This window comes from Podarcis pityusensis, assembly GCF_964106645.2.
Source record: "Podarcis pityusensis genome assembly, chromosome: 2".
In the NCBI taxonomy this organism is placed as follows: Eukaryota; Metazoa; Chordata; class Lepidosauria; order Squamata; family Lacertidae; genus Podarcis; species Podarcis pityusensis.
In genome coordinates this window covers 97,380,939-97,453,027 of record NC_138029.1, presented here as the reverse complement: position 1 = coordinate 97,453,027, position 72,089 = coordinate 97,380,939, and the positions used below count along the sequence as shown (strand labels likewise).

At 42.5% G+C, this 72,089-nt stretch overlaps 1 protein-coding gene and 1 long non-coding RNA gene across 5 annotated transcripts; one reads left to right on the top strand and one right to left on the bottom strand.

The window, feature by feature from the left end:
- Positions 1-28,093: 28,093 nt before the first annotated feature.
- On the bottom strand, positions 28,094-55,700 carry EIF4E3 (eukaryotic translation initiation factor 4E family member 3). The gene is made up of 7 exons (XM_080995912.1): positions 55,344-55,700; positions 41,263-41,335; positions 38,138-38,232; positions 35,183-35,243; positions 34,155-34,221; positions 29,920-30,075; positions 28,094-29,805 (listed from the first exon to the last, which is right to left on the bottom strand). The coding sequence occupies exons 1-7, from the start codon at positions 55,541-55,543 to the stop codon at positions 29,759-29,761; spliced, it is 699 nt and encodes a 232-aa protein (XP_080852038.1). The 5' UTR covers positions 55,544-55,700; the 3' UTR covers positions 28,094-29,758.
- Positions 55,701-56,397: 697 nt separating this feature from the next.
- Positions 56,398-69,708, top strand: LOC308471671. Of its 4 annotated transcripts, none has more exons than XR_013983053.1 (5): positions 62,665-62,697; positions 63,182-63,243; positions 65,731-65,838; positions 68,706-68,812; positions 69,219-69,708. It is a non-coding gene; the product is annotated as an uncharacterized lncRNA (long non-coding RNA). The 4 variants fall into 4 exon arrangements; XR_013983055.1 differs by lacking the exon at positions 69,219-69,708 and adding an exon at positions 68,962-69,185; XR_013983054.1 differs by lacking the exons at positions 62,665-62,697; positions 69,219-69,708 and adding an exon at positions 56,398-56,537 and having other exon boundaries at positions 68,706-69,185.
- Positions 69,709-72,089: the final 2,381 nt, after the last annotated feature.

The following is a 72,089-nucleotide window of genomic DNA, read 5'->3' as shown; positions in this document are numbered from 1 at the left end:
CCCAAGCCTACCCCGAACCATCGGAAAGGGGGGAGCTGCGCCGCTTTGCCAGCGGAATCCTCCCCTTCCCCCTTCGTTTTGGCAGCTTGGGAGTCGTGGGCGACGCTGCGCTAAATGTCCGCCATGGGCTTAAAGCTTTCTGGTGACTACTGACTCACCCATCTCATTTGGACTGTGAGCCTTCCACTCAGAGACCATGTCATTTCCATGCTCTGCGCAGCACCTAGAAGATTTGATGCTGGAGGAACATTAAGTGCTAATAAAAGCTGTGGCAGTAGTAACTATGCATCACTGCATACGTAGCACTCTCTCACACACACTCAAAGTTATGTATATGCTTATCACATTATTCAACCATTTAGGCTATGCCTAAGATCATAACAGGAAGAAGGCATACTTGAGAGTAATATGCAAGAACATGGAGGCCCTATGCAGAACTTCCTTTCCTTCCACAGGCAAAGGTCCTTGTGCTTAGCCACAAATCTAGGTAAGAGAATGCTGCTGGATTGTAATTTATACTTCTGCAGCCTCCTACTGGTAAACCCCAACACAATACATCCATTTGCCTGCAAATTGAGAATTGTGTTCAACCCACTGTGGTTCTGATGTAACAATATAATCTTGCTGAGAAGCTTTTCCCGACTGCTGAGATGTTCAGCACTTACGCTGAACAAAAAGCAAGTTCCCAGCAGCAATTTCAATCCTCACCTACCACCCCCTATATTCTTATTGAGTTCTACTATAATATAATGTTAAAATACATATCAGGCAGCATATTAGCACTGGCAATGTCTGCATTTGTGCTGAATGCGTTAACACTCTCTACTGATATTATAACATGAAGTGACTCTTAAGAGTTCCTGAAGTCTTTCGATCTTTCTTCAGAGATGTACGTTGATTTTGCTCAGCGGAACATCTGCTCATTCTCACAATTTTGCTGCTTTCTGTGACATCTAGTTTTGCATGGTGCAGTTTGTCACACACAAAGAACGTACAGTATATGTATGGCTATTAAACTTGCTTCCTTTTTAATCTGATAACACAGACAGCAATAGAAGCGTTAAGTCTGAAGAGAGATTCTGTGGCGAGTTTCTCGATTTGCACAATGTTTACTAAGTTCTGTAGCTAAAATCCATGCATACCCCACGGAGTACATTTGAGTTATTTTGGCCGTGGTTCTTATAACAATTATTCTGGAGCATCCCATTGGTTTCAATGATCTGAGGTTTGCAGGCTTTAACTTGGCAGTGCAGTTTGAACTAAGATGCCAAGCTGGTGCTTTCATGATAGCAACAATAACTTGAGTTTCAAGCTGGAGCCTGTCAATCTGATCCTAAGCATTTGCAGCAGCCTATCAGCCTGCAATGCTGGCATAAAATCACAGCTTGTGATGTTGTGTTGGTGCAGCAGTAGGAAAGTCATTCTGTATTAAGCACTCACTTTCTAGAGGAACGGTATGCCTTTAGACTGGTCTGTTTATAACATCCTGCCCTCATTGCAGTAGAAAGTAAGGGATACATACACATATTTTCTCCCTACCCTCATATTTCAGGTAACCCTCTTATGCACATATTTTTGCTGCCCTGACACACACCAGGAAGGAGGGCAAGCTTACATATTTAAAAACAGGGTGGGTAGGGGAAACCCAGGCAGATCAGCGGGGTAGAAATAATAAATTATTATTATATTATGAAAACATCTGGGCATAGTGGAGATGGTGTTGGAGCTGAACTGGGGAACCTGATCTCAAATCCTTTCTTGGCCAGGCAGCTCACTGGGTGACCTTGAACAAATTAACTTACTTTGCAAGGTTGTTGTGAATATGAAAAAAACATTGTATGTGTTGTGTGTTAGTAGATAAGGAAGATACTGTATACCCAGATATGAAAATCCCTCTTAGTTTATTCTTAGAGGGGATCCAATATAAACTCCATAAAGAGGTGTTGAACTAGCCTCAGAAGATTAGGGAGGAGGAAGAGAACTTCACATCTATTGGAGAAAAAAGACCAGCCACCAAAACTAAGATATTAGGGAAGACTCTCACTGCTATCTGGATTGATCTACCAGTATAGTATGGGTAAAATTGTGTTGAGCTATTGAACTAAATATTAGCAAAGGTTTTAGATTATTAGAATAGGAATATATACGTGTGGTGCAATTGTAACATTATGTATATAGCTTTTGAAAAGGCATTCTGTGTAACTGATGCACCAGCCAAAGCCACTCCACTCCAGGAGCAAGTCCAGTTCTAAGAGCACTTCCTGGCTATGGACCTTGTCTTCCAGAGCACTTCTCCAAAGGAGATACAGCCATTACAGTATGTACTTCCCAGGCTCTGCAGCTTCCAGCAATAAATAACTCATCCTACCTTGATTCATTCAGTTTATTCAGCCTTATCTAGTCCCTTAGAATGCAGGCTAGCAACTGAGGAACTAACAGTAACTGCTGCACTTAGTTCTGATGAAAAGGAGAAAGAGCAGAATATGGATGACAACACCATGCAGTTTCATGTAGATATTAAACAGCAACAGAGATGAGGTGGAATCCATGGGACTCCACGACACAACTGCAAAAGAATCAAAAAGAGACACCATGGTGTACCGGTAGCAGCAAAACCGGACGCTTTTATCTGCAGCAAGGGCAATAAAACCCATATCGATCTCCACAACCACAGGAGGCGCTCTAATTCTCCAGTGGTTTGACTTTAACCCCGAAGGCACACTTCCCCATTGTCTCCCAAGGCAGACAGATGCCAACAAATGTACTCTGCTAGTCCACTGCTAGTTGGTACTTTTCTCTTGAGGTAGTCTTTGCACAACTGTAGCTGTCACCAACTGCTACTAAAACATATGTAGTGGAAATTGATGTCTGGATGCCTAATCAAAGCCTGAAGCTCTACAACAGTACAAAAATGGAAACCATAAAAAATGGAAACTGTGCTAAGTGGCAAGCATTAATTTTGCTACATACCGTGAAATAAAACATAAGTGTTACTGTGGAGAATACTTATTTTTTTAAAAAAAAACTACACCAGAGGTCATTTCAATTCTAAGCCTGCCAAAGCAAATAATTGAGTATTTGGATTTTCTAAAAAAAAAAAAAAAAGGGGAAAAATAAATATGTTTCTGATTACTCGGCACTAAATGTTGTGTTCTGTCATTATAGCAGATTGCTTAATTGTGCTACTGATTACTTTTCCTGAATTCTTCATACCGATGTCGTTTCTGCAGCAAGCGGTGGAAACACTAATTACCAGGAGGAATGTTGTCTCAGATTTTGTTACAGGCTTGTACACATTTTTAAAGGATGAGATATATAGAGTTTGCCTAATTCTCCATCCTGGCTTGTTTGTGTAACCCATCTCACTTGCTATTCACTCCTCCTTGGGGACTGTCAAAAGCAGAGACCAGAAAGCTGCCAAAACAACTGGAAAGCTCTTGGAACACAAATAAACAATTTTGAAATACCCTCCAAATGATGTCGTCTAGTCCCTTGGACTTCTTTCTCACTCAGCAGCTGCATATTTATTTACTTCATTGCTCGGTGCTGCGTGAGGCAAGGCAGTACCTGCCTGCATCTCAATGTATGCAAAGTAGGGTTCGTCTAATATGAACATCTGCACTATGCAGTAATTGTACCACATACCCAGCACCCCTTTCTTAATGGCCCATCAACAAAACATAATTTGATGTTATTTAAGTTGTTTTCTAGTCACCTGCAGACTCCATCCCTCTGAACCTGCTTCTTAAGTTTCCAGCAATGGAATGGTTCGCACACACGAGGAAGAAAAGCCTTCAGGTTTGTTAAAATTAATTTGACAAGCTAAGTAAATAAATAAAATACCTTTCCATTAGGGCCCCCTGCTGATAACCGCCCAGCTTACTTGCTGCAACGCACATTAATGTGTTATCCCTTATTTATTTTTTTGTCATGCTAACTAATGAAGTTAATAGGGAGAAGCACATTGCTCATAGTTTAGAAGCCTGGTAATTGCAACGGCCATTTATATGGATAATAAGGAAAATGCAGGGTAATGATTATGTTGGGGGGGAAACAAAGAGCAGCTCTGACAAGATAGAAAGCGCTCCCTGCTTTGTGAAATTAATCTCCGTATTAGTAGGAAAGATCTGCAATGTGCTCTGGTGTTGTTGTTTTTTGACTTTTGAATTCATTCTGATGTATCTTGTGGGTCCTTCCAGACAACTGAAAAGGGTGCCCCACAGCCATTTAAGTCTGCTGCCACCCACCAGCTCTGTGGCTTTTTGTTGCCATCTAGAAGCACCTGTTGCTTGAGAGGCACTAGCCCACCTAAGAGAAGGAAAACTCTGGTGCTAAACCTCTGCTGCCTTGTGGGATATCTTTGGAAGAAGAAAAGGCTAAGGAGCAAACCCTACACAAATCTGGTGTGGAGTCCCTAAGGTGGTTGGAGGGCTCCTTCCTATGCCTCCTTCCAGCAACTCTTGCATCCCAGCTAGTGCCAAAAGCATTATTCTGCTTTCCTCTGGACCACATCAGTGAGGCCAGGAGTGGGGTCTTGTGTCTGGGCAGCTTAGGACCTCCATACATACTGCCCAGGCTTGCGCCCCGGGGAAGTCACTTTGATGCTGCTAACACAAGCAGTATGACTTCACACACACAGAGAGAGAGAGAGCTGCACTGCACTCCATTGTATACAAAACTGAGGGTAGGGGAAAAGAATCACTTTTCTAGAAAGGAAAGGTTAACTTACGGGCACTGGATGGAATCCACCAATAACTGAGGGCCCTGACAGCCTGTATCCCACTTTCAAAATTGGTTTCCTTTATAAATGTTTTTGCTTAGTTGAGCTTATGAATGATTTCTTCAAATTGTGCTTCATTGCCACATGTACTAGACAATAGCTGGGGGGGTCTCCTTAGGAGGTGATGCATCTTATGTTTGTGTTCTCAGTAGATGGGAAAGGAATACGTTTCATGGCTGTCACATTCGGACTGAATAACATTTGACTATATTAATCTGGAGCATACAGTGGGGAATAAAGGTAATATTTCCACCTTCTTTATAAGAATTTTATATACTCTTGTGGTGGCTTTGATAGCAATAATTTGGGGTGCTTTTTTCTTTCTGTTCCTTTCCCATGATAGTTGTGGGAGAGGGGTTGAGTGTAAGGGAAATCAGCTGCTAGAAATATATATATATATGCTTTAAAAATTAACATTATAAGTGATCTAGTGTCCTTTCTCCATATCGGGGGGGGAAATTGTTTAATGTGCACTGAGGTAAAAGGGACAGGAAGTGTTTTCCGAAGCATTAAAATAGAGGTGCCTTATATCTACTTATGCTCATGCACACATACAAAGCCATGTCTTTCTATACCAGCAGGAAAGTAGATTTGATTTTAAAAATTGCCTGCTACTGTTTTTGCGTCCTGCACTGAATGTATTCGGACATGCACACAAGGAGCTCAAGAAAGGGTCGATGGCACTTTTAGCATCCTATGAAAAGGAGTGGGGTGAATCCAGTCACAGATTCAACCAATGAGCAAACATCAAAATAAATATTCTGTATATACAATGTATGGCTAGTAGGAAAAGCTGAATGGCTAAATAGGATGCAGAAGAACAATGGGGGGTTGTGCATACAGTGGTACCTCGGGTTACAGACGCTTCAGGTTACAGACTCCGCTAACCCAGAAATAGTACCTCAGGTTAAGAACTTTGCTTCAGGATGAGATTAGAAATCGTGCAGCGGCAGCATGAGACCCCATTAGCTAAAGTGGTACCTCAGGTTAAGAACAGTTTCAGGTTAAGAACGGACCTCCAGAATGAATTAAGTTCTTAACCCGAGGTACCACTGTACTGGGATTTCCACTTTATGAACCACACAATTCAAAGTAGCTCTGGATAAGGAAGGCCACCACAGGATCATGAAAGGGCAGCAAAATGTTGTTTGCTTATTTTTTTATTTTTCCCTGCTAGGGAGAGGTGTTAGTGGGATTTTCTGACTCTGTTGTCAACATAATCTGACTGCCCTTGGGTACTATGCACCTTGATTCAGTTGAGGGCAGGGTTTGGTATGCCTCAAGCAGCAAAATGAACCCTTAGCACGGCATGCCATTTAAAATATTTCTGCACGCCACCCCAATTTCCAAGTGGTGAGAGATTCCAGGGCTTCCAGGCGCTTACCCAAGGTCCAGCTATTTATACATATGTAGAACCTGAGCCTACTATGGAGGAGCTCATAGCATTAACACACCAGAAGATATTGTTCCTCCCATAGCCACAGCCTTGGAATCAAGCAGAAATCAGGCATGGCTCTGTCTCTCTGGCTTCTGCTTGCTTCTAGCCCAGCTCATGCACACTCTGGCTTTTGTCTTCCTCACTACCAGGCGGGTGAGGGAGGGGGGCCACCCATTTGTGCAATGGCATAGAGCAACCTCCTCTGTTATACTAACAACCATACATAGGACCATTAACGCACCAAGAAGCTGGTCTGGCTGCTTCAACAATTGATTCCGCCACTGGATTTTAACCTTGCTGGTTCCAGGACCCCCCTCCCCTGCAACTCACAACACTATTATTGATAGTTGGGAATGGAAATTGTAGTGGCTCAGTGCCTCAGGGGTCTCTCTTTTTTTCTGCCCATCTGACAAAACAGTTCCTTACACCATCTGACTGGGGGCTAATGCTTCCTGTGTGCTGTGGTTGCCACTTGCACATAGTCAGGCCGGTCTGTCTGAACCACATTGGATGGGAGTATTATGTGGCTGCTTCCCTAGGTTGTTAGCTCCCGGCACTGCCGTAGGAAATAGCCACATTACCCATCTGCTCACATGGTTCCCTCCTTCACATGATATTATTGTGGTGGAAGACCTGGAAGAAGAAGAAGACGAAGAAGAAGAAGAGTTTGGATTTGATATCCCGCTTTATCACTACCCGAAGGAGTCTCAAAGTGGCTAACAATCTCCTTTCCCTTCCCCCCCCCCCCACAACAAACACTCTGTGAGGTGAGTGGGGCTGAGAGACTTCAGAGAAGCATGACTAGTCCAAGGTCACCCAGCAGCTGCACGTGGAGGAGCGGAGACGCGAACCCGGTTCCCCAGATTACGAGTCTACTGCTCTTAACCACTACTCCACACTGGCTCTCAACAAACATGCCACACTGGCAACATTAGACCCACCCAATGCTATCTTTCTAGAAAAAGAAGCGCTGGAACTCATCGTGAACATCTTCCTCATTGTCTTAGCATGACAATGGAGAGGTGACGGAACTGAGTTCTGGTGAGTTCCGGCTGAGCAACAGGAGCTCACCCCATTGAGCAGATTTAAACCGTCAACCTTCCAATCAGCAAGCCCAAGAGGCACAGCACCACCCACTCCTTTTTTTACATACATAATGACCACCTGTGGTTGCTCTCCCCATGCAAGCCTCTTACAGGATTTGCTGACCTGAGTGGGTCAGGATCTTCATAATACTGTTAGTGGCTACTGGGAGGGCACAATGCTTAAGTCAGATCAGACTCTGAGGGGCAGATTTTCTGTGTTCATAAACATATGCGCACGTGTACAAGTTGAGAGACAGTCACCATGAGGGAGAAAGCCACCTTAAAGTAGTCTTAGGAGGAGAGTGCTTACAAACTGGTGAATTTTTGGACTGTTCTTGCTGAAATCAAGACAGCTGGTAGCCTTAAATCCACAAAGGACTCAGTGGATCATGAACATTATTTATCTGAATAGGTTTCATGTCAAAATACTACCTAATCCCTATTGCAGAGCTTTCCAAATTTTTGTTGTTGGTGACACGCTTTTTAGGCATGCATCATTTCGCGACACAGTAATTCAGTTTTACTAGCAAACCAGAGGTTAAACTAACCCCTTTCCAGCCCCGGGAGGAGCGCGGGCAGCATTCACATGACACACCTACACACTGCAGCCAACACACTGAGTGTCGCGACACACAGTTTGGAAATCTCTGCCCAATTGGAAGGAATGGAGATCTTTACATCTGCAGTGATAAATGATTTGTTCTTCTTCACTCCACCCCTCCAACTAATAGGTGCATGTTGCTCAAATCTATACTAGTTAATGAAAAAATAATAGACCAAAGTAGCTTGAAAATCATTTAGTTACTGTCAATTGTGATGCTGGATCAATGAGGGACATGATTGTCAATTACCCTTTTGCTTTTTATTTTGTCCATTGCAATTATTTGAGATCAATACTTTCAATCTTAGTTGATAATAGATATCAACAGTACTGCCTTGCTGTAGACAGACTGCTATATTATGGTAGGGTAGCTATCATAACTATTTAACTAAGTGACTTCACTTCCACTCAACTAGGATAAATATGGCTTCCTGAACCAAGGGCATGTAAATCATTTTTGGAATGATTGCATGTCAACAAGCAGTTCACCGTGAATTGCAAAGGAAGTGATACATCTATGTTTCATTCAATGGTATGGCATTGGATGAAAAATACTAATTATTTAAATATTGTGTTATTTTTTTTAAAAAAAAATCAGGGACCGGAAAAGGATGATAGGTGATTGATACAAAAAAAAGAAGCACTTGGGGTTGTGCTCATGAGTACATGAACATGTATTTCAATATGATCTGTTTTACAGGATTCAACTTGTGCACTTGTGTGTCTGTGCACACATGCACCCTGCCTCTCTCTCTTTCTCTTAGGCACTCCATTCCCTCTCCTGATTCCCACAGCACCTTCTTTGCACTGCCTCCCATATTGTTCCATTCCAAATTGTTCCAAATTGCTCGCCCCCCCCCCACAATTGTAGGTGCTCCACTTTCTGTTCAGCTGCTCAGGTGCTGATCTGAAAAGCACACAAACCGAAAAGAGGAAGCAGGAGAGAGTACTGTTCTTCTACTTTGTTCTTTAGCTCCATTTACTTTTCAACGAGGGAGGGAGGTAATCATCCCCATCAACTCCCGATGAAGGGGCCAGTGAGTGGAGGGGTGGGCTCAGAGGCTTTGTGGGCACCAGGGAAACCACTCACCATAGCCCCCTCCACCTCTTTCCCCTTTTCTTCCTAATGTAACACTAATGTCTCAACAAATGAAACTGATCCGTAGAAAATGTAACTTGAAATAAGAGACATTGCACATACTTTTGTAAACCAAGAAATCTTTTTTAAAAAAGAGAAAGAGCCACTGAACCCAGAGGTGCGACATTGGTGACCCCTACCATACTGAGTAAAAGGGAAGCGGGTGGCGCTGTGGGTTAAACCACAGAGCCTAGGACTTGCCAATCAGAAGGTCAGCAGTTCGAATCCCTGCGACAGGGTGAGCTCCCATTGCTCGGGCCCTGCTCCTGCCAACCTAGCAGTTTGAAAGCACGTCAAAGTACAAGTAGATAAATAGGTACCACTACAGCGGGAAGGTAAATGGTGTTTCCGTGTGCTGCTCTGGTTTCGCCAGAAGCGGCTTAGTCATGCTGGCCACATGACCTGGAAGCTGTACGCCGGCTCCCTCGGCCAATAAAGCGAGATGAGCGCCGCAACCCCAGAGTCGGTCACGACTGGACCTAATGGTCAGGGGTCCCTTTACGTTTACCATACTCAGTGTTCATAGAATTGTGCAGTTGGAAGGAAGGGTCATCTAGTCCAACCCCGTCCAATGCAAGAATAACAACTGTTCTAGCAACTGAGCCAGTGAATTTGGGGAATCTGAAGTTCAGCAGGAATAGGTCACATAGCACAGCAGAAAATCTTAACCTCTGTAGCAGCTATGAAATATCCCATCCATGTTGAGATTCACTGATCCATAATTGTGCCACATTTGTGACTTTTCTGCCAGACTGTATACAGGCGTGACTTTCCAGAGGCCTTCAAAATAAATCCTAGCTACCTCACACTTTGCTCATTTTAATGTTCAGATGCTACAGCACTGATGTTAATGGGGATTAACCATTAGCCATCTGATTGCAACATGGGACATTGCCAAGGCTTGTATCTTTCTGTTAATAGGCAGCACACATGTTAGACTGAATCGCCATTGGGGGCAGGATTCACCCATGCTAGGATCTGAAAGTATAGTAATGCTTTATTTATTGGCATATGCATTGATGAATGAGTTGCAAGCTGTACAAAACTACAGCTCATCCAGGTGCATAGATGGCAGCAAAGCAATTGGGTCATGTGACCTTTTACCCCTTTGCACTCTAGCACCATCCGTCAGGATTCGTTTTAGTTCTAAATGTACATGCCACTAGATTTCTCGTAACAAGTATCATTCAATGCAGTGATAGCTGTTGGAATAATCCTTGCTCCATTGAAGTTCATGGGTTCCCCATGGGTTCCCCATTGACCTGACTTTAAGATGTCCCATATTTTACCATCTAGGCAAAGGGAATGATGCCACAAGCAAACCATGTTTGTCCATCAAGGCCTTGGCAAATCCAAAAGATTTTGTACCCATGAATGAAACCAATCACTGTTCCCACTAACAGTGAAGTGGCTCCATACTGGTTAGTATGGCAGTGTATCAGAGCCACTCAGGAAGAAGGAGGGTTCTTCATGCCTGGGAGACACCCTAAGTATGCAGAAAGATGCTGCTTTTAATGCCCCCGTACTTAGCTAAAATAAAGCTTAGATTCATGTACATTTGGGGGTAGATTCAGGGAGGTAGCTGTGTTGGTCTGACGCACTCAAAATAAATTTAAAAATTGTCCAGCAGCACCTTAGAGACCAACTAAGTTTGTTCTGGGTATTAGCTTTTGTGTGCATCTGAAGAAGTGTGCATGCACATGAAAGCTTATACCCAGAACAAACTTAGTTGGTCTCTAAGGTGCTACTGGACACATATTTTTTTAATTTTTTGGGGGGAGGGGTAAGGTATGCCTATATTTTGGGACTTCTCCATTTTAAGGTTTACTGCATAAACCAGTGGCAAAGGTTCTATCAACCTGACAGAAATGTATCTGACTCAAGAGGAAGAGGATGTGAGGAACAGCTGGGTTGGATTCATGGCTCATTAACATTAAACAGGTCCATTCCTTCTCTGTATTTGGAAAAACTCCAGTTCCTAAAGACTACTCAGGGGTGCCATGGAGGGCCTGCGATCAGTTGTTCAGAACAAACCAGACAACACAGAGGTTCCTTTGCTCTCTCCCCCTCAGCCTTCTTCAGTGTCTAGCTGAGCTTTAATCCACCGTGTCATTGCCAAGTGCCGTTTTCAAAAACAATGTGCTCAGAACCAATCTCCCCTGGCTGCTGGATGGTTGCTGCATTGTGCCAACTGAAGGGATTGTTTGGCAGGCTGCTGTTATATAACAGAATGTGACTAAGATGGCCAGATGTGGCCTGTCACCTCAGTGATCAGCCAGCATGGAAAAGGCAAGGACAAGCTGCTCTCCACAAACACGAGTTACAAGGGTGGAAGTATAAACAGAGCCTACTCGGATGTGGGAGAAAGTGCAAAATAACTGAAGCCTTTTGGGGGGATGTATAAAGAAGGGGACCAATTATAAACAGAAAAATATTTACTAGTGCTTATTTCATTCTCAGTTAATATTCTACCCCACAAACTCCAAATTCTCTCATACCTTTAGGAAACCCAGACCAAATAGCAGAATTAAATGTTAATACAAGCAAATAATAGTTGCATGTCCAAATGCAATTTTAGCTAGGCCCACTTTTGTGTAGCTTCTTTGGAATTCTTAGGCAGGGGCAAGTAAGGTAGGAAGAGAAGGCGAGTGAAAGGTCTGGTAATAACAATAAGTGTTGGCGGGCAGGGTGGGGGGGCGGTTCGACTGGAAGGCAATGGAAGAAAAACCCATAGTTCTGTTCTGAACAGAAATGTCTATTCAGATCAGTTAAATTCCTCTTCAGGTCATTTCCAGTTTTTCAGACTTCGTGTGATGCGACTTACATAACTGCAATCCTCTCCCTGCAACGATGAGGTCTAGAAACTTGCTTTAATGCAAAGAAAACTGAAATGCTGCAGACTTCTATGTCAGGACTCTCCAACACTGAGGGAAGGAGAACCATCAACCACCTAGCCCCCTTGTTGTTCCAGCTGATGTGACCTTGAACTCTGCCAGCCACTACCAGAGGCCTGAGCAACATCTTGCCCTGAAGGGAAGATAGAGGACAGAATGGCCTGGGGAGCTTCCAAACATCTTGCGCCCTGTGCTCCAGCTGAGGTGCTCTCTGCCTTTCCCAGCCACTGCAAAGACTGTATAAAGGCCTGACTTTCCAGAGGCCTTCAAAATAAATCCTAGCTACCTCACACTTTGCTCATTTTAATGTTCAGATGCCACAGCACTGATGTTAATAGGCATTAACCACTAGCCATCTGGTTGCAACATGGGACACTGCAAAAACTATCTTGCCCTAAGGGGAGGAAGGATACAGCTTTCAGCTGCCGACACCCCCCCCCCAAAAAAGTGGTATATAAATGTCTTAAGTTGGTATATAAATTTCCCATGGTGCAATGTTGGCCATACAAAACACCAGATTTCACACACACACACACACACACACACACACACACACACCATGCCCAAACACAACTTGGCTTGTATGTAATCACAGCTTTGAACATGCACTCACCACCACATCCAAAGTGGTGGGTTGTTTTGTTTTCTATGCATTGTGCCAAGTGCTGCATATACAAAAATACTCACGGCTTCAGAAGTGGTGGCAAATGTTTATCCAGAGCCACCTGCATGTGCTAGCCAAAGAGGAAACAGGGTTCCTTTTCACTGACTGTAAAAGCTGCCATCACACTTGGTGCATTTGAAACCTAAGGTTTCTTAACACCCTCTCTGGATTTCTGTAAGTGCTGGACTTATTAGACTCATTACAACTAGAAAAGAATACGAAGTCAGTCTGAAGGTGCTTTTCTTACATTGTACTGACTGCAGAAATCTAGTCCTGTTCATATTATTTAGGTCCAGGATGGTGTTAGTGGTCAACCAGGTTGGGCACTGGCCAGGGGCCCTTTACTGGGCTGGCCTGACTGCCACCACTTATCATTACATCTTCTGAATGGCTGTTTAAGGAGTGGGCAGGTGCTGCTGCTGCTTTTAAATGGGAGCAAAGCTTGGCTCCTACCTGTGGTGGCTTCCCGCTTTCTTAATTTACCCAAAATGCAATGTCCTGGCCTATAGATCTATAAAATTCATGAAACTCAGCCTATGTATCTAGAAAATGAGAGGTATCACAGAAAACCCTGTGATGGGCAAACTTACGCCCATGAGTCAAATGCAGTCTTCCAAGCTTCTCTATCAGGCCCTCAAGGCTGTCCCCAGTCCACACTCCTCACTGGCTTTGCACCCCGACTGGGTGTTTTTGCCTGACTAAAATGTGCCCTTGAACTTTGTTAATGCTCCTTGCTTGGAGGATAGCATAGTCTCCACCTGCCCTGAATATGCCGGTACCGTCAGGAAAACCCTTAAGCCCTCCCAGCTTCTCACTTTCTCATGCCAAGTCCCAAATCGCCATCTGTTGAGGTACACTAACTAGAAACGGCTTCACATAGGGCGAAGAAGAAAGAGTTGCCAACTGAGGCTGCCTTTTCCCCCTCCTGCTTTGCCACTGCTCCTGGTTTTCATCTAAGAAAGGTTGGAGGGTATGGGACACAGACAGAGATGTGACCAAATGGAATGCCTGTTGCTCACACAGCTTTTGTTCCTCTCCCTGCCCACCACTTGTATGTGGCCCCCAGAAGATTGCATCTCCCATCCACTTATCAGAGGGCTGGACATCATACTGCCCTGAAGGGAAGGGAAGAAGAACACAGAGTGGCCTAGAGAGCTTCCAAACATATTTGCTCCCTGTGCTCCAGCAATATTACAATTAAGGGAAGGGAGGAAGAAACAAATTTGGATGTGGGCCTGTATGCTGATGCTGAGATTCCTGCATTGTAGGGGGTTGGGTTAGAGGACCCTTGAGGTCCCCTTACACCTCTGCAATTCAATGATTCTTCACAGTACAACGCTCTGCTTATCTATGTAGAAGTAAGCTCTACCCAGTTCAGTGGAGCTTACTGTGTATAGGATTTATTCATTTTTGTAGGCAGTGAAATAATCTTCATTATACAAGTAAAAGCGCTTTGCGATACCATAAACTTTTAAAGCCCTGCACATTTCCCCTCTAATCAAAGTGATACATGTCACTTTACCTCCCACTGATATATTATTATTCAATATCTGCTTATATCTTGGAAACACTTTGTTTCAGAATATGTTAGAATGATGTACAAATCAGCTGGGACATTAATAAAAAGACTGAAACAAAGGGGGGAAAGGCTTCGGCAGATATCCATGCTTTTAAAATTCTATCTTAATGCACGCCACTTAACGTCCTCGGATTGTCTTCAGTACCAGAAGTGGGGAGAGAGAATTGAGGGAAGAAGAGAGCGAAAGTTAGACGTGTGCCAATTTTCAAGCTAGGAAGCATATCCCTTTATGCTAGTTTTCTGTTTCATATAGAGATGACTTCTCCATACATTAGGTTATGGTGCCATCTTATGGCAGCTTCTTACCACTATTTTATGTCTGTTTAATGATTTCGTAGGTATCTTCTTAATGACTTTAAAGGTTTAAAGCAAGTTAAAAAACAAAGCCTGATGGCCGTATAATATAGAACTTGAAAGAGAGTTATGGAACAAAATTGGACACACAGTTTTGTTTCCTTAGAGGTTTTCTACTTTCCTATGGATAATAAAAGCAAATATACTGTTTATTATAGTGTTGAAGCAATGATTCTTCAACATCAGCTTCGTTGGACTGGTCATGTTGTGCGGATGCCTGATGATCGTCTTCCAAAGCAACTACTCTTATTCCGAACTTAAAAATCGAAAGCGTAATACTGGTGGTCAACAAAAGAGGTTTAAAGACTGTCTCAAGGCAAATCTAAAAAAAGTAGTATAAACACTGACAACTGGGAAACACTGGCCTGTGAGCGCTCCAGTTGGAAAACAGCCTTTACCAAGGGTGTCATGGGCTTTGAAGACACTCAAACTCAGGACACAAGGGAGAAACGTGCTAAGAGGAAGGCACGCTTGGCAAATCCACACCGTGATCAACTCCCACCCGGAAACCAATGTCCCCACTGTGGAAGGATGTCTAGATCCAGAATTGGACTCCACGGTCACTTACGGACCCATTGTTAAAACCGTGTTTATGGAAGACAATCTTACTTGGCTACGAGTGATCGCCAAAAAAGAAGAAGATTATTAACTGTATATTTATTAACTATTCTGCACTAGTTCCCCACCCCATTAAAAAGAAGAGTTAATCTATAGAATTAGGTATTTCTAAATAGAAAGCCCTTTTATTATTTCAGTCAGAGGGTTCTTCCTCTAGACAGGTCTTAGCTGATATTCTGCATATGTCGGATCTGTACATGAAGTACAAATCTGAACTGTGGGTCCTGTATCGATAGTGACACAGAATAAAGAAAAGGTAGAAATCGGAGACTGAGTATGTTCTTTGCCGCCATTTCAGCATAGGGATTCCCTTTCAGAGCAAATGCATGACCTAATGTGGCTCAATACTTCTCTGAGGCACATCCTGCTGAAGCTAAACAGCTCTGAGGCTGGTCTGTGCCTCTGGATAGCAGGTCCCCTGAGAGCCACATATATGTGTCTGTAAGTTCCACACTGGAAGAAAGGTGGGTATAAATGTGAGAAAGTAAAATAAATCTAAAAAATTCCAGACATGAATCCTATGCCATTAAGTTGTAACGTAGAATTCCCCCTCCCAACCACATTCAAAACAAATGAGGAAATAAACAAAGTCGTTTATTGCGTAGCTGCTTCTTCAAAGACCAACTTGTTTGACAGAGAAACAGACTAACCAAGAGGAACCTTACAGAGGGAATGGCGCTTCTTCCTCCCCTTTCACCCTGCTGTAAATGGGCAGCAATTAATTACAGAGCAGAAATGAATGCCAAAAACTTCGGTTTCCCTGCAGCAAATTAAAATGAAATCCAGTCTTACCCAGTGAAATATGTGAACTATTAATATAATAACAAACAAATCATTTGTGTTTTCAGAAATTTCAGACACCAAATGCCGTTTGAGTTTCTGGTTCTCGCCTCAGTTCATTTTGCAGTTGACCTGAAGGCAGGGGAATTTCCTAAGCCCAAAGGCCTACTTCTGCCAGTGAAGCCTTCCTGTTTCTTCTAGCTGTTTTGAGTCCCTAAATACTCTGGATGATGCCCCTCTGACCATAAAAGCAGTCCTATCATAACTGTCTGAAAGTATCAAATAGTAAACAGAAGGGCAATCACACACTGGCTTGAAAGTCGGAAAGCTGAACTTTAATTTAAAATGTTGCTTCAGATGTAACTATATGCCTAGCATGGCAGTTTCCTCTTTCAATTAACAATACAGTCATTACCCAAGGAAATAAAGCTTTCCCTACCCAAATGTGTTTCTCAGTTCTAAACAGGGAAACATTTCCTCAGCTCTGTAGAAAGAGGTTTTGTGAAACAACACTCTTTCTAAATGTTCCATATATTCTGGATGCTGTATTAATCTCACTGAGAAACACCCAAACCCGGACATTGTAGTATTTTATTTTTCTGCTCTTGCTCTCTTGATACATGACAGATCACCAGCAAGTTCATCTCTAAACTGAGCTTGACAAGAACTGAGTGTCCAATCCACACACAGGTACACTATAGATTCCTTATAAATTTCTATTAATTCTGATTTGTTGAAACATGTCTTTATGTTAAGCTTGATCTTGCTCTGCTGGAGGCTATTCAAACCATGCTATTTCTAAAATATATAGGCTACAATAATTTCAAGAGTCCTCAAATGACTTACTTTAATTGACTGAAAATTGTAGCACTTGCAAGTAGCTTTTTGTCAAGAGTGGCTGCAGAGCAAGCACGCTACATCTCTAGCCAACTCCAACTACCGTATTTTTCGCTCTATAAGACGCACCAGACCACAAGATGCACCTAGTTTTTGAAGGAGGAAAACAAGAAAAAAAAATCTGAATCTCAGAAGCCAGAACAGCAAGAGGGATCGCTATGCAGTGAAAGCAGCAAACCCTCTTGCTGTTCTGGCTTCTGGGATAGCTGCGCAGCCTGCATTTGCTCCATAAGACGCACACACATTTCCCCTTACTTTTTAGGAAGGAAAAAGTGAGTCTTAAAGAGCAAAAAATACGGCATATTACAGTCATACCTTGGAAGTCGAACGGGATCCATTCCGGAAGTCTGTTCGACTTCCAAGAGGTTCGAAAACCAAAGTACGCTTTCTGATGGGCTGCAAGAAGCTCCTGCAGCCTATCTCAAGCCCCGGAAGCCCAGTCGGATGTTCGGCTTCCAAAAATATTTTGCAAACCGGAACAGTCACTTCCAGGTTTGTGACGTTCAGGAGCCAAAACGTTTGGGAACTAAGCTCTTTGACTTCCAAGGTACGACTGTACTATCAAGCAAGGAGGAGGAAATTATGGTTGGGTGACACGTCCCATTATCTCTAACCACTCGCCATGCCGGCTGGGGCTAATGGGAGTCCAACAGCCACAATTTTTCCACCCCTGCTGTAAAGTAATTAAAAAAAAAAAAGCTGCAAGCGCCCTTGCATCCTTCCAAAGCCAGAAAATGTTCTTGCTCCCATTTTAAAACAGAGATTGAAGGAATGCTGGGAGAGCATATGTAGAGAGCATATGTGCCTCCACTGAAATGTGTGTACAGTGGTACCACTCGTTACGTACTTAATTGGTTCCGGAGGTCCGTTCTTAACCTGAAACTGTTCTTAACCTGAAGCACCACTTTAGCTAATGGGGCCTCCCGCTGCTGCTGCTGCTGCTGCTGTTCTCATCCTGAAGCAAAGTTCTTAACCCGAGGTACTATTTCTGGGTTAGCAGAGTCTGTAACCTGAAGCGTATGTAACCTGAAGCGTATGTAACCCGAGGTACCACTGTACTCCCTGGATTAATGTTCATCAACTTCTTTTAGAGAGCTTCACACCACTGTCTTACCTTGGGTTGTATGGACAGAGCGCACTCTTCGTTGGTGCTCCTAGATCTTCTTGTGTAGAAGGAATGATTAATCCCCACTGTGATAAATGGCTACATATAATGATCTCAAAACACGCTTTAGGCAGATAACTCCCAGACAAGATAAAACCCTTAGATTTAAGCTGCTCCAGACACTTTGACTTAGAAGGAAAGAAAATGAATCCATTTCCAGGTTTTTCCTGATTGTGGATAAGATCCTGTTACTAAATTTTGTATTTTTTGCATTTTTGTGAACCACCCTATGATCTTTGGATGGAGGGCAGTATACAAATATAATTAATGATAATGATAGTAAGTTTTGATCAGCTTATAGTTATATTCATCACAAATTGCCTGTATTATTTTTTTAAAAAAATGGTTTACTACAAAGCAGACAAATTGAGGTCTGGGCCTCTAGCCACCTCTCCTAATGCCGCTAGCTGTTTCAGGCCTGTTACAATGCCGTTCCCTACAGACTGATCCTTATTCAGCTTTGCAAACAGACCAGCCATCCCTGAAGCCCATCTTTAGAGCTCTGCTTAAAATAAATTCTCTTATTTGTCTCTTCACCTCCACTCTTTTCACCAAGAAAGCAAATGTATTACTTGGGGATAAATGAGGAGAGCTCTGCCAGATCATATTCCTCAGGGTGGTCAACCATAGGCTTCTGGAAAGCTTACAAGCAAATATTCTTCTGTGTTTTGAGCCTCAAAGAGCTATAATCAGAGACTATCCTCCTAGTGGCAATTTAGTGCATGGCAATGTTACCTTGAAAAAGAGCCCGTTTTAAGCTGGTGTGATACCAGAGGTTTTGAATAGTCCCCCCCCCCCCCACAAAAGCAAACAAACAAACAATCCTTCACATTGTGCATTCAGTCAATTCTCCCACCCCCTCTTTCTCCAAAAGCCCACACTTACCAGACACAGCTGTCTCCTACGCAGAAGAATGGAAGCAAATAATTAATTCGAACTGCCTACCAGAGGATCCGTGTAGCAAAAGCTCAGGCCAAAGGGTCCCAGTAAATAACTACATTTCCCAGAATTCCCTGGGAAGAGAGATTGGTTGGTTAACTCCTCTGAGAATTGCAGCTCTGGGAGGGGAATAGGGGGTCTTCTAACAACTCCCAGCACCCTTAACAAACTACAGCTCCCATAATTCTTTGCTGGAAAGCGGGACTGTTCAAAGTGGCACCATAGTGCTTTAAATGTATACAGTAGTGGGAATGTGGCCTAACTCTGCTCAATGTTCCATTCTAGCCTCCTTTCAACAGAGAAGGAGGGAAGAAACCCATTGAAATTAGCAGAGGCAAGGGAAGCAAGAAATGGGACATGAGAAAATGTTGGTTCAGATGACCTTAGGCTTAGCTTCACTGAGGGCCCAGGCTGCAGTTATGACCTAGTCCTTTGATATGCATTAACTGGGACAGTATTGTGCATGGAATGGGCTTTAGCTGCTTTACACACACACACACACACACACAGTCCTTGGCTTTGTTAACACAGTCCAATGTCCATTACAGGAAGTTAAAAGAACAGAACTGCAATGAGCTATATAGATAAAAATAACCTAATGGGTTTCCTCGCACAAAATCATGATGTTATAAACCCATCACTCCTGTCCTCAATTACAATCAAATTCATGTTTTCCTCTCTAGGCTTTTGCTGAAGCAGGTTCTGTGCTACTTGAGGATGTGATGGATGGTTCATGTATTGGTCTTTGCCTTCAGCCTGCCTTGGCTCGCTGATTTATGGAGTTTTATTGACAGCAGCTGTAGCGGAAAGCATTTCTCCCAGCCCCTCTCCATCACAGATAACGTGTCATAGACACTGATACTAAAAGCAGACAGTTTGGAGGCTTGATAGAGGAAATTAGGCATCAGTAAACCATGAAATACCACTGACTGGCTTGTCTGTGGCAGAACAGCTTCGGAGGGGCTGTGGTGTCAATTCTACAGGAGGAATACAGATCACTGCTCACTTGAGAGACGTTAGTGCATTTTCGGTTCTTAACTACCCTTCCTAGAGGATAAACTTTTTCTTCTTTTTTTGCAAGACATGAATCCTCTGCTTCTCTGTCTATGTAGCAGATGCAAGCAACTGGCAGCCAAGCACAATACAGTTTCCATATAGCAAGTGGAATCATGAGGGCGTATGCCAAACCCAAACTTTTCAGCATTCTCTTATTTGTAGAGTTCCTGTTATGTTAAAGCACCAGAGTACATAAAATACCTTAATATCTACTTTGTACCATGCCACTAATAACAGGAATCTAATTTAACATTGTTTTATCATGGCCTTTTAAGTTGTCTGGCTTGCTATATTTTATGTGTCACCTTTTTTAACCCTCCGTTATTTATTTTTATTATTATTACAGTATTTATACCCCGCCCATCTGGCTGGGTTTCCCCAGCCTCTGTGGAAATCCACACGTAGACTCATCCAAGGATAATATAATACAACTCTAGTTTGCATTTTTTCCTTTCTTCAGTGCTCAGGTGCTTCTTAATATATTCCCTAAAGCATGACCTTCTGCAGTACTTTGGGCATATCATTCTGAAGCCCCTAAAAAAAAATCTAGGTGACACACTTATGTTTATTTTTTTTAATAGTATCAACAATACCTGCAAAAATGCATTCTCTGGAAAGGACCTTTTAATATATTTATTCAATCAGCAATTTTAGAAAATGTTACTACTGCTGTTCTAAGTTTCACTGCTGTTCCACTCATTTTTGTTTCGCTTTCTCTGTTTTGTAGCTGTTGCTGTCTAACCTAACCATAGATAGCATTTTGTCCACTGCCTAGAAAACCCTGGTGTAAAGATGAGACATAAATGTTTGCAAACTGTTTTTAGGGTTTTTGTTGTTGTTTTTACAATCAAGCGGTGTACAAATTTTATGAAACAAAATAAAAATAAAATGAATGTAATGGATCTGATTTTTATGATAACTACAATATGACTGCCTACTGCAAACTGGCCTGGCTTTCTCCTAACTCTTCTAGGAATGAGCTCTATGTACTAAAATAAGCTGACCTTCAAAAGGACAGCACTGGCTTTCCCACTCAATGGCAGTCTTACAACTCTACAACATTAACCCTGAAGTAGCCAAGCAGATGCTGCGGTTTCCTGTGTGCAGTTTACTATAACATGAAAGGGGAAGTGAGTGGTTTGGCCACATAGCTGCACAGGATACAAGACAGATCTAACCCAGTGTGTTCTTCTATTCTAACTGGGTCTCAGCCAGAGGACTTTCCCTTCATTGGTTCTCAGTGGACAGCCAGGTGCCTATGGGAAGCCTGCAAGCAGCACCTGAGCATAAGAAGCCCTCTCTCCACCTGCAGTTTTCAGCAACTGGTACTTAAAAGGCATACTGCCTGCCTCCAAAAGTGAAGGCAGTACATAGACATCTTGGCTGGTAGCTACAGATAGCTTCCTTTTCCGCGTATGTGTCTAATCCTCTTTTAAAGCCATCCAACTTGGCAGCCATAACTTCCACAGTTTAGTTATGTGCTGTGCAAAGAAGTGCTTTCTTCAGTTTGTCCCAAATTGTCTTAACGTTCAGCTTCATTTATCCACCTACTTTCTCCACTTACTATTTAATTCTGCTTGATGCCTAGAGATGTTACAGATGGAACCTCAAGAGAGCCTGCTCCAGTATGTCGTTTGTGGGACTTAGAGATATGGTAAAGGGCAGAGAATTTGAAACTGAAGAGAGAAAGGATGGTAATTTTTTGTCCTATAGAATGACCACCAGAATGATCATTTCATACTCTTGCAGGGGGGAAGGCTTTAGGGCTCACAAAAGTTTGAAAATACCTCAAAAGTAATCTAGTCTAACCCCTTATTTTAGTCTTTTGAAATCTGGCAGAGACGCTGTTCTTTAGTTTAGGAACCATTGTTCACACATTAAACCCAATTCCTGTCAGCTACCCACAATGGCATACCACATATTTTAAGTCTGTTTCAAGTTGCATGAGATTTTCGACAGAACTTCATTCTTCATTAACTTGTCAAATTAGGAAAATTAGGAGATCTGTCAGAGTTAAGTGTAGTTAAGATTGACGATGATTTTTTTAGATCAAAATTTGGGATATCCCTCCTCTACTTCTTTTATCTAATTTCCCTCATCTCTCCTCCTACTCCCCCAGCATCCTATGAGAAATTATCACAAGGGGAAGATGAACTGTTCTGCGCTCAAAACTGCTCATGATACTTTCTTTTTGTTAATTAAAGAAAAAAGATAAATTTTGACATTTAGGTATATGTGAAAATGTTTATACAAGTAATTCACTATGTCAGTTATTGTGTCTCTTTCTTGCATTCAGTTATTTGCATTATAACAAGTCTCTGTGTGTGTCTCTTTCCCTCCTCCCCACTCCTGGTTCGTAACTCTTCAAGTTGATCCCATGGCAGGAGGAACACACACAAACCATTCTCCTCTGTACATCTTCCAGTTGGCAGAAAAATGCATTGACACAGTCCTTGGGGAGCTGTCGCTCCTTTGTACCCACTATGTAGGAGGACAACATTTAATTAATTGGCACTGATAGAAGTGTGTGATCTCTTTGGAGTTTTCCTTTGAAGAATATGTAAGACATGGAATTCAGGAGATGAGTGAAGGCAGACTCGGCAGTTGTAACAGATACAGGTCCTTGATGTACTGTCTCTCAAGTAGCAGGTTGCTGTCTTCTGGTTCCCCCTCCCCGTTTTACTTCCATCCAGTTAAATCCTTTTATCCAAGGCAGGAGTGTTTTGAGATCCACAGTAACAGCCTCAGCTTTAGCGCAGTGGGACAATTCAATCCTCCTAAGCTGTCAGCGATTCTTGAGCCAGATGTTTTTCAATGCGTAATATGAAGATGTAAAAAAAGAGAGTCAATTGCTCTAACTGGAAGTGAACTTGAAGAACACGGTTTAGCTTTCAAATCATAGCATTTCTGAAGATGTTGAATAAGTGCTTATTATTATTCTTAAAATAAAAAAGAGGAAACATCTCACAAAAAATATGATGGATACATGCATGTAAGATCATATAGATTCAAAAGGCTAACTTTCTCTGCTGTGATGTAGACAGTTCTCAAAAAGAGTAAGTTTCTTCGAAGTAGAAATCGTTAGAGCCATTTCCATGCATTTGTTCTGCACATTCACATGAAGTGCTTGAGACTAGCAAAGATGGCCCATCTTGCTTTGCCTTGTGAAGCATCTGAGCCTTATTGAATTGCTACAATTACAGCATTTATTACATATTGAATTTATATCCTGACCTTCCTCCTGATGCAGCCCAGGGCGGCAAATTTTTAAAACAAAGAAAAAATGTTATAAAACAGTCAAAACATTAGCAAAAACTAGTTAAATATCTCTAATAGCAGTTACAATTTAAAACATTCCTCCATCCAGGGATCTTGCCGATGTCATCAGCCACCCCAATGCCTGAGTAAATAGGAATGTTTTCATATTCCTCCTGAAAGTTAGTAAGGACGGAGGCAGGCACACCTCAACAGGGAGGGCATTCCCAGGGCCTTTTCAGTAGTGGTCCCACAGCCAAGAGATATGCCAAACTCATCAGTGAGAACAAGAAGATTGGGTCCACACAAGATTTTCCACAAATTTCCACAAATTTCAAGAAAACAAAGAGCGAGAAAAGAGAGCTATTCTTAACAAACCTCAGGCATTTCATGACAGATCAGGAAAAGAAAACAAAATCTGCTAATAATGAATGGTATAAGGTGGATAGGGGAAAAACTAGACATGTGGGTCACAGGGAGGAGAGAGACTAAGGTAATGGGAAATATGAACTTTTCCTACCTCAGGTTTCTGACATCTTCAAATGTTTCTTCAGATGAAGTGAGTGCAGCAGAATTCTATGTAATTACTGCTGTAGGCGCGTCTTTAATTAGTTGGCCCAGCGGACAGCCTTTCATCCTTATTAAGAGGAATTTGCAATTAAAAGGCATTGTGTTAACTGCAAAGCTGTACTCCGGGGAGCCATCGAGCCCTCTGTTTCACTGAAGAGGCCCATCTCATTTGGAAGAAGCGTTAAACAGGACCAAAGCATATTTTTATGCCAAGGCGAGAGCAGAAGCAGAAGCACTGTGCGCATGAGAGCAAAATCAGAGAATCGTAGAATTGGAAGGGACCATGAGGGTTGTTTAGTCCAACCCCCTGCAATGCAGGGAACTTCCACTACCCTGAGATTAAAAGTCTCATGCACTACTAACTGAGCTGTACTGTGGCAGCACTGGAGCAAGAGGCAGAGTTATTGAGCAACTTAATGGCACACTCCTAAGGATATTTACAAATTAAGTCCCACTGGTTTTAAACATGGCATACTTTCGTATAGATATCTGGGCATAAATAAAAAGCATTCTCAAAATGTCCAGATATACCAGTTTTGCCCAAAAGCAAGAAAAATAAAGAAAAGGAAAAACGGAGTGAGCGAGCATTGAAGGGAGGACTTATCCAGCCACTCTGTATGTTACTGAACATGCGTGCACATGCAAGGGACATATGATTGTTTCTCTAGGCACACAGTTCAAAAGGCCTAGTTTAATTACCCCACCCAAATCTGGCATGGCTCCTCCTCGTGCACCAAGAGCATCTGATGCAGGTGAGGGGCTGCAAGATGGATTGTGTTTTGTTTTTTTTAATCTTGCCTTTCAACATTGAAAAAACCACCACCATCACCCTGCAAAAATGGTAGAGAGGGAAAAAGCAGAAATCACTGCACAAGCCTGCCAACAAAGTAAAATCAGCAAACACACAAATGCGCAAAATTATCATCTCATTAAAAGCTTGCAAAAACAATTTTTTTTAGAAACCAGGTAAAAAGGAAGTGTAGACACCAAATTCCAGTGGAGGGCATTCTGTGACCAGAGCCCCTCTGCAGTAGAGGCTTTATTACAGATTAAAAACCACACTATATCAGAGCCTGGAGGTACAGGGCGTCTAAGAACCTACTTTGAATCAGGTGGTCCTTCAGAACGTATGGCCCTAAGCCAGGCATAGGCAAACTGGGCCCTCCAGATGTTTTGGAACTACAATTCCCATCATCCCTGACCACTGGTCCTGTTAGCTAGGGATCATGGGAGTTGTAGTCCCAAAACATCTGGAGGGCCCAGTTTGCCTATGCCTGCCCTAAGCTATATAGGGTTTTATAGGTCATATGCAGTAATATTGAGCTGTGCTCAGAAACCTTGCTACCTAGTTAATTATTTTAAAAAGAAAAACTGTTTGAATAGTCTTCAAGGACAGCTCCAGATCCACGAGGGCATGGCTGTCACCAGGCACTTGCAGCAGATGCACCAGCTTAAACTGGTGAAAGGTGCTCCACGTCAACAAAGCCACTTACACCAACCAAATAAGGGCTAGATCAAGGGGCATCCCAAAGCTGCAAACTTGAATTGTCAACGGGGAATGCAACCCAAAAACCAAGAGGAACGTCACCACCCAGATCCAGTGACACCCCCCCTCCCTAACTGTACTTACATTTTGTCAGGATTAACTCTGGGTTTATAGGTTTGTCCACCTTCATCCAGTCCATTAACTACACCATGAGGTTGGCAGAATACACAGCCCCCGCGATGAGACAAATCTCTCTGGACGTCTTCCTGATGTTGCACAGCTCCGGGATGTCCACAAATTATCAGTCCCTGGGCACTCCAGCGATGCATATGCCTATGTGTACGCACACTCAGCAGAGATTAGCAGAAACGAAGTGGAGATTGGTGTGCTCATTCTAAGCTTTTATTAAGCAGTATATATGAGACAAAGTGATCATGGCGTCCTCTCACTTCAGCTCCGAGAGAGAACAGAAAGTAAAAAGTACAAAAACACAACAGAGCGGAAGAGATAAGGCTAGCTTCCGTTCTCAAGCTTTCCAAGCCTAGAAAGTAAACACAGACATGTGATGTAACAATCACACATCAGCAACGGAGGAGGGAAATGCTAACAGAGGTACCTGTTCCACACTTCCACTATAGCAATGGAAATATAATTTATGACTGTTACAACACCTCACTCCAAACGACCTCATTTAGTGCTGTTGTTGCAGTATGTTTCATGGCACGGGGGACAAAAACGGCACTGCAGTATTTCACAGCACAAGTGTCAGAAAACAAAGAGTGAGAATTCCCCAGCACCACTTTCAGGAGTTAATCCGGCAGGTAGGAAAAGAATTACAGTCGTATCTCGGAAGTTGAACAGAATCCATTCCGGAAGTCCATATGACTCCCAAAACGTTCGACTTCCAAAGCACGGCTGCAAGGAAGCCCTGTTGGATGCTCGGCTTCCAAAAGAACATTCAAAAACCAGAACAATCACTTCCGGGTTTTGATTGTTTGGGAGCCGGAACTTTCGACTCCCAAGGCGTTCGGGAGCCGAGGTATCCTAAGGATACCAGGATGAGTCCAGAAGGATACCGTAGCTGGTGGGTGTCAGATACCAATGAGAAATCCTGGGAAATTGCCAACACGACACTCCCTTGCCTTTTTGCCAGTATGCATTGTTCATCAGGGCAGCCAAGACTGTTTCGGTGCCAATCAGGCTAAAAGTCACTCTGAGTTGTACTCATATACCATCAGTGCCATCCAAGAGTGGCTGGCGTGGAGAAGCTAGTGTTATGAAAGAGAGAAAAACTTCTCTTATTTTTTTCATGCTTTGCATAATTTTATAGACTTCTATCATGCCAACCTTTTCTCTAAACTAAGACGTGCCAAACTTTACCCCATTCATCATTTTGGTTGCCTCTTTCTAAACCCTTTCCCAATTCTACAATATCCTCTTTGAGGCAAGATGACCAGAACTGTACACAGTGTTCCAAATACGGCCACAACATAGATTTGTATGACAACATAATGAGATTGGCAGTTTTATTTTCAATTCCATGCCTAATGATCCCTAGCATGGAATTTGCCTTTTTCACAGCTGTTGCACCCTGGTGGGTCAACATCATCATTGAGCTACCCACTATGACTCCAAGGTCTTGTTCCTGGTTGTTCATTGTCACCTCCTGAGTCATCTCCGTTGCTGGCAACAGACCAAAAGGAAAGACATCCCACCAACGCAGGTATGGTTGCTAAATGGTATGGTTTTATTGCACATGGTTCATGCCTATGTCTAAGAGGGACATTACTATGTTGCTATGGAAGCCAAATAAAATAAAGTTAGAGAATGACAGTGACATATTCTAGAACAGGGGTCAGCAAACTTTTTCAGGAGGGCCGGTCCACTGTCCCTCAGACCTTCTGGGGGACTGGACTATATTTGGGGGGGGGGAGTGAATGAATTCCTATGCCCCACAAATAACCCAGAGATGTATTTTAAATAAAAGGACACATTCTACTCATGTAAAAACACACTGATTCCCAGACCATCCGCAGGCCGGATTTAGAAGGCAATTGGGCCGGGGCAGGCCCCTGGGCCTTAGTTTGACTAGAGCATCTTGTGATGTTCAGTGCTGAGTTGCCTCTCCAATGTTTCCTCAACGAGACGAAAGCGATTTATGAGCCCTTTTTGAAATTTTAGTAATGGCTTCTTCAGTCCTGATTCTGTAAATACTGTGGACATACTGTACTGTTAGGTCTTTGAAAAATACAGTGGTGCCTCGCAAGACGAAAAGAATCCGTTCCACGAGTCTCTTCGTCTTGCGGTTTTTTAGTCTTGCGAAGCAAGCCCATTAGCGGTTTAGCGGGTTAGCGCTATTAGCGGCTTAGCGGGCTTAGCGGATCAGCTGATAAGCGGCTTAGCGGATCAGCTGATAAGCGGCTTAGTGGCTTAACGGATCAGCTGTTAAGCGGCTTAGCGGCTTAGCGGATCAGCTGATAAGCAGCTTAGCGGCTTGGGAAAAAGGGGGGGGAAAGGAAAAAAACCCCGCAGGAACTCGCAAGACATTTTCGTCTTGCGAAGCAAGCCCATAGGAAATTTGTTTTGCGAAGCACCTCCAAAACGGAAAACCCTTTCATCTAGCGGGTTTTCCGTCTTGCGAGGCATTCGTCTTGCGGGGCACCACTGTATAGACAAATGTTTGCTTTATGTATAAAAATAGCATTTCAGGGTGGTGGCCTTGAAGAACACTTAATTTTTTTTAAAAAAAGAGAGAGAGAGAACCCAATAATAAATGCAGTTCTGAATAGATGTGTACGAGTTTATAAAACTTTTAATAATGCTAGTTAATATGCACAAATCTTAATTCATAAATACAAATGAACTAGTACAAAAATTAAAAAGGGGAAATTGATTCATTTAGAAACACATTGAATTCCAATGGCTGCCTCTTGTAGGATTAAATGGGTTGTTATCAGTGCAGTCAGAACGATTTCCAAAATACTAAATGCTAATCCAGTAATGCTGCCTAGAAGAGAATGCACATTCCTCTAGCTCATTGTGAGGAACTAAATAAATCTTTGGTACTGTAATAAAAAGCAGAACAAAAACTCCAATAATTAGTGCGGGGAGGAAAACACACACAAACTAATGTTGAGAATTTTCACATTCATGCTTCAAAGTGTAATCAACTTTTCTTCTCTATCGAAAAATGTATTTAAGGCTCCATCATAGCTTGCAACTAGATACAGTTGAACTAGTTATGTTTACAATAAAAATTACTATGCATTTGATACTGACCTTCATGGGTGAAGAACACATTTGATATGATTGCAGGGGGGTAAGAAGGGAAGATCTGTTTTATAAAGAGTTTGCTAAAGAAGATTTGTTAATGTTCCCATTTTAAGTGAGAGCACAGCAGAGGGGTTTAAGTTTTGGTGTTTGTTTTTTAAAAAAAGAAATATTATACTTATTATTATTTTTAATTCAAACTATATTAGGCACCTCTGGAACAAAGAGTTGCGATTTCATTCATTCCCCCCCCCCATAGGTATTTGAAATAGCTAAAAACAAATGCCAATCAACAACTGACTGCTCCACACCTGATGGCAGCTTCCATACCACAATGAGCATAACTGCATCTGTTCCAGTGTGACTATGATCACAGAAATCAACAGTGATACATCATCACAAACAATGCTTCAACCCGAGCAATGTCCAGCTTCAAGTCTACCTGTGCTCTCAGGACAGATATGGGCCATCACCAAGTGAGAACCAGCCCCTTATTTTAAGGGGCTTGTATCTAAGGAGTTTAAAATTAGTCACATCAGAAGTGTATTTTCAGTCTATGGGCTCTGTTCAGTGATCATTAAAATATATTTACAGTATGCGCATTATCAGTGCATAAGCAGAGGACATTGGAAGCAATCCAGGTACTGTGCAAGCTCCATTCATTTCAATGGAGCTTGAGCAGGATTCCCCTTGGATTTCTCCCACTGCCTATTAGGACAGTGCAAATTACAACCTCTCTGGGGGACAAATCTGTGTGTATCTCTTAACATGATAGGAATGTCTCAAAGCAAAGTATTACAGAAAAACATGGTTCACAAAGCTATTAATTTCTCTAGGTACAGCAAGTCTAGAAAGAGCAGCATATCATGCCTGTGCATATTTGCATTTGAACTAGGTATAGTAAACTACTTAACTGTAAAGTCTTCTACCTTAAAAAGAAAGGAATACTAAGTAAAAGTGACTTTTTTTTTGTTAAGCAGTCATGAAAGGAAACATCACAATCAGCAACTGAGGCAGCAATACTCCTTGCTTTTGAATAGCACCAGCTCAAGAGGAATATAACAATCTAAAATAACCAGGCTTTGTGGTGCTTTTGCAAGTGTTTTTGTCCATCTTTCCACTGTGATGATCTCAAAAAAACCCCCAAAAACCTAAAAATTACAACTTGAGTTCAGGACTGTCTCCTGTGTTAATGTCTCCTGCGTCCACCTTCAAAAGCATGGTGCTCTTTGTGAGCTGAAAGACAAGATGACGCAATTATTAAATATGCAAGAATTAAATACATTTTGTTGATTAAAGTCATTTGGACAGCGTACTCTGCTTCACGCTACATGCACAATTTTTACTTACGTTTATAAAAAACTGCTTTAAAAGATGTTTGGGGCAAAAGTTCATAGATCTTTTCTAGAACTGTAGCTTCACTTGCTAATGATGCGTTTACATTCCAAACTTGAACAACATCTTCCCGATCACGGACGCTGACGCTAACTCCTATTACTTCATCACCTGCCAAGAGAAAGCATCATCATCATCATCTAAAAACTATCTTTGTTACTGGAGCCAGTATGGACTCTTCACCCCAAATCAAAAACACACCATGAATAAAAAACAACAAATTAGTCCTAAAGGACATGCTGTTAGGTGGGGGAACTTTACTGTAAACATGCTTTGTGTACAACTTTCCCATGTAACTGGTATAAATTCTACCTCAATAATTATGAGCTATAAATAGGTAACTTTAGTATTAAGCGTATCACAGAGATTTTTGAAATGTGTTGCCCTGTTTGTGCTTTTGGCTTGTTTTTGTTGGTTTGACTGAACCACAGCGGTCTGGGAGATGGCAAGTAATTCAACCCTGCATGGCTTTCCAAACCAATCAAATAATAACATTATTTTATTTTACTATCCACTGACACATATTACTTATTTCATCACTGTAAAACAGGCATCTCCAACCTGCGGCCCTCCATATGTTTTGGCCTACAATGCCCATGATCCCTAGCTAACAGCACCAGTGGTCAGGGATGATGATAACTGTAGTCCAAAACATTTGGAGGGCAGAAGGTTGGGGATGCCTGCTGTAAAACAACTGTACCTATAAAAGGACATTTATTTATTTATGGTTGGTACTATATTGGGTATACAAAGTCGGGGAGGGAGAGCAATCATGCAAATTCAGATTTTAACACAGAAAAGTACCTATCCTATTTCTAATGCTATTTGCTAGCATTATCCCAAGAAGTGCTACGTAAGAAAATATGACACTACAGATAAAAGTGCAGACCAGTAAAAAGGTCACAAACCACATTATGGGGATAATGTAAACAGCTGAGCCCTGTATCTGATTTTTATATATTATATGCATACACAAAAAGACCAAACATGGTCAGGCAGTAGCTGAATGCCTGGCTCAGAAGACAATTGTTAATTTCAATGGACTTTCACCCAGGTAAGTGTATACAGGATTGCTGCCCTAACCACCAGTATAATTCTGTCTGCTCTAATTATTTGGGGAGGGGGGACTATTTAGACATCCCAATCACTATATATAGTGGACATAACATAAAACAAGAGGTCCCAAAATCACTAAGACTAAATCTAAGCACGATTGGTAACACTTATATTCTATTATATGAAACTTAATAGAATTTGTATTTTGTTGTTGAAGGTAAGCCTGTTTTCCAAATAAGAGCACGGAAATCTAGAGAGATGCAAAGAACATCAGCATGATTCGTGAATCTTGTGTGTAAAGCTGGAGCGCCTAACATCTCTAAGACCCTCATTGCAGTGCGTGGTGCGGGCTTTCTGTTGGTGCATAATCAGGCACTAAGGGAGGCAGAATCTTTTGCCAAAGCACCAGTACCCTCTTATGCTTTATTTGTCTTGACTTGGTCAAGAAATACTCCTTTCAAATCATTAACCAACACAGCAGGAGGATGCCTTTCCACTGTTAATGACCGAAAGTGATGGCAGCCAATGAAAGAGCAACCTCTTTCCTCTAGGTTCTCTCTTCTTCCTTTGAGTCACTTTGTGTAGGATCTGTGGCAGTCCTGTTCCCACTCTCTGTCCACAAATTCTACAAAAAGCGAGCAATGCCGATATGTCAAAAGTAGGATGGCAAGTGGAGACTTCCGGGTTAGCGCCTCCGGCAATGGAGGAATTCCTCCCATCGGGAGGAATCTGCTCCGTGGAAATCAGGGTCTGGCCGCCACGGCGAAGGCGGAGACCCACTAAAAACCACAGGCGGGAGAAGCTTGTGGACGTGGGATTCGGCTGGCACCTTTTGCGCCTCCCCTACTCGCGGGGAAACCCGGTTTCGGGGATCCGGAGCGACGTGGGGTGAGTGGCGCGGTGCTTCGAATCGACTGCTTCTTTCACGGAGTGAAGCCGCATTGCTGTTGCAGGAGAGCGCTGACTTTTTCCTGTAGACAATTTGATCTGAAAACAACTACCCGTGAGTAGAACGGAAAATTGGATTTTTAAACGTCTTAATTTGACACCAAAACGGGGAGGTTTCAAACAGGAAGTCCGCCTCGCCTTTTTGTAAATAGATTGAAGCAAAGAGGCTGCAAGCTAAAGCCTTGGAAAGTCTCACATAAAGGATTAACTTCCATCGGTTAAACCATCAAACCCCCCTTGGAAGCAGGAGAAGAGGGGGGAAATTTAAGATTGCGTAAGCCTGCAGGAGAGAGTGAAGAAAGTCAAATTACCACCGCTCTGAACCTGGAAACGGGCTGCTAGTAAAGATTGACGTTTCAGATATGCTCATTGACTGTGAATAGATCGTCTGCTGACAGTAAGTTAAAGAAGAGAAATACATTGTTTCCATTGTCTCCTTCTGCGTTTAAAAAGGAGTAAAAGTAACTGAAAATTGAAACTAACTTTATTGTTTGAACTGTGCTTAAAAGGATTGATACAAATAGAAATTGTTTCCCCCTAGAGGAAGCCTTTGAAATTGTTACAAGAGCTGAGCTGGGGGAATTTTCCACCTGCAAGATAAAACTGTGAGAATCTGGGATTGACCTTGAATCGTTAAGAATGTTGACAGAAGAAGCCTTAGTGGTTGCGTTTTGTAAGATTAATGATTCACTGGAACAGCTTTATAAGAAGACGGATGCGAGGACTATAAAAATTGATAACTTGGAACAAAAAGTGACTAATTTGGCACAAAAAGTCAACATTAGTACAGAGATTATTCAGGAATTGATACAGGGATCTATTTTGACATGGCAAATTGAGGAGAAGGCAGGGGAGAAAGTTTTTGCTGTGGAACCTAAAGCGGCACAAGTGGTGAGGGAGAGAGCTCCAGCCTTACAGTTGCAATTTGATGATTATAAGTTGATGCCTTCCAAGACTAAATTTAGAGAAAGTCAGATTTTTAGGATTGGAGCCCCGCTTGGACTGGAGATTGACCTTTGGGACCTGGACTTGGGTCAGAAGGAGACTGGAGTTGTGGGGACTGCCAGACTTGAAGGAACTTTGAACCACGACTGGAAATATCTTTTGAATTTCAGTTCTAACTATGGAGATTTGGCTGACTTGTCAAGAAGGAATAAAAACATTGCTAGATGGGAATTTCCCGGAGATCTACTTTTCAGCATCAAAGGAAGGAAAATAAGAACAAGATCAGGAGAAGACAAAGTAAAGTACATGTATAAACATGAAGAAGACTTGCAGAAGGGACCTGGAAAAGAGTTAAGAGCCTCGGACAGAAGATCACCAGGTTGATGGGCTATTTGGAATTGACGGAAATGACTGGCAGAACCCGAGACCAGGGAGAAGAGACGGTGGAAGAATATTGGAAAAAGTTTAAAATCTATATATGGAAATAATGTAAAATTAATGAGTGTTAGAAAAATGTTGGAAGGGAATTATACGGCTTTAGTAGAAATATTCTAAGGAATTAAGTATAAATAAGTATTATAGTATTAATGGAAAATAAGGTTAAAATATGTTAAGATAATTACATGACAGAAAATAGAGAAAGATGGAAAGGATTTGCTGAAACAATTAATAGAAATGGAATACAAAAAGGGAGGTGAGAGGAGGTCGATGAAACAAGGGAATGAAAGAGAGGATATTGATGTGTGTTTTTTTGAATTGTTTTTGCTTTTGTTTTGTTTAATGTGTTAATGTTAATGTTGCGTTTTGTATTGTTTATATATTGTATTGTATTGTTTTCTCTTTTGCTTTTTTTCTTATTTTCTTTTTTCTTTTCTCTTTTTTTCTTTTTGTAAGGTATAAAAGCAATAAATATTATTATTATTTTTTTTAAAAAAGTAGGATGGCAAGTGAAGACATTTACATTCTTTTCCTGGCAAGGATCAAACAGTTGGATAATTCTCTTGGATTATGGAGGTTGCCTGAACAAAGTTGGAGAAAATCAATCCCTCTCCCTAGGCTTAATCAGGCAAAGGGACAATGCGCTTTGATAGGATGAAAAGTGTCAGCAGGGGATTTTTATTTGTAAGTTATGCTAGCAATGAGTAACCTTTTCTGTGCTGCACCTATTTTATGCTTAAAACTTAAGCAAGGGGTGCTCAAAAAATCAAGACAAAAGCAAATAACAGGAAGTACTTTCTCACCTCCTGCACAGCGGTCTGTAAACTGTTCCCCAATTGTAGCAAGCAACAGCTCTTTCCAAACTGCAGACTAGCAAAAAACCAAGAAAATGAAGAAGCTGGTTACATTTCAGTAAGTATTCCATTTGCAGTTTGAACAGCTATACTGTCTGCAACAGCCTCAACATTATTCTGGTGCATTTTATTACAATTTCACAAAAATTATATCTATATGTTTAACTTGAACATATTCAACAGGTGATATCCAGCTAATTCATGCTCAAAGCATAACCATAAAACCAGTGGACTTGCCCATTAATTTCATAGGGTTTACTCAGAGTATGATTTAGTTGGATATCACACCAACTTCAATCAAAACTTCAATGATCATGCATCCAAATTTGTTCTGGAGCAAACCAGATACTATAGGCAGGAAAGAGGGCAAAAGTAAAAGTGAAGATACTGGCTGTCTGATAAATATACAACGGTCATTTGAAGAAAATAGTAACAGTGCCAGCCGCTTTTAAGCAGCCAGCACCCACATGAGTGGAAGACTGATGCTCAGAAAACAACACACACTTCAGAATGCTATTAGAGGCAGAAGAAGAAGAAGAAGAAGAAGAGGAGGAGGAGGAGGAGGAGGAGGAGGAGGAGTTTGAACTTGATATGTCACCTTTCACTCCCCTTAAGGAGTCTCAAGTGGCTAACAATCTCCTTTTCCTTCCTCCCCCACAACAAACACTCTGTGAGGTGAGTGGGGCTGAGAGACTTCAGAAAAGTGTGACCAGCCCAAGGTCACCCAGCAGCTGCATGTGGAGGAGTGGAGACACGAACCCAGTTCACCAGATTACAAGTCCACCGCTCTTAACCACTACACTACACTGGCAGACATAAAATGTCTTGAGCTATCCATGATAAAAAATAAAAAAGGTCATCTCATTATACAACTGAAGTTTAGCGTGAGTGATCCTTTACAGTTAAATAAGTAGACCACACGCACCTGCATCACCATAACCAACTGGGTACGACTATATATAATGTTAAGCACGTACCGTATTGTCTTTGGGGACCTTCATTTTCCACACACCTCCCTTGGCATTGCTTTCTTCTTCCCTGAGTTGTGAGGAAAAAACAAAGCTTGGTTGCACAGACTGGCAATTTTTTTACACCTAGGTACAGTGCAAAGGCACAGATTCCAACAGCCCAGAATCTTACCTCATTTAAACATAAAAATAAATGCAAGTTTTTTAGCTCTGAAGCAGGGGGAAATGCCTAGGGAATTCTCAGAATATAGGAAAGGACCAAATAGGATGCCTAGTGGTCAACAGGTCAGGCTTTAGTTCAGTCATAGGCAAACTCGGCCCTCCAGATGTTTTGAGACTACAATTCCCATCATCCCTGACCACTGGTCCTGTTAGCTAGGGATGAAGGGAGCTGTAGTCCCAAAACATCTGGAGGGCCGAGTTTGCCTATGCCTGCTTTAGTTCTTCACCCCTTCCCAAGCCAACACAATAAATCAGTCAAAATAATAATAATGGAAAGCTTGTTCATACTTCATAGAAGTTGCAGGACTTGACGTACTTTGAGGAAAAAATGAAACCTATTGTGCTACTGTCCTCCAGCACCTGCTGCCTGAAACAACTGCTTCACACTGCCTAATGGTAGGCAGACTCTGAGTAATCTGCTGGTGCATGAAAAGAAGATTTTTCTGAACATAGCCTGATCATACCTAAACATGTATTTATCATGGATCATATCCAACAAGTTTGTCCCAACAGTGCAAAGGCCATCTTCCTGCGTGATGAGACTTTTCTCCCCCCCCCGCCCCGCCCAATATGCTTCAAAGGGCTGGAGGAACCTCTAGAACAGATTGAAGGATGCATAGGGAGAGGATACCTGGTGCACAGGTGAAAGTCTTTGCACTAATAGAATAACTTTGTTGAATAATATACTGCAATTTAGGTAACCCTACTTCAGAACCTAACAGTTATGATACAAGTATACATTCTAGTGCCATTTAAAGCAAAATCTGGGTTGTGGATAGGCAGTTCCGCTGGTGAAAGTTTCGGAATAAGTGAAAAAGGCAGGGAAGGCATGCAAGTCTATGGTTTATTATATATAATAAATACACTCCTCAAACATTGTTATAATCTTGATTATTAAACCACATTTCATGAATTAGAAGACAAAAACAAGGCCGCTATCAAAATAATTAAAAGGAAATGACTTAGCTGTGACATTAGTGCTACCAATTTTCCCCTACAAAAAAGTGACTGTGAAACTTTTGATCAAGGGGACTTCAGAAGAAACAAGCATATTTTTTCAATTATGACCTTCAAACTATGGCCCCTCTTAGATGCAGCTTTCAAATACAAGTGCAGGTATGAAAGGAAACAGAACAGCTTTCATTTCCCTTTGGCATCCTTCTAGCATAGAAAAAAAGGGAACAAATCCCCAATAAGCAAGTCTAAAATAATTTCGGAAGAGACAAAAACACTTGCCCAAACATACAGCTCACCTTGATCTTGGGTATAATGACTTTTTGCATCATGTGCGGGCGGGACTTGTCAGCAAACTAGGTGAGGCTCACCAAAGCAGCAATTTTATCAAGTGTTGCTCACTTTTGCAATCTGCCCATGTTTACACCTCTACTGTAGACTGATGCAGCCCCTCATAACATTAACTTCCTGAGTCTACAAGACTGGCATAATGGTTTGTTGCCTTTCCCCATTGATGGCCAGTACTTTTTTCAGAACTGCAGCTTAAGCAGCAAGTGCCTTTAAAAAAACCACATGTGTGTTTTTTAAAAAACACGTTCATTTGTACAGACTGTTTTATGATTTACAGTATTTGTCTTGCTTTCCTCAGTAGACTCTTCTCATGGTTTTAAGGGGAAAACATTGTGCGTGTAACAAGAACGTGCACCGCATTTTGGTCTTAGGTTTTAAAAAGAGCAAGTTGTCAGCATCAACATCCAAGTAAGCAGAAGTTTGATTCAAGTCTGCAAGATCCATAGGGGTTTTTTGTTTTTGTTATTTCTATAAATACATTCATTGGGACGTGAGTGGTGCTGTGGGTTAAACCACAGATCCTAGGGTTTGCCGATCAGAAGGTCGGCGGTTCGAATCCCCGCATCGGGGTGAGCTCCCGTTGCTTGGTCCCTGCTCCTGTCAACCTAGCAGTTCGAAAGCACGTCAAAGTGCAAGTAGATAAATAGGTACCGTTCCGGCAGGAAGGTAAACGGCATTTCTGTGCGCTGCTCTGGTTCGCCAGAAGCGGCTTAGTCATGCTGGCCACATGACCCAGAAGCTGTATGCCGGCTCCCTAGGCCAATGAAGCGAGATGAGCGCCGCAACCCCAGAGTCGTTTGTGACTGGACCTAATGGTCAGGGGTCCCTTTACCCTTTACCTTTATAAATACATTGGACATGGCTACTTCAGGCATGTCCAAGACCTTGAGCACTCCCAGCAGGATACTGCACTTTGTGAGCATAAGATGTGCCCCACCACTACCACCCGCAAAACTCCACTTGTATCTCTGCATTTGTATCCATTTCAAAGGTGGTCTGCCACATGAAAAAGTGATCTACTGTTCAAGAAACATAAATCCAAAGTTTATGCTGAGAGAGGGCAACTGATTGCATAGCTCCCTGAAGCCCAGCCTTGTCTATGCAGCACTTGCCACAAATAACCAAAATTTCAACATATTTTAACTTGATTTTGCAAAGCCTACTTTTAGGCAATTATATGCGAAAATCATATTGCATAATATTAACGTTTAAAAAACACCATGGGCAAACAAAAACCATTTCAGTGTAATTTATCATGTTTACTAAACATAGTTGTTGTTTTTTATTTAAAAAATAACCTTCTGATCTTCCCCCTGCCCCTGCCTCTCCACTTTTGTTTCTATTTTTTTCCCCATTTCTTCTAACTTACAAGTAAATAAACAAATAATGAATGCAGTTTGTGCCCAGAGTGCCATAATAATGTGAATATAAACATACCACAGCGGCCGTCTTTCTCCACGCATTAAATGATAACTACATCTCAGAGGCAGGTTTGTCACAGGAGGAATATTGTTATAAACACTCCAGAAGATCTAAAGAGAATTATTACACTTCGTAAATTCACACATAACAGCACGGCATTTCCTTGCTTTGTTTAGCTCTGTGGTACAGCACATGCTATGCCTGAAAAAGGTGCCAGGTTCAATCGCTGGCATCTCCAGATAAGGAAGACCACCCCCTGCAAGAGAGTCACTGCCAGTCCAAGGAACTGACTTGGTATAAGAGAGCTCTCCATGTTCAGAAATAGGGAACAGGGTGTTGCTCTCGTTTTTTCCACATGCTTCCCTAACCTGAAGGATAGCTGCACCAAGACTTTTTGATTTCCTATATGCTCTTCACCAGAATATGCCAGGGTGGGTTACTATAAGATACAGTCCAAAACTATTACAGTGGTACCTCGGGTTACATACGCTTCAGGTTACAGACTCTGCTAACCCAGAAATAGTGCTTCAGGTTAAGAACTTTGCTTCAGGATGAGAACAGAAATCGTGTGCCGGCAGCACAGCAGCAGCAGGAGGCCCCATTAGCTAAAGTGGTCTTCAGGTTAAAAACAGTTTTAGGTTAAGAACGGACCTCCAGAACGAATTAAGTACTTAACCCAAGGTACCACTGTACAGTGATTTAAAAAGCAATAACCAAGTAAAACAGTTTCAAGCAAAATGCAAGGTATTGGAACTAGACCCAGTTGTGTTTCCTAAGGAAGCTGGTTTTCTTCCACCGTGGTAGAAACTGAGCCACTAGCCTACAACTAATCTTCAATAATGCAACAGTTCTGTATTCAATGCCCTCTCAGATGAGTTTGTAAGTCACCACTTAAACTTGCAGCCCATAACTTTCAGCAAAACAACTAACACATTTTAAAGTAAATTGTAGCTATAATGTTATCTTCATAAAGAAAACAAGGAACCCCCAACATCCTAAACAACAAGGGAATTGAATCAACAATAAGCATCTTAAACAATGATTTTAAACATGACATTTTAAGCATGCTTTTTAATTATTATTTTTGAAAGGACAACTATCCAGTATACCTATAGCTAACTAGTTCTGCATTGAACATTCAAAGGGTTGCATCCAATGAAGCCATTGAACAAGCAGAATGAATTCTGTTTCGGCAATGAATCTTCACCTTCCCTTTCATGTGCCTCCACATATCTGCTCTGTGGTTTTTTTTATTTTCTGAATGTACAGATTTTTGAGTGTGCATGGGAGGAGTGCATGGAGAAGAGAAATTCTGTTATGCCACTAGCTGCTACTAAGAAATTGGGTAAGAGGAATCCTGGGGTGCAAAATCTTCAAGACAACCATGTGCATATATTCCTACCTGGCCTTTACTCCCCCAAACTAAAGACTATGGGTGGTATTCAACTAAGTTCTGCTCACGGTGGACTCACTGAAATTAAAGAACGTGACTAAGTTATGAGAGCTGGACCATAAAGAAGGCTGATCGCCAAAGAATTGATGCTTTTGAATTATGGTGCTGGAGGAGACTCTTAAGAGTCCCATGGACTGCAAGAAGATCAAACGCATCCATTCTTAAGGAAATTAGCCCTGAGTGCTCACTGGAAGGACAGATTGTGAAGCTGAGGCTCCAATACTTTGGCCACCTCATGAGAAGAGAAGACTCCCTGGAAAAGACCCTGATGTTGGGAAAGATTGAGGGCACAAGGAGAAGGGGACGACAGAGGACGAGATGGTTGGACAGTGTTCTCGAAGCTACAAACATGAGTCTGACCAAACTGCGGGAGACAGTGGAAGATAGAAGTGCCTGGCGTGCTCTGGTCCATGGGGTCACGAAGAGTCGGACACGACTAAACGACGAAACAACAATGTTATGTCCAGTGATTTCAACAGATCTGTTCTGAGTAAAACTTAAGAGACTACTCAGGGAAGAATTTCATGCAAGACAATGTACAGCTGGTTGCATCTAACCAAATCACTGTGTGGGGGGAGCATCTTCCACTTGTGCAACAGAACTTCTCCCCCCACAAATATCTGCTCTAAGGGACCCCCCAATTCTCCAGAGCAAGTTGGGGGTGCACACTGGGGGGGGGGAGCTACAATCCAAGGCATAAACAGACGTTGTTCCACTCATGCAATGACGTTGTTGGACACAACCTTGAATCAGATCATTACAATCCCTGTACACTGAGAACAAGAAGTACAGCACAACTTTCAAATGCAAGAGCAGGTTGCATTTCTGCTTCCAAGGCGGCACTGGAATTTCCCACAATATAAGGGAGAATTATTCAGTGCCTTTTTTGCTTGTGGGCTTTCTCATGTTGATGTCTGGTCTATACAGATTGGTGGGTCCATTTCTGTCTTCCTGAGTAGGCCTCAAAAGATGGGGAGCGGACACTGGCAGCAGGAATGCAGCCTGGGATTCTGCACATCTGTACTGCAACATGGTGACAAGGCCTTTACATCACACGGCCTCCAATTCCTTTTGTTTCATGCACCAAAATTAGTATTCACAGAACCCCCGCTTCCTGAAAATGAGCACTTTCTGTGTCTGCTTGACACTGTGATGAGACCAAGTTAGACTACACAGTAATTTTCTTTGTTTTACTGTAGCACTGAGGAATTCTTCTGTTCTCAGCTTCAAATTTTTGCCTGTTTATCATAAACTAGCAGAAACTGATGCTGGATTCCCTACAGTTCAGCAACTTATAGATCCATTCATGACAAAAAATTTTTTTTAAAGTAAATGAGTAAATATGTGGCTTTTTCTTTTTTTAAAAAAACCTATACTTTTAAATTTAATATACAAAGAATGATCATTTTATTAGGGGCAAACTCAGTGATACATAATAAGTTTTCTGTTCCTGCAATAACAATGACTTTAGACCTGTAAAGGGTGTTTGCGAAAGTATTTTTTCCCTAATTTCTACTGATCGTAATACAATGCCTTATCATAAACCAAACTGACTGATTTTTCAAATTTTTTGTTAGATTAGAAGTTACATCTCAGCTCTGGAAAAAAAAAAACCTGTTTGGTCTATCGATAATATCTGGGATTTTATACTGCAACATGAAATTCTCATATGCAGCATCTTTGTTACCTGTACAGTTTGTACTGTGTAGATTTTCTTTAAATTTGATGCACATTCAGCAGCTGTTGTCCCAGGAAGAGACCTTGAAAAAAAGAGAGAGAGAGAGAGAGAGAGAGAGAGAGAGAGAGAGAGGAAGAAACCATATATTTAAAGATTCGGTATAGTAAGTGCACTCATCAGATTTATGAAAAGAAACACATTTATATGCAGTGGTACCTCTGGTTATGAACTTAATTTGTTCCAGAGGTCAGTTCTTAACCTGAAACCATTCTTAACCTGAGGTACCACTTTAGCTAATGGGGCCTCCCGCTGCCACCGTGCGATTTCTGCTCTCATCCTGAGGTAAAGTTCTTAACCCGAGGTACTACTTCCGGGTTAGTGAAGTCTGTAACCTAAAGTGTTTGTAACCCAAGGTGTTTGTAACCTGAGGTACCACTGTAATAATAATTATAACAACACAAAAGCATGCTTTTAAAATACATTTATACGATGAGAGCAGGTACCATAACTTACATTATGGAAGTTGACATGGTAAAATGGTGAATCTGATCAATATATTTTGGTGGGGTTTTTTTAATCAATATATTTGTGTGATCACCCAACTCTGTTTCACAACGAAGCTGTGTGTTTGAGAATTACCAATACCACGGGGTTTGTGGGTGGAAGGAAAAATGGAAGTCATAACAAAACAAACTACTCTGTTTTGAAGTCAGGTTTGGGGAGGGTGGTTACATCTACTGTCAGAAGGTGATGATATAGTTTCTTGTTTCTCTCTCTCCCTTCCCCCTTCCTTCCAATCCTCTTTTTCAATTTGGTTAATTCATTTTGAAATAGAATGCAGTTTTTATTTAATTTTACAGACATTTTGTCGTTGTAATTCTGCATAAGTTCTATTTGAATCCAGAAATTTCCCTCTTTTTTTTCTAAACTATAATCACAAGCGTTGTTGTTGTTAAAAGAAAATAATAATAATAATAATAATACTGGGAGAAAAGCAACATGCACACATTTTGTTTTGTTAAATAAAAATATTAAAAGTTCCAATCTTGCACAGTTAAGCCGTTTATCTCCTATTCAGAGGGTGTTAAAGAAGCATAATACTGCAACACACTTGCCTCCATTGAATACAGTAGGAAATTACTTCTTTGTAAATATGATGAACACTGACAAATTGGAAGAAATACTGTCTGAGGAGGGTGGGCTGCCCATATCCACCCAAACCTCCACGGACGTTCTTTAGCTTCAATCCTTATTTTAGCCACAGGCAGTGCTTTTTTCTGGGGGTACACAGGGGTACCCATACCCCTAAACATTTTGTGAATTTCTGTACTTTTGTCCATTTACTGTATTTATTTCCCCCAATTTGAACTGTAAAATGGTGGTTGTCTTGAGTCAAAATGAGAGTACCCCTAAACTTTTTTTTTTAAAGAAAGAAAAAGCACTGGCCACAGGGATATACAGTGGTACCTCGAGTTAAAAATGCCTCAGGTTACAAACGCTTCAGATTACAAACTCCGCTAACCTGGAAGAGTTACCTCAAGTTGAGAACTTTGCCCCAGGATGAGAACGGAAATCGTGTGCTGGTGGCGCAGCAGCAGCAAGAGGCCCCATTAGTGAAAGCACGCCTCTAGTTAAGAACAGTTTCAGGTCAAGAACGGACCTCCGGAATGAATTAAGTTCATAACTAGAGGTACCACTGCATTTTAAACATATTCTGCATCTCACAAGGCTTAAAGAAGCATTATTCTCACAACACAGGGGTTTTAATAAATTATTCTATTCATTTTACATCTGTGCCACTAGATGGCCACATTCTCTAAATCTAGCAAGACCCTGTCTATAGACAAGAATAAAAGCTCTTTTATTCTTTTAACTATTTTATTCTTTTATCATGGGACCCTGTTCTCATAATGAAACGGGCCATGCAGAGGTCTTAAATATACCTGCATAAATTTCGTACAAATACAGTACAATATACTTCTGGTTAAGTTATCCATATAGACAGTGCTTTTCTTCTAAAAAATGTTTGGGGGATACTCTCATTTTCCTACTCATATTGAAATACTGCCCCCCAATGAGGCCAAACTTAGATTCACAAAATGTTTAGGGGTATGCGTACCCCCTGCGTACCCCCCCCCCCAAAAAAAACACCAAAAAACAAAACACTGGATACAGATACCCTGGAATACTTTTTATAAGAGACTAACTCTGGAGGAATAATGTTGCTTCTCCATTGTGAAACTAACTTGAACAGCATCCTATAGACTATTGCAGGCATAGGCAAACTTGGCCCTCCAGATGTTTTGGGACTACAACTCCCATCAACCCTAGCTAACAGGACCAGTGGTCAGGGATGATGGGAGTTGTAGTCCCAAAACATCTGGAGGGCCGAGTTTGCCTATGCCTGGACTACTGAGTTACCAGGATCTATCTAATCTCATGCAAGCGATATGCACCCAATATGGTTCAGTAACCAATTACAACCATAAGCTGACAACCATAGCAGCAAGATGGACAAGTCTTGCAAAGCAAAAAGATCCCATTAGCGGTATCTGAAGCAAAGGGGTAGTGTTTTCTCTGGGCTTGGATTCAGTCTTTGCTCACCTACAGAATTACTGAAACCCAAGGCGCACCTTTATAGCTACTTAACGGGAACACTTGGCTTGCTGTAAGAACTGACCCCTTTTTTTGTACCACGAAAAGCTCCAAATTGGGATAATTTATCAAGCAAGCTATCTTTTGGGCCTTCAAAAGAGACTACCAAACTCAGGATAGCAAAGAGATTATGTTATCTTTGTTATAGAAGATGAGCCAAATGAATGTGTGATTGGAGCTACGTGTCTTCTGCTAACAGTTTCATAAACAGATGGAAAGTGAAATAATGCTTAATGTACTGAAAAAGTATCCCTTCTTGTAATGTTTGCTCTAGCCAGAGGTAATCATTACATTACAACTTTTTATTTTAAAAAAGCAACCCAAATCCATGACAATATAGGGAATGAGTGGATTTAGATTCTGTCTGAAAAGAAGGTAACGTACAACATCAAAACCAATGGCTGACTGTTGGAATGGCTAGACATGCAAAATTCACTTCTAATTGTACATCTCTCTGGATCACGCCTCTTGTTTTTAGTTCCAAATACTATTTCTGTTGATTGGAGAAGCACTCAGTACATTTGCAGGTGGCAGAAATCTTAGCTATCTTAACTATTTTTAAAGTACGGGTAGAACAGAGATTTTTCCAGTAATTTGCCTCACATAGCGATGAACCACATGTCATTTTACAACAGCTTGAGAAAACTGATTTCTCCTTTGGTATGCTGAAGAGAGATGCTGAATCATCTTATTAAAAACTTAACTAGAAAATGCACATGCACTCAAGTCAGATTTCCCCCAAACTGATAGCTTCTAGTTAGCTGCCTTAGACTATTAACTTCCATCTGCTGCACCTAACACAAAACAGATTCCCGAGAACCTACTAGTGATCTACTAGTGATCTACTCATTATTACTATCACAGGCTTCTTTGGTACACTTTCATAAGTTGTATTTTAAAGAGGGGGAAATACCCAAATGGGCAAAAATTGTAAAAGATATATGATTCACTGCAGATTGCCTCAGACAATACTAAGAAACAGCATAGTTTCAGGATGCTTTTCAAGGGCAGTCCCACCAAATGCACATTACGGGGATCCAGTTTAGAGGTTACTAAAGCATGTGTGACTGTGGCCAGGTCAGTCATCTCCAGGAAAGAACACAGGTGGTGTAATAGTCAAACCTGTTGAATGGTTTCTTTAAATTTTAGGTTTCATTATTGTTTCACGAGATTTGTATGTCTTTAAGGGCCAGAGCAAATAACGTGACCTAGTTTTACAGCTGTGAAGCAGTATAGCAGGTGCTGTTATGTTAATTAAGCTGTTGGGTATAGTATATAAAGAGCAGCATGTAGCTCTCTCAGTACCTTGGTGGATGGGTCACACTTATGGATATAATGTAATTTAGTGTAAAAGGAATTTTTGTTTTTGTTACAGTGGTACCTCGGGTTACATACGCTTCAGGTTACAGACTCTGCTAACCCAGAAATATTACCTTGAGTTAAGAACTTTGCTTCAGGATGAGAACAGAAATCGTGCAGGCAGCAGGAGGCCCCATTAGCTAAAGTGGTACTTCGGGTTAAGAACCGTTTCAGGTTAAGAACAGACCTCCAGAACGAATTAAGTTCTTAACCCGAGGTATCACTTTATTTGTTATTAAACCAAGCAAAAGTTACTTTTGCATTTCTTGAATGTGTGGTCTCCCCAGCACGCTTTCTGCAGCCCAACTAATCTGTGAAATAGCCAACAAAACCTAGACAAAGGACTCCTGGATGATCAGGTAGCAGCAGTGATTAGAAGCAGAGACAGATGGACTACAACTCTGCATCCTAAAAGTGGCTGGGCAATGCCCCAGTAGTAAAGGATACTGCTTGGCAGGGGGTTGGACTCGATGGCCCTTGTGGTCTCTTCCAACTCTATGATTCTATTCTATTCTATGATACTCTTTGCATGCAGAAGGATCCCATATTTAATCCCTGGCACCTCCAGGAAAGGCTGGAGAGACCCCTGTCTGAAATCATGGAGAGCTGCCAGTCAGTGCAAACAATAGAGTGCTAGATAGGTATAAAAGGTAAAGGACCCCTGGGCGGTTAAGTCCAGTCAAACTTGACTATGGGGTGCGGTGCTCATCTCACTTTCAGGCCAAAGGAGGCAGTGTTTGTCCATAGACAGCTTTCCAGGTCACGTGGCCAGCATGACTAAACTGCTTCTGGCGCGACGGAAGCCAAAGCACACAGAAACGCCGTTTACCTTTCCGCCACAGCCGTACCTATTTATCAGCTTGCACTGGTGTGCTTTCGAACTGCTAGGTTGGCAGGAGCTGGGACAGAGCAACGGGAGCTCACTCCATCACGAGGATTTGAACCGCCAACCTTCTGATCGGCAAACTCAGTGGTTTAGACCACAGCACCACCTGCATCCCTATCAGTGCTAGATAAACTAATGACATGGCTTGGTGTAAGGCAACTTCCTGTGAGGAGTGCAGCCCTGTCCAACACAGGCTGCATACTAAATCCTGGATTATCCAACCCTCACTAAACACAAACAAGCAGATGGGTGCAAAAGAGGGTCTGCCTGGCAGCCTTGATGTATGAATTTACTTCTGCAAGTGAAGCTCTTCTGTTTATAGAACTACTACCTTAATACATACATGTATCTTGGTGTGAAACAGACCTAAGTGCTGAATCCATGAAGCAAAATGATCCTCATTTTGAATCTGCCCCACAGTGTAGACAAAATGTAGCTCTCCTGCTATATCAGATGGTGAAATATGTTTCCAAAGGCTGCCATTGTCTACATCTGGTTATGTCAATGAAAGATTTATCATTAACTTTATAGAGGATTGGCATACAGGCCAGCACTGGGCCCAGGTTGACATTCCCACCTAAACGTTAAACTATTTTCTCCAGCAAACTAAAATACGTTTTGGAAGAAGAGAGGGAGAGACTTGGCACAACAAAGTAAGTTTGGCAATATCAAAATGTCCATGAAAGAGTTCCAAGGGGACAATTTAATACTGATGTGGAAACATTCTGTAAGCACTCCAAAGGTAACCTTGGCCTGCCAGGCTGAGAATGGTATTTCAGTGCAAATTAAGTAACTGTACAGTGGTGCCTCGTAAGACGAAATTAATTCGTTCCGCGAGTTTTGTCGTCTTGCAATTTTTTTCGTCTTGCGAAGCACGGTGTCGGGAAAGTTTTGGAAAAGCTTCAAAAATCACCGAAGTCTTTAAAAACCTCAAAAAAGGCTACCACACCGTGTTCTATGAGTTGCTCCTCGAAGTCAAGTCGCAACTGTATTAACGGTGTTAAGAAAAAAGAAAAAAAACTTGCAAGACGTTTCCGTCTTGCGAAGCAAGCCCATAGGGAAAATCGTCTTGCGAAGCAGCTCAAAAAACAAAAAACCCTTTCGTCTTTTGTCTTGCAAGGCATTCGTCTTGCGAGGTACCACTGTAATCAGACAACAGTGCATGCCTGAAACAAATTTTGTTGAGCGGTTCCTACAGTCTCTTTCAGAAGACACTCAACGTAGTTATGGTGATGACAACAAGTTGTTTTTGGCCAGTAATTTACTCCACAAGGCTTTCATTACTTTCACTTCCCTGAAATTAAGAGGGCAAATGTCAGATGGCCACTGACAGTCACCCTATTTCATGGTGGAATAAGAACTAACCTATTCCAGTGAAACTGGAACTAGCAACAGCAGAGGATAATATACAAATGATGTCTAAACACCATGTCTGTTAAGGGTGTGTCCCTTAACAGCTGCAATTTATACACTTCTGAAATAGTTAGTTGATCTCTGGTTTAAAAATATTCTTATTTTTATTGTATAGTTTTAAGTATGACTGTTGTAAACCACTCCGATATCATTTATGAATAAGCAGTATATAAATATTTGTACAAATTCAATTAAATTTCCTGTCACTGAATGAACACGAGAAACCTTTACTTAACATGTTAAACTAAACCTTTTTTGGTTAAATAACATCTGGCTACAGTGCTTTTAACTCACTCATAGTGGGCTGTAGTCAACTTTTATGCAGAGAACACACACTGAAATTAGTGACCACAACTAACTTAGGTCAATTAATTTCAATAGATCTACTCCAAGTAAAAGATAGTTAACTACAACCCTGTCTTTTTAACCATGCATAACACATACAGCACCATAAATCCCCACACACACCCCAGAGAAATATTCTAGGTGAAACAAATATTTTCTAAGTTTTTAGTCTACATCATGAATATTTGTCAGGCTCTTTAAAAATGTACATGTACTTTACATTTCATGCAAAATTATAATCATAAAATGTGCAAAAAGTGTACGGTAATATTAAACAAATACATAGTAAAATCTAATGTTTCACAATTAGCAGAATGTGGTGCAATAGCACAGAGAGATAAAAATCAGATTGCAAAATTCTGGTTCAAGTTACTACTAACATTTCTAGCAGTAACAAAGGTGCCGGGACTCCTGGAAACCACAACCACATACTGGTGATCCAGTATGTGCTAATCCCAGATGTGCATCAGGTTTTGCAAGTCTTATGACCTCCCTCCTCTCCCCTTATGCAGAGGGGAGTGACAGAACAAACTTCAAATGACTGTGCTGCAAATGTCAGGTGTGCCTGTAGGTGGTGATGTGTACAAACGAAGCTCTCCAAGTTACCTCTTCCCTTTTATTTCTCTCTCTTTCTGGAACAGAGGCTCTTTGATCACTATAACAATGCCATACAGAACAGTACTATGCAGAGTGATGCAGATTCTCATTAGGTTTATTTCTACGATTGTGGATGAAATTCAGTGTAGCACTAAGTGGGGAATGTGTGCATGGAAGGAAGTCCACTCACACAATGATACTTATCCCCTATTCCCTCCACCCCACAACCCCTAAACTGTTCTGGGCCTTACTAGCTAGCAGCTGGTGGTCAGGGTGTGGTTTAAAAGGCTAGTTAGTATAAGGCCTCCATCTCCAGCTTGCCACTTGCTGGGAATAACACAGGTCTCTAGCTCCTAGTTTTTCTGCCTTACCTGAACTATCTGCCCTTGGACTGCTGCCTTTCTCCCTAGATCACATTTGAACCTAGACTGATTCTTGATGCTTGATCCTGGTTTGTTTGGACCAGGGGTTGGCAAACTAAGTACCGGGGGCCAGATCAGGCCCAATTGCCTTCAGGATCCAGCCCGCGGACTGTCCATGGATCGGCATGGGGATTCTATTCGTTCGGGCTGCACCATTCCCCACCCCCCGCGCCATTCCATTCCCCCCCACACACACCGTGGCGGCGGCGCCTCCTCCCTCCCTCCTCCTGGCTTCTCCCCGCCCTGCCTAGAGGAGGAAGGGGGCTGGGCTGAGCTGGCTGGGCGCCATTTTAAACAGCCCCTCTCCGGAGCCAGCCCTTTCACACCGCTCATCTTCACTCTGCCGCCACCACTCTGGTACTCCTGTGGGCCAGAGAGCGGAGCGGATGAGCTCGCTCTGCCTTCCCACAAGAAGCAGCAGCGACGGCAGCCCCTGGGAAGGTAAGTGGGGCTGGGGAGGAGGACTACTTGCCCCCCTTTGCCTCTTCTTCCAGCCCCCCCCCAGCGCCGCTTCTCCGGCCCACCACAAAGTCTGAGGGACAGTGGACCGGCCCGCGGCTAATTTTTTTTTGCCAACCCCTGGTTTGGACTGTGCTGTATCTGCAATACTACCCTTGCTTATGAATACTTAAGTGAGAGGCTTATACCTCCTGTAAGTGAGGCCCTAGCATCTGAGGGCATCCCCTGGACTGTGAAAACCTCCTGGATCTATCAGGTGGGTGATCACAAGAGTGGGGGCTTTTTCTGTGGTGGCTCCACACTATTAACACCCCCAGTAGAGTGGCAGCATGTGATTACAAAGGCTTTTCAGAAGGCCTTAAATAACCATTTGTTTTGTTTGGCCTACACTAGCACTGACTGCAATCTAGAGTACGGTTAAGGAGCAGGAGTTCTGAGTCTGTTTCAATTTTGTCAGTTACTCTTAGTAATTTTATTGTTGCTAAGTTGCTTTGGATGGGTTTTGTCTGGAAAAGTGGCATACAAATATTTGTTAAAAGTCCACAGGCTTTAGCTGAGATTCCTGCATTGCAGAGGGTTGGACTAGATGACCCTTGGTGTCCCTTCCGACTCCAAGATTCAATGATTCAAGCAGCCAAACACAGCAGCTTGCAAGATTCACCACTTGGCAATCAGGTGGGGTAATTTGGTTGGAAGAACAGGTTCTTCTCTTCCACAAAATCTAAATGCCATGAATAGCTAACATATGACTGGGTAAATAAACTGGTAACTTTTGTAGAATAGCCTGTAAGGTTGAAGGTTGTCACTTTGGCTACCAAGCTAACCACATTCAATCCACAGAGCTGTTGTGTCAATTGCAGGCTGTGCAGTCGTAATCTGCCAAGTAGGAAGACGCCAAATGTGCTTTGACCCAAAGGGGATTCATCCTACCTCCTGGACCATAGGTCCCAGTAATCTAGCCAAACTACCTACCAGGTGAAGCTGGAACATGTGCAGAGGAGGGCGACCCAGATACGAACCAATGACTTCTGCTCTTTCGTACAACCAAAGAAGGCATTGTGCTTGCTATTGGCATGTGTTTATTTGCATGTGTTTGGTATTTATTATGAGAACCAATTTACCTGAATCTGGCTGGCCACTGTTTAAGCAGAATAGATGGGCCTTTTAAGCTGGCCTAGCTTTTATGCATGCCTCAGATGGACTGCTACCACTGCAAAATGTGACCACCTCACTTTAGTCCAGTCATTAAAACAGGGAAACACTGGCCCTCCATATATTGTTGGACTACTACTCACATAATCATCTCTGGCCAGTGGTGAGGCTGACTGGGACTGATGGAAGCTGGCATCCAACAGCATCCATAGGGCCCCAGCCTCCCCACCTCTGCAAAAAGTATTTCAGAAGATTCTATTCTGCATGTGAGAAGGCCAGATTAACTTGGGGTGGAACTGAAGGCAGAAGAGGAGTCCTGTTCCAGACTTAGCCTGCCAATTACAGTACTCTAATTTCCAATCATCTAAATAATAATAAACCTCAGCAAGTGCCCAGCTGCCCTGTTCTGTCCTCAAGACTATGGCTTCTAAGAACAGGTTGGGGTCAGATAGGGTCACTGATGTAACCGCAGAAGAAAAGTCTTTTACAAATGTTTCCTTACTGAAAACAAGGCTGTGATGGAAAACGTGCAGTGGGCTGACTTCCTGCTAAAGTAGCCCTCAAATTAGGAGGCATATCTTGAGTGGGGGATTCTCTGCTTGTGCGGCATATTACATAACAGTATAACCAGCATGTACAGAAATTTCAGAGTATTCCATTTATGTGAGTCTCACTCACTTTGGTGGCATTTCTGCAAGCTGATCTTGGGTTTGTTACCTTTCAGTAATGTCTTACTGTTGGCATCCAAGTAATTAAACAACCTTGGAAGGATTTGTATCATCAAAGGCCTGATATTTTATTTTTTTCAAAAAACATGAGATACAGACAACTGAAATGAAAGGTTGTAAATATCTAGATGGCTCCCTGAGTGTAATTATGCATGAAACCAACACATAATATGATAGCAATCATAGAAACTCAAGAGTATGAAGAGTTGTTTTTTTAATGAACAAAACAGCTTTTGCTAACGGCTTTGGGCAGTAGTTGCCAGCATAGTGCCGTTCAGAATGATCAACTGTCAGGGGTGGGAGCTGTAGTACAACAAACATCTGGCGGTCACTATGTTGGCCAGGCATAGGCAAACTCCAGCCGTCCAGAAGTTTGGGACTTCAATTCCCATCATCCCTAGCTGACAGGACCAGTGGTCAGAGATGATGGGAATTGTAGTCCCAAACATCTGGAGGGCCGGAGTTTGCCGATGCCTGATGTTGGCTATACCCCTGACTTAGGACGTAAATTACAATCTGGACAGAGATTTGATTCCCTGTCCTCTACTTCTGCACGCTTAAATATTATCTCTCCTTCACAATTCCTGCCCTTAAGAAACTAGTACAAAACTCACTGATACCCCCACCACGGTATATAACCAAATATATATCACCTAAATAATATGTATCTAATCAATGATATTAACTTTTTGGGTACTTCATGTAACTGGTGAAAACTGGATTCTATGGATTAGTCCCAGGGGAGGGGGAACTTTTTTTTAAAAAAGCAACAACAGAAAAGTACCTAACATCATCTTCAGTGCCACATCTGTTGAATCCCAACTTGGGAGAAAGGTGAGATATAAATGTATTAAATAATATAAATATTGGCTTATAGCGACCCTTGAGATTTCTCGTCACTTTTTTTGTTGCTTGGTTTGCTTGCCCAAGGCCTTTTGAATGGTTTTGCTGAACTATTCCTGGCCTGCAGACACATTGTGTTTTGGGCACCTTGCTTGCTTCTACAATCAATATGTGGATTATACCGAAGGGGTTTGTAAGGTGAGATAGCTTAGATCGTTCTTTATCCTACAGCAAGACGCCCTGCCATGTGTTAAAATACCTAATGTAAGATGGCTATAATTCAAAGGCAGCAGGAGCAATCTTGGCCTACAAGCTATGAGAAAATTTAAAAAGGATAATTTCCTGATGAGTTTAAGTGGACAATGAGATGGCAGAGATGTGATTTTAGCAGCAAACATGGGGACTCAGATGAGAAGTGAACAATGCTACTTCCTTACCTCCTTGCATCCTCTTTCCCAAGTACTTTTGCTGAGCTCTAATACATCAAGTGACTTTGGCTGTGAGAGGTAAATCTCACCCATGTGTTCCTTTTGCTGTTAAAATCAGATGCACTTCCCACTATCTTCACGATATCAGAGTTCCATTTTTAAGTACACAAAACTACCATGGTCACATTGTAGCTTGTCCCTTAGTATTTCATTTCAGCAAACCCTTCAGTGGTTGTAAAAGGTGCTAATAAAATGCAATTGGTCATAAGAACATTTCAGGATTTATGTAGCTTGCCAGAGAAAGCTGTTTATACCTCAAGGACATGTTTCTTTCTCAAGTTACAAAAGCAGATTGGTACAGGAAAACAAGCCAACCACCTATGACAAGCTCCGAATGGACAGCGTGCGTGTGTGTCATTTGACAAGTACTGGGATATCATGGAGTTATAAAAAGCAAGGCTAAAGAAGCAACCAATTGTAGTCTGATGCAGTATAAGAAAGCAAGCATGTCAGTCTGATTTTGTAATGCCTGGAGGAGTGGATCTGGAGTGAGAGACACTGGGATCAAGTCTTATATGGCTTTGAATCTTGTGGAAAATAAACACCGGATAGAGATTTTAAGAAAGGATTATGGTTTCTTAGCAAAACAGAGAGGGGAACCAAGGTTTGTTTGTTTTTTATAATGAGTGGAGGGAAGGATGGATTCTCAGACAGCTCTATTTTAAAGCAGTGAATGAAAAACAAGGTAGGAAGAGATCATGTTGCAAATTATGGACAGTTAAGAGCAGATCAAAGTTTCAACCATAGAAGGATATTTCAAGAATATGGGTTGATATAAAATAAAATAGCAACACAAAACTTAATGAGAAGGGAAGAGTTAATCCTTTGTAAAAATTGCCAAAATTGTAAAAAAGTTTCACCTGTTGAATGTCTGCCCATCGTAGGACTTTAAAGGAAGGGGGCAATCAAGCACGGATTGTAAGGTTTGTGTTGAAATAATGTTTGCCATTGATATATGTTCAGTAAGTGTCTTTTTGTGTGTGTGAAACCTAAGAATAAATAATCTGCATTTAATCCAGGATAACTACCACCCACTAGTTCCCTAACTTTCATTATAATCCACTTCACCAACACCATAGTTTCTTACAGGCATGCACAGAAAGATAATGCCAAATAGGATGGATAACGGTTATTAAGGAGTCATCTGTTTGCACTGTGACCTGGAATACACACCTTTAAAGGGCGAAAAAGGAGTCATTTCTAAATTGTGAATATTACATATATTACCACTATGCTTTCCCTCCCAAGATGACTTCTAAAGTGACTCCGTAATGTGGCACAGAACAACCTTGCAACACAATCCTACATGTTTGTTCAGTGGGACTTACTCCCAGGTAAAAGCATATAGGATAGCAGCCCCACTGTTCTTTAATGGGTGTGGATGTGCCCCCGTCAAATTTACGTGTGGGGTTGGGTCTGAGGGGAAGATTAGGAAGAATGAGTGGGGAAAACAACAGTAAGCAGTCTCGAAGGTAAGCAGGGAGACAGAAACTGTTTAGCTGGTAAGAGGGTGGCATGACCCCTCTCTGATATTGGGTAAAGGATTATGGCTAACTTTTTAATGGCTAAGTATTTGCCTCAATTTATGCCTTATGAGGTTTTTTTTTTTTTTTTAATAAAGCATGTGGACTGCAGTGTCCACTGATGCAAAAGAAGTAGCAGTACCCCTTTTAACTTCTTGTCACTGGTGGGGAAAACCGGGTGCACATGACAATACGTTTCTCATCAAGGCCCGTTTTATGGTACATGCAATTAAAAAACATTATTGTTAAATTTATATCTCACCCTTCCTCCCAAAGGAGGCCAGGGCAAAACAAATACTTTGTTTTGCTTTGCTTTAGCTTAGGGAATCCATGTCCTTGGGGATGTATTTCCAGACAGCAGCTGGTCTGAAAACTATCCAGAGAAGGTTGCTTAAATCAATAAACAAACCACCTTAAGTGCTGGATGCATTAAAAAGAAGTTCCGAAACTGGCAACAAAGGGAAGCGGAGCAGAAATGCCACCCAATGGGATAAAAACACAAGAGCTAGCATGCCCCAAGTTCTTCTAGGGTACCTAAGAGGCGAGCCTTTCCCAAGGCAACCCACCGAGTAATGTTGCCCTTTTCCCACCCGACCAAGGCTCTTGTGCGTCTCAAACCTTGAGGAGGGGTGAAGCTGCACTTGTTGCCTTTTCTGCCTGCAAGCTAGATCCGCGCGTGCATTGTGTGTGGATACCACCGAGTCAGGAAAAATGAGCCTCTATCACTTCCCTCTAAGAGCCCCTATCACTTCAACACGCTTAACAGGGATGATCCCCGGCTCTCAAGAGTTCAAAACTCGCGTTGAGAGCCCTGGAAATAGCAAGGAGGAGAAAGCGAGCCTGAGGGCGCCCAGGGCTGGTTGCGGGGTGGGGGTGGGGGTAGAAACAGCAGCTCCGGGTGGGTTAAGCGAAGTGAAGCAATCGGTGGGGCTGGAGAAGAGAAGACCCCCCCCTTTCGTTGCCCTCGGCGGAGAAGGGAGTAATTCGCCGTGGGGACGGGGAAGGAGCGAGCTGAGCAGGAGAGGAGGCGGCGGCGACGAACAAAGGCCGGTCCTACGCCGCCCACCCCCGTGGCTGCCCCCTCCAGCGCGCCTTTTCCCACCCTACCGGCGCGGGAGAGGCGAGCTCCAGGCCGCGCGCTCTCGCCGCGAGCTCCTTCTCCTCCTCCTCCTCCTGCCGCTCGCCTTCCCCATCCGGTGTGCCGGCGGCCCCGCACTCACTTGTCGAGCCAGAAGGTCCACGGCGAGTGCAGCGGGATCCCCTCGCCGGCGTCGGGCTCCAGGCCGCTCAGCTGCTGCTGCGGGTCGGGGTCGAGGTCGGCCTCGTCGTCCGCCTGGTGCTGCTGTGGCGCCGCCGCCGCCGCTGCCGGGCTCGGGGGCTCGGGCGGGCCCGGCTGCCTCTCGGGGGGGCTGAGCGCCATTGCCCTGCGCTTCCTTCGGCCCAGGCTGAGTCAGCGCCGCCTCACTCGGCGAAAGCCCGCCTTGTTGCGTACACAGCCGGCGGGCAGCAGGGGGCCCTGCCCGCCCGCTGCAAATCTGGCACGCCGAGCGGGCAGGCCTCGCTCGCTCTGTCGCTGGCTGGGGGGATCTCGCCTATTTATAGCGCCTTTGGCTGAGCGGCGGCCCCCTGCCCCGAGCGGCTTGCAGTCTCCTCTCCCACCCATGCCTCCTCCATTCAATCTCGTCACAGTGGAGGGAGGCGCAGCTGGTCCTTTGAGCAGATCCCGGGGTGGATTTTTGTCACACACACTCTCTTCGCTGCCCGCTATTTAACTGGCCATAAGTGAGTTTAAAACTAAGCCGTTACAATAAATTGAATCTGGATGGGTGTTGGTTTTGTTCGAGAAGCTGGGCTTCAGATTCTACCTCGGCCTAAACTCATCTGCCTTCATTGGGTTTGCCCCATTTACACCAGCTTTGTTAGATGGGCAGAGGCGCAGAAAATTATAGTGTGTACTTTGAGCATCCACAGTCGGCTGAGGTGGAATTTGAAGCCTCTTTGGACACATCTTAACACTTTCCACTGGCTCTTTTACCAGTCTATGAATGATATGCCTGTTCAAACATGTAAGCTCTTTCACAGGCAGAATCATTGGACGTGATTCTGCTTCCCCACATGCACATTCAAGTTCTACACATAATGTAATAAAGAATTCGTGGTTTGTTTTAATCAGTGTCATGTTCTGCTTCTTTTGTGCATGAATTGCACTTGCAGATTGTGAAGTGGCCTCATTAGTTAGCAACAAGCACAAATGGTTGGACAGCGCACTATGATTCCATTTTGAAGATACAAGCTACACATGGATGCTTCCTGTGAGCCTTTCTGTGTGATGCATGGACTTCTGAACACATGAGAAGTTTGAACTTCTACTACAGTAGTCCTCTGGCTGTTCTGTAAACGTCCCTGACCATCAGGTATATACTGACATAATCACACAGAGCCAGTGTGGAGCAATGACCAGAGTTCACTTTGAAGTATGGGCTTGTTACTTTCGCTCAGCCTAACCTCTCACAGGACTATCATGGCTGAAATGCTAGTGTGTTCCACAGAGGAAGAGTAGATTCATAAATGTGATTATTACTTTCGGCATAGGGCCATTGTAATATCAGACAGTTTATGCATACTGTATGTTCTTCAGATTTTGCAGCAATTACTCCAGAGGAGATACAGCAAGACTTTTTAAAGATCCGACAGTCTCTAGTACCTACTTAATGTATGAATAATCACTAATAACTGCAAATAGTATTTCTCTAGAGCTTTTAACTTCACTAACAGTACAGTACCTAGCAATGATGTGTCTCAGTTTTCCAGACAAAATGTTCAGTCTTATCTTTTTTGTGTTTGTTCTGTTAGAGACTGCTGTTTGAGTGCCTTCAGAAAGTGTCTTGAAGATAGTTACTCATGTCTATTCATTAAGGTGGACACTGCTGATTGGAATGGGGTGGAGGCAGGTTCGAGACAGCTATGAAGGCAAATCCAGACTGAGCTCATTCCTTCTTTCAGTGGCAGGGCCCTCTCTGTTGGCTTCCTGGCTGTGATGTTGGGCCAGTCAAAAGCTGAATTTGCTGCTCTAGCATGTAGGAAGAGGCATGCCTCTCTTTCCTCCAGGTGTAAGAGTTCACTTTTACTACACCTGGTTGAATAATCCCTTTAGCTTTATCCATGAAAATACTTTGCACATAGTTTGTGGATTTTGGCCATACATATGTACTGCCAACAGGATCCCACGTGTTCTAACTCTTGTGCACCTGAGAATGCACATTTCAGTGAGGCCACAATGTGCCTGAAACTCTCTTGGGTAATGGAACAAAGAATAATGTAAGATGCTGAAAGGATATTGAGTGGTCTGAACGATTTTCTGCACACTGCTTCTCCAAATAGTCATCAACAAAACTATGTTTCCTTATGCAATATCTGGGAATCAATGCAAAAGGTCACAGACTGCGTATAAAAGAGACAAAGCATTTTACGAAAGAGGAAACAAACAAAATAATAATCTCATCATTTAAATGGAGAATTTTAATTGCTTCCCAACTGAATAAAATATTGAGCAGCAGTGGCATTACGCGTGCCTGTTTTTTTAAAAAATTAGTCATTTTCAGATAGAAGGCAGAAGATTGTGGTCACAACGAACAATCTTGATTTCTGCATTTTGCTGTGCTGCCTGTGAGACCCTTGTTCTTTGACAATGATAGCTGTCTGGCATGCAAAGGTATAATTTTATATTGTGCTCTGTCAAAATAACTAGATTGGTTTTGTATTCCCAGAAAGGGCAAAAGGAAAGAATTGACTTGAATGGCAAAAAAGAAAGGAAGGGCTGTCCCAAAGTGGTCTGCTTTTTGTTGTTGTTTTAGCCTTCCCCTCCAATATGTGGCTCTTTTAGGGTACTATTCTGTGATCTATTCTCTCCTATTAACCTACACTAGACCGTAGTATATAAGGGAGACTCTATAAGCTTGTTTTGGATAGTGGTCCTATTTATGGCATTTTCTTTTGCTATGAGGTTGGACTGGCCAGAATTAGTTGTGACCTCTAATAAGAAATACTCTCATTTGTGATTTCTGTTGTACTTTCAATGTACAGAACACTTGATGCCATCATTGTATATGTACCCTCTGAGACAGGTCAAAATGAATAGCCGTCTGGGACATACAGTACTGGTTGTTTGGCTAACATTAGTAATGGCTGAAGTGGATCACAGGGTATTCACCAACAGAGCTTCTTTCTGCATGGAGAGCTTCATGGCTACCTTGTGGGAGATATTAGCTGTTGAGGGAGGAGGACTTGTTTAACCAATACAGTCAGTGGGTGAAGATACGCCCTTTTTTGTACTCTGGACTGAATGGCCTTACAACCCTGCACAATCCTTAGACCAGAGCTTTCCAATCTTTTCATGCCAGTGACACACTTTTTAAATACGCATCATTTCATGACACAGTAATTCAGTTTTACTAGCAAACCAGAAGTTAAACTAACCCCTTTCACATAAGGCACCTACACACTGCAGCTGACACACTAATGTGTCACAACACATAGTTTGGAAAGCTCTGCTTTAGATGACAGAACGTAATATTTCACTTACTTCAGAATACAGTGGTACCTCAGGTTACATACGCTTCAGGTTACAGACTCCACTAACCCAGAAATAGTGCTTCAGGTTAAGAACTTTGCTTCAGGATGAGAACAGAAATCATGCTCCGGCGGCAGCAGGAGGCCCCATTAGCTAAAGTTGGTGCTTCAGGTTAAGAACAGTTTCAGGTTAAGAACGGACCTCTGGAACGAATTAAATACTTAACCTGAGGTACCACTGCATGGTAACCCAGCCCTGCTGTTTAGGGGGCCTTTCTGTTCATTCTGTTGAGACTGGGGACCTCTGCTACAAAGCCCTGCCCATATGGCATCAATGGGTACAGCTGACCCAATACAACATTTTCCATGTTTTGGGAGGGCAGGAACCTGAAACATTAATTACTGCTAGAGACGATGCATGGCTCATTGACTGCACCAGCAGTGTAGTGGAAAGACATTCGTACATATGGACTTGTGGAAACAAGCGATCAGTCAAAAGCAAAGCCAGAACAAAAGAAGAGCCTAAGAGTGATATTGTAAACCAATATGCCTTATGCTGAAGATTACAACCATTATTATGACGAAGACGAAAAAGTACATGAGTGTGTACGTACGTATGTATTGTATGTGTGTGTGCATGCCAGTGTTTGTTTTGGTGAGGGCCTTCCCATCTAGGAAAAATTACATACCTGAGTTTTTCCAGTACTAGTTGTCATGGAAACAGAATGAGTTTTACTGTAGGGTGCTTGCTGTGCTATGAAATAGGTTCTTTGTGCATTCTAATTGTAGGAGTTCATTAATAATAACATCTCTTACATAACCTTAGCCCTGCTAATATCCCCAACCTATTATTACAAAAGGTGAACAGAGTTATGTAATGTGCAGGGTGCATTGGACTCTCAAGAGCGAGCCAATCTGAAGCCCTTTCTAGCTCCAATAACTATGTAATGGAGTTTTATGTACCTCAAAGCAATTATTTAGCAGTACTGTACAGTGAGGCTTCCAAATCCATAGTGACTTTTTCAATGGCAAACAAATGCCTACAGCAGTGAATTGACTTAGATCCCCTTCCCATCAAGCTTAATATTCCAGAACCCTGGCTTAGAGCTTTGGAGACTTTGATTTAGCTATTAATGAGTAACCCACATGGCCACTTGCAAAATCCATTTAGTTCCAAAAAAAGTCTATTCCAGGCTCTGTACTGGACCTAGACATCAGGTATTCAGAGGTAAATAGATAACTACGCTGCATCCGAAGTGAGCTGCAAGATACATTTTTTCCCTGTTAAATTTGACCTATTAAGCATCTAACCTCTGGGTTTCTTCCTTGATTTTTATTACCATATACACTCAAATTCTAAAATGTGTGTCCGTTTTAGTAGACTAAAGATGTTTAGTCTGAGAAAGAGGTTAGATTATACCGAACTGGTATAAAACTGAGGCACATCTATTATGGCATTGTGGAGAAAGATAAAGTTTAGGAGCTCAGATAACTCTTTGGTTTTTTTAACCAAGTCAAGCTATTTCTCCATTTTCTGCTTCAGCTAGTCAGGGATAAGGCTCTTTCGGTAGATCCTAGTTCTTATTTCTGGTTCCTAGTTCCTTACTGAATAGTTTCTGCTTTCTTATTTAAGATCCATCCTACACACATTAGCAATGCTTATGCTCAATGAAATCAATTATTTGGGCTGCAATCATACTCGGGAGTTTGAACACTGAGACTTATTTCTGTTTCAACATGAATAGGATTTACTCTACATGGCATCAAGAATCAGACAGAAATGGATTTAGATGCAGCCTGTATATAAAAAAACCCCTCAAGATTTCAGCAACTCTGGGCCCCAAATAATGTTCAGGCCACTCCAATCCATGGCACCACAACACTGTCCAACATGAACTGCTCTGGTATGCCTAACCCAAAGCTTAATCTAGGGACAAACCTAGGCACAAGATCTCCCTTGGTGAGCCACTAAGCAAAGCAAATTCAGAACACTATACTGTAAAAATTTATTATATAATCTGGCCATTAGAGGGAGCTTCAATGGTTTTTTATGAATGGAACCAAACAACTTTCCTGGTTTGCTTGTGCTTCCACCAAGGCTGCATACTTATTGAGGCAACCATATGCAGACCATTGTAGATAAATTAGATTTCAGAATACTAAACTACCTCTGACACTGGCATTTACTTTACGAAACCTCATTCCCCAAAAAATCAGCAGGCTCAAATCCTCACGGGGATTCGAACTGCCGACCTTCCGATTGGCAAGCCCAAGAGGCTCAGTGGTTTAAACCACAGCGCCACCTGCATCCATGTAACTATATTGGGCACCTAATTAATTGCTGGGGTGTCGGGAGGGATAGTACCTTTGGTGGGGGACAGTTCATGCTCCTTCTGGGGTAGTTTGCCCACTACCCAGCTCTCCCCAGTGGCTCCTAGAAGCTGTCAGCATGTGACAGCAGCCACACCCTAGGAAACTGCTTCAATTGGCTAAAGAGGCAAGGGTAACCGATGAGTCTCAAACCCTTGGTGAGTTAGGGACAGCCTCTCCTCTGCATGTGAAGACAGACTCTGGTGGATCACACAGATGAGACCAATAGTTGGTCCAGTGGTCAAGAAGGCGGTTTCTGAATGTGCTGTAGAGGGAGGTGAGCGGCAGATGGGGCTTGGCAACCCAGGTAGGTAGCCCATCTAGAAGGAAAGCTGATCCTAAACCTCTGCTGCCTTGTGGGGTATCTTCAGGAAAATAAAAAGCCAAGGACTAAACCCTACACAAATCCAGAGGAGTTGCTAAGACGGCTGGATGGCACCTTGTACGTCTCCTTCCAGCAAATCCTGCAGCCAAGCTGGTGCCAAACATATTGCTCTGCTTTCCTTTGGAGCACATCAGCAAGGTCGAGAGGGAGGTCCTGTCTTCTGGACAGCCCAGGACCTCTATACACACTGACTGCCAAGGCTTTCACCCTTGCAAGGTCACTGCTGACAACGCAGCAGTTTGACTTCACCCCCAGAGGCACACTCCATTATCTCGAGACAGACAGATGCCAACAGCAATTAACTGCAAGCCACAAAATGCTTGCCTCTCACGGAAGGGGATTTTTTTTTAACTTGAGAGGAATAATAGATTTAGAGCAAAGAAGTAACAGAGCTTCTAAATGCTGCAAGCTACTTATAAATGGACTAAGGAGCTTATTCAGTCATTGTATCTCCACAAGCTCATTAGCTTGTTGCTGTAGTAGTCCGTGCTGTGGTTTAAGGCAGTTAAGGCAGGTTCCCAGGCACTCCCTGCTCAAATATATAAGGAAATAGTTGTAGGAATCAGGTAGCTGGGATGAAAAAAACAAAACAGGATTCTAGAGAGATTTGGGTAATCCTTTAAGAAATCGGATGAAGAGTAAAGTCTTATGAAATCCAAACCAAAGCTGGCATAACCATAGAGACGCAATTCATGGGCAACTTGTACGCTGCTGCTTAAAAGTCAAACTAGGTGGGTTCTTGATTCACATGAAAACTCACTTGTATGAAGCATTACCCATGTGATTCAGCGATATTGAAGTACACCAGGGAAATGTCCTTGGAAGCATTTTCTTATTACTCAAATCACACAGGGCCCACAAGTTGTTTGTCATACGGACAGTAGCCTTATCTTCCATGAATTTATCTGATTCCCTTTCAAAGCCATCCAGGTTGATGGCAAATTGCAATTGCCACATTCTCTGATAACAAATTCCATAGTTAAACTACACACTGTGTGAATAAATACTTCCTTCTGCTCCCAGCATTCAGCTTCATTGAATAACCCCAGGTTCTAGGATTATGAGAGGGGGGAAAACAGAACTTCCTGCCTACTTTCTCCACCCGCATAACTTTCTGCCAGTCATGTGACATCACAATTAGGTCATCTCGTTCCGTTCCCCCGTCTAATGGGTTAGGAGAAGGTTGGCAAAGTGTAGGGGGCCGTCTGGGCTGTCCCCCCCCCCGGGAGGTGGAGCTGTAGGCAGGGTTGGTGAGCAACATGAGCAGGATAGAGTTCCTAGTTATTCTATACAACTCTGGAGACATGGTAAGGAAGAGCCATCAGCCTACCATTTATTTAAGCTTTCTGTAAGAAATTGTCTTAAGAACATCCTGTTCTCATTGAGCAACCAGATGCCTCTGGAAAGCTCACAAGCAGGATGTGATCACAATACCACCCTCTCAACGCTGTTGCCCAATGCAAAGGCGTAATACCTTTGATCCTGTGAGTAGTAGCCACTGATAGCTATATACACCATGAATTTGTTTAATCCCCTTTTAGAGCTTCAAGGTGACATCAGCAGAGTAACATGCAAGAGCAAACACCCAGTTCATCAGTTCACAGCTTCAGGGGAGAACCTCCACTGGCTTACATCTACAAAAATCACCCAACTTCAGCCATGCAACATCTACCTGCTTCTTTTTATATTTTTTTATTGCATTTCACAAAACTAACATTTTCTTTTTCTTTACAGAAGAACAAAGAACAGTTAAGTCCAACCCAGAAAGTTGTTGAAGAGATACATACATAAAATGGGTAAGTACAACCGTAATTCAATTTATACATATATGCTAATCAGGAAATACATATTTCTTTTTTAGGTGCAGGTAAGAAGTCTTGTAAGTTGTCAGTTGGAACATAAGATATAAAGTCCGACCAAATCACATGTACATGTTCCACAGGTTCTTTGCCTCTGATTACACCAAATGTTGAAAGTTAAATTTTTCAGCAAGAGACCAAATAATTTTGCACCACAATGCAGGAGGAAATTCATGTTAAGTCTTCCATTTTTGTGCTATAGGTAGTATTGCAACTGCCAGCCATGAAGTTAATAACTGTATTAAAGAAAACTGTTTCAGATTGTTATCCCACACATTTTTTAATGCAAGTTGTGGGGTTGCCTGATTTTCAGACTTTAAAATTTGTGCAATTTCTGTAAATACCTCTTTCTTGTAACCAGGATAGGCCTGGATCTCCTGTATTTATTTTAAGTTGTTCTTTGGATAACAGTTTGTCATTAACATGGAAATCATGGACTGTAAATGGCGTTTCCCTGCCCCCCTCCCATGAAAGGATTGTACTACGCAAGGCTGAATCCTGGACTTGAGGGTGAAAACTGTGGCATTAGAGGCAAGTATAACGGAGACTGACAGCGCTGCCACCTTTTCCATACCTATAGCATATTCAATGTGTATAGGCTATGCATTGTATCTAAAGTTGTTTTGGAGAGCCTAATAAAAGGAAGCACCCATATTTTTGTGTCTGGTATCATTTCACCTTCCACGTCAACCCATTTCTTATTGGATCTGACGATAATAAAACTTAGCTCGAGTCATTTGTTTAAGCTTGATTTCTTCCATCAGACCTATGTTATAACAAGTTATCAGCAACTTCTTAAGATTAGTTCTAAGACCCAGTATTTTATTTTTAATTTCCCCAATTCTAATTTGAATATTGGTAGGGCTTCCTGAGGGTTAGGTAACATATACATCATGTCATCAGCATAAAAGTTTAATAAATGCTATTCAACCTTTCCCCGATGGCCCTTGATACATGAGTAATGAAACTGCTAATGGTTCCAGAGAAACAGCAAAGAGCAATGTGGACAGGGGACAACCTTGTTTTGCTCACTTGCCAATATGAACAGAGTTCAAATTCACAGCATTTGTGCCAACAGTGGCCTGGTGAGAGGCACAGAGGACTCTGATAGTAGTCATGAATGCGTTGCCCATCTGATAGTGTTCTAAGACTTTAAAAAGTACCTCCATTCTAAAAAGTCAAAGGCCTTGTAAATGTCCAGTGACACCAGTGCCAAAGGGCTGGGATTCTTCTTCCTAATTACTGTCATATATTATATTGACTAACCTGCATGTGTGATCTGCATTGTGTCTGCCTGGGATAAATCTGGTTTGGTCTGAATTGACAATTGTATGGATCACCCTGCTGGAAGCCATGACTGATGTAAAAAAAAGTTGGTTGAACAGGGTGATCCATCTGTAAGATCCCACTTCCTTAGGATCTCTACCTGGTTTAGGTAAAACAATTATTTTCAATGGGGACCAAATGTTTGGGAGGGCTCCACCCCTCCAAACAACATTAAACAGCAAAGTTAAATATGGTGCTACTGCAAAGCTATACAAAAAGTGCTACCAAAGCCATCTGGTCCAAAAGCTTCCGAATGTGAATTCCACCAGCATCCATCCACCTACATCTGCCAGCTTCTGCTTGGTCCACTATCAAACATAAGCCACCTTCCGGCTACTCGCCCGTTTCTGGTTGGTCAGTCATTGGACATCAGCCAGCTTCTGCCATGGATATCAGCCACCTTCAGACCACAAACTCGCCACCCACTCTGCAAATCCACTGGCTTTTGCAAGCAAACTTGCCTTCTCTTCTGCTCCACAGCATTCTGATGCCAGATGATCACCTTCTTCCACCTGCCAATTTGCTTCCTTCACATGGTAGCATCCATGTGGTCTGCATGGGAGAAAAAGGTGAAGCAGTTATTTCAGTGTGGCTCATCAAAGAACTCGGGGGTGGGTCTAACTCCATTGAATGACAGACAGCATACCCAAGGAAAAGAGGTTTCCATCGTGTACAAAATCATGGAAATGTTCAGTTTGATACTGTCACAACCATTGCCCATTGTGTTCTGTTGGGTGAGAGCAAAAGGAAAATAGGAAGGGGACCAGGGAGGGAAAGGAGGAACAACTACTGCTTGCTCACAAATGCCCCTTTTGGGGGTAAGTTGCTTGCTAGAGTGGTGGCAGGATCAAAAACATGGATAAAAAATCCAAAGGTACATTACAGGATCTGTCTCACAGGGTTGAAAGTTGAAAAGAAGGTTATATATCTGGGGGTTTGGTTGATGAATAAAAATGCAATGTTATTTCAAAATGACTGTGAAAATATGAAATGTGGTTATAGTAGACTTACAGAGATGGAGAAGAATGAACTTATACCTGATGAGTAGAATCTCAGTAGTGAAAATGAATGTACTACCAAAAATGCTGTTTGTTTCAGACTGTGCTGCTGATCAATTCGGTTACCTGTTTTAAACAACAGCAGAGACATAACGGTGCAATGGCAACTTGCATTAGGATAGATTTTATTCACTCCTGCAGGTGCAAGGTATCATTTGATTATTAATTTATGAATATCTTGATAAGATAATTTTTATCAGTTTTTATAATTCTGCTTTCCTGGTTTTTATAACTCTGTTTTTATGATGCAGTTTTATTCTGTTTTTATGTTGCTTGTCTGCATACTTCTTAGAGGTTTCTAAATATTAAGTAGGTTGGAAAGGTTTTCAAATGAACAAAATTAAAAAATTGTCCTCACCTTGCTGAAACTCTACAGTTCTCTTCATTGCTTTCTTTTTTACACCCCAACCAAGGAAGAAAAACTTAACTTTATTTCCATGCAGAATTATTCCTGCAGCTTGAGAGAGGCCTAAAACATGACTCAGCATTCCCAGAAGTCTGCACTTCCTTCCTCTCCCCCAGGTTTCTACTGGGCTTTTACTTAAAGGGACAGTAACCTATCAACTAACTATGATAACAAAGCTTTGAGCAGACAATAAATTTACAAAAGATTAAAGTAGGCTTAGATTACCTTCTGCAGGTGGTGTCTGGAAAACCTAGTAGTTCTCAGATATTCTTGGAAGGCAAACAGAGAGTGAGTGGGATATCTCAACCATGGACCTGGCTTTTTTTACTGGAAAAAAGCATCTCCCTTCATATCCACTGAACTTCCATTCCTTTATGACATCATAGGTCATTAGCAGCCAATGGTAACAGTTGGTGGGGGCCATCACCATTTAGACCTATTTTATATCTATATATCGATCTACAGTGGTACCTCGGGTTAAGTACTTAATTCGTTCCGGAGGTCCATACTTAACCGGAAACTGTTCCTAACCTGAAGCACCACTTTAGCTAATGGGGCCTCCTGCTGCTGCCGTGCCACCGAAGCACGATTTCTGTTCTCATCCTGAAGCAAAGTTCTTAACCTGAAGCACTATTTCTGGGTTAGCAGAGTCTGTAACCTGAAGCGTATGTAACCTGAGGTACCACTGTATAGCTATATCTATATGTGTGTCAGTTTTGGGGGGGGGGGAGGTTTTCTAAAAAAACAACTTTACAGGTGATAGAAACTTTACTTTTTTGAAATATGGCAACCTTGCATTTGCGCCCCACTTTTTATCCAAGGAGCTTCAGGGGCCACACACATCGTTTCCCCTTTCCTCATTTAATCCCCACAACAACCCTGAGAGGTAGGTTAGGCTGAGAGGCAGTGACTGGCCCAAGGTCACCCACAACCGTTTCTTAGATTTCTAAATGTGTCCAAGGCCCAAAACGTTTGGGACTCGTGGGTTACAGGGTTCAAATCCCCTCTCAGCCTCACTAGGTGACCTTGGGGTTGTCTGTCTTTCATACCAACCTACCTCACAGGGTTGTTGTGAGGATCAAAGGAGGCCAGAGGAGAAATGTAATAATATAAAGTCATCTCCATTGGTCATCTAGGACACAAATGTTGTCCTAGGAACATTGCAAGCCCTCCTGGATCTGATTTGCTCAGGACGCCACTGCTAAAGGGGCACCTTTCCCCCTACAAACCGGCAACATTGTTGTTGTTGTTGTTGTTTCAGATGAAGGGTTTGTGTTGTGATATTTATGGATCCACAATGATAATTCATTTCTAACTCTCTCTTAGGATAATGGTGGAATCTGAAACCAAGGCTTCAAGTCATTGCTTTCTTGTGTAATAAACGAAAATCTGCCCTTATTCCCTTATGGGGGACACAAGAGCCCTTATAGAGTCCTTTGTTGGTTCTCCATCGGTAGGAGGAAAAAACAGAGGCCAACCAGAGAATATTGAGAAGCAAAGCAACTTGTAAGCCTGATCTTTATTGAACTGTTGTAACAGGGTGTCCCCTTCACACGCAGGAGAAGGACGAGGACCCAGAACCAAGGTGTGTCCGCCCTTATATAGTGGTACCTCAGGTTACAGACGCTTCAGGTTACAGATGCTTCAGGTTACAGACTCCACGAACCCAGAAATGTTACCTCAGGTTAAGAACTTTGCTTCAGGATGAGAACAGAAATCGTGCAGCGGCAGCGCAGAGGCAGCAGGAGGCCCCATTAGCTAAAGTGATGCTTCAGGTTAAGAACAGTTTCAGGTTAAGAACAGACCTCCGGAACGAATTAAGTACGTAACCAGAGGTACCACTGTATAGACATTTTAAATTGCCCACCTTGGAGTCTAAGACCACCCCCAGAAACATCATACCTACATCACAGAAGGGGTGTAGCTCAGGACCACCACCCCAGATATATCATACCTACATCAGAGAAAGAGCGGGCTAAAGCAGAAATCTGAGTGGGTTGTTCACCTACTGTCTGGCAAGTTACCTGTTAATGTTTACTGGATTGATACCCTGGGGAGCCTGGCCAGTCTTTTGTAATGATAAGTACTTAGTTCCTGAGCCAACTCACAGGCCCTATTCATACACAGACATACCCTTAAGACAGAATAAAAAAATCCTTCCAGTAGCACCTTTAAGACCAACTAAGTTAGTTCTTGGTATGAGCTTTCGTGTGCAAGCACACTTCTTCAGATGTGTATCTGAAGAAGTGTGCTTGCACACGAAAGCTCATACCAAGAACTAACTTAGTTGGTCTTAAAGGTGCTACTGGAAGGATTTTTTTATTTTGACTATGGCAGACCAACACGGCTACCTATCTGTAACTGGAACCTTAAGACAGAATTTGTGAAGGAGAAGACAATGGGGAGGCTCCTCCATTTGACCTTGCAGAGAAAACACCTGGTCAGCCTGAGAGTAAAAATGGCTCCATGGCTCCTCTCCTGTGCAGCTTCAAACATATGGCCTATATAGCTATGTATGTGTTTGCTTGATACATTTATGAACCTTTATTATATACATAAGACCTTAATTTATTTATTTCACTTGAAAAACCTTCTTTTCTTATTTAAAGGACAGCATATACTTTAGTAAATCTCCAGAGATCTGTCTCCTGTGTCCCAATGGAGTTCCTGTAAATAGTGGCAGTAAGAATTGCAGCAAGGTTGAAACAGGAAAACGGTAACGTAGAAGAATCTCCCCATTTTAATTCATCCCTGAATCCATTTTGTGCAGTTAGAGCTTTGCAGTTTGAAATCTGCGCATGAGCTTTCCTATCAAAACAAACAAGCTGTTTTGAAGTGGGTGTGCAAGCCTGTGTTCTCTTGCAGTTCCTAGTACAACTGAAAGGAATGGGATGTATGGAGAACGAAACACTAGGAGATCGGCCAAGCATAGTAATGACACTAAGGACTCAGCTACGTTAGTAAAGAAAAAGCAATTTGAATGCACTATAAACATGCAACACCAGATGGCACCAGAGAGCAGGAAATTTTAAAAGGCTGTTTTCAATGGCGATTTTTTCTTTCTTTCATTATAATGATCTAATTTCTGACTTAGTCATAGTGTATGTTTTTCCTGTGTCTAGATCCACCATAAGTCCTAGAGCACGGACGAAAACAAAAATATCAGCACAGATAACCGAAAGCAGACATTGACAGACCACTAATACACAGAGCAATTACTCAGAAGACAAAGATAAAAGACACGGAAAGATGGTTTCATGTATTCAATAAGAAGGTTGGGGTGGGCTAGTCTGAAGAGCCAAAGAGCAACAACAGTGTGTTGTAAGTGTGTTCTTGTGATGGGAAGGATTGCAGTAATTGTCTGGTTAAGCGGTCATCACCTAGTAATTGGGCATGCATAAAAGCCTCCCTATGACTTTTAGGGGCTGATCCTATGTACGTTTGTACTAATAAAGGCCTAATTTTTCACTTAAAGCCAGCTGGCATTCTGTTTGGGAGCCCCGGCTGGGACAAACACTTTACAAATTTCTCCAACCATAACCGTATGCATGTCAGTTCCCATTGCAGAACGTAGCTGAGGGACACTCTTGAGTGTGGTTTAATTTTTTTTTTCTTTTTATATCATGCCGCTCCTCTCTTTCTCTCTTCCCCACTGCAACACCTAGGGTCTCACTGACTTCCCTGTGCCCACCTGACATACCTTCTGCAACTTAAGCATATGAATGAAGTGTAGCTTCAAAAAAACGATTGCCTTAATTCACACTGACAAAACACCCACTGTGTGATGACAGGAACGCAGGCTGGTTTCAAGCCGAGCTGCCTACACTTTCTCACAAAAAAATGACACTGAACTTCTACCTCATGTCAAGATAGCCACTTGCCAAGCTAAAGTGCTTCAGGGGGATATAGAGGTGAGGCATAACATTCACTTGCGAGCCATGATACGATTAACAATTGCCATTTCAGTACTAGTGGACTGTAAAAGAAATAGAGCGATGGAGATGAGGGGACACTTCTCAGGCTCCTGGCCAGTCTGCGTTATCATGCAGTGGTGGTTCAGCTTCTTGGGAGAAACTGACTATCTTGACCTATCCCAGTTGGGGTTCAGGACTCCTCTAGGGACACAATTGGTGTCAGGAGTGCGTGCAGGAGCCAAGTCCTGTGACAAGTAGGACTTTGCAGGACTGGGGCATTCCTAAGTTTGTTCTGAAGAGGCAAGGCGTGGCCGCACAGGAGAGGCCGATTGGTAACTCACAGCACCTGGTGGCAAGAGCCGGGAAGGGATATAAGGTCAGCATTTCCCTTCAGCTCTTTGCCACAGCAACACGCTTCCTGCATTTGGCTTCCAGCTTCTTGATCCCCGGACCCTTGACTTCATGACTGCTTGCTTCCTGCCCTTGGACCCCTGGCTTCTTGACTCCTGGCTCTCTGACCCTCGGACTCTTGACTTCCTGACTCCTGGCTTCTGGACTCTTGTTCCTGCTCCCACCCTGCCATCTTGCCCCCGGCCCCAACGTCCTCAGCCGGGACTTTGATTGCCCATAGACCAGACCATGACAATTGGCCTTGGTTGCCCTGGTGAATGACCTTCTTAGGGAGATATTAAAGAAAGCACTTATTCACGCAGCACATAGTTAAACTATGTAACTCACACTCATAGGGGGAAGTCGGAGACACAAACTCAGGTGGCTTTGAAAGAGGATTAGACAAATTCATGGAGGAGAAGCCTATTGATGGCTACGCTCTTTCTCCACAGTTGGAGGCAGTAATACTTCTGAATACCAGATGCTGAAAACCCACAGGAGATGGGAGGGCTGTTGCGCTCATGTCCAGTTTGCAGGCTTCCCACAGGCATCTGGTTGGCTACAGTGAGAACAGGACTCTGGACTAGATGGGCCATCAGCCTGATCAAGCAAGTTGTTCTTATGAGAGGTATGGGGAGTGTGGCCCTGCCGATTCAAATTTCCCAGAAGTGTTTGATACTGCAGGATCAGTATCTGCAGGTGCCCAAGCCACCGCGTTACTCCCAGGAGAGACTCATGGCTTGGGCGTGCTGCAGGCCCTGCAGTTAAGTGCCGCTCCCCGTGGTGTGGCACCCAGTGCCCCCCACCAGCTATTCCTGAGTGCAGGCCATGATTTTGTCCCCAGTGGTATTTAATACCCCTCACCTTGTCAAATTTGGTCCATTAGCAAATGACTTGATCCTCTAAGTACTTTGCCAAAAGACTACAGAGGTTCTTTGGGAGTAACAGAGGGTCACCTGCTATTATAGCTGGCAGCGAGAGGATGCAATGGAGGCAGCAGGGTATGTTTTCTTTACTGTCCTCACTACCCACTACCACATGGTGGGTACAGTCATGTGATCTAGCCCATGCTCAGTTGGCATCGGCATGAGACCTCTTCCATCTGTACTACAGCCATGGTCTGGTACACCAGTTTGAAAGATCAACACTAGCTGCCTATTAGTGTCCAAGTTTTGTGTTATTTGAAGCCCCAAACAACTTGGGACCAGCATACCTAGCAGACCGCCTCCCCAGTACAGACCAAGCTGACCTTCAAGATTTTCTGAAGATATCTGGCTGGCCATTTCATGTCCAGTGGATCTTCACTTTATGTCAGAGTGGAAGAGGGCATTCACTGTGACAGCTCCTACCCTTTGGAATGCCCTCCCTTGAGTAATTAGTGAGGTGGAGACAATAATGACCATTAAGTGCCCCCTTAAAAAAAAAAAGATGTTAGTTACGTCTACCCAAGCTTTCCTGAACTCTGATTCTTAATTCTTGTTTTGTACATCACTCAGTTTAATTTGTGATATAAGGTAGTGTTTTGAATGTGCCTCATTTTCCTCTTTGTTCTTAGGAATCTTTACTGAATGTTGTTCGTTGTTTTATTTTTATTGGTTTTATGCAAAACACAGAATTTTTGTAGGGTTTTGTTTTGTTTTGTTTTAAAGTGCAGTGTAGTTAAGAACACTAGATTTGTTACTTTGCAGT

What these genes read in the sequence shown, in the direction of transcription:
- EIF4E3 (XM_080995912.1), bottom strand. Translation starts at nt 55,543, where the DNA reads ATGGCGCTCAGCCCCCCCGAGAGGCAGCCGGGCCCGCCCGAGCCCCCG. An exon ending in GGAGAAAGACGGCCGCTGTG is followed by an intron (nt 35,244 to 38,137) that starts GTATGTTTATAT and finishes CTCACAACTCAG; the next exon opens with GGAAGAAGAAAGCAATGCCA. An exon ending in AGGTCCCCAAAGACAATACG is followed by an intron (nt 34,222 to 35,182) that starts GTACGTGCTTAA and finishes GTTTTTTGCTAG; the next exon opens with TCTGCAGTTTGGAAAGAGCT.